The following is a 72089-nucleotide window of genomic DNA, read 5'->3' as shown; positions in this document are numbered from 1 at the left end:
TCCAGACGGGAGATGACAAGTGCCTGGATTAGGACCTGCGCCGCTTCCTGTGTGAGGCAGGGTCGTACTCTGCGGATGTTGTAGAGCATGAACCTACAGGAACGGGCCACCGCCTTGATGTTAGTTGAGAACGACAGGGTGTTGTCCAGGATCACGCCAAGGTTCTTAGCGCACTGGGAGGAGGACACAATGGAGTTGTCAACCGTGATGGCGAGATCATGGAACGGGCAGTCCTTTCCCGGGAGGAAGAGCAGCTCCGTCTTGCCGAAGTTCAGCTTGAGGTGGTGATCTGTCATCCACACTGATATGTCTGCCAGACATGCAGAGATGCGATTCGCCACCTGGTCATCAGAAGGGGGAAAGGAGAAGATTAATTGTGTGTCGTCTGCATAGCAATGATAGGAGAGACCATGTGAGGTTATGACAGAGCCAAGTGACTTGGTGTATAGCGAGAATAGGAGAGGGCCTAGAACAGAGCCCTGGGGGACACCAGTGGTGAGAGCGCGTGGTGAGGAGACAGATTCTCGCCACGCCACCTGGTAGGAGCGACCTGTCAGGTAGGACGCAATCCAAGCGTGGGCCGCGCCGGAGATGCCCAACTCGGAGAGGGTGGAGAGGAGGATCTGATGGATCAGTCCTGTAGCTTAGCATTTGCTTCTTCTGACCACTTTTTTATTGACTGAGTCACTGGTGCTTCCTACTTAAATTTTAGCTTGTAAGCAAGAATCGGGAAGATAGAATTATGGTCAGATTTGACAAATGGAGGGCGAGGGAGAGCTTTGTATGCGTCTCTGTGTGTGGAGTAAAGGTGATCTAGAGTTTTTCCCCCCTCGGGTTGTACATTCAACATGCTGCATTAAAGTCCCAGGCCACTAGGAGCGTATATCTAAATGTGCAAATATTTCTAAAATCCTATTTTCGCTTCGTCATTATGGGGTATTGTGTGTAGATCGATGAGGAAAATGTTTTATTTAATCAATTTTAGAAAAAGGCTGTAACGCAACAAAATGTGTAATAAGTCAAGGGGTCTGAATACTTTCCCAATGCACTGTATTAATGTGATACACAGATCTGGGGATGTTCTGGATCTCCAATTAGACTGTTCTCTTCTTATTACTGTCCCACTCTCCCTCTCTACAGCCTCCATTTATCACTTTCTCTCTCCTCTCTCTCCTTCTCTCCTCCCATTCTATCTTGGCTGCAAGTGAACACACTCCCTTCTACCTCCCTTTCTTCCACCCTGTCCCAGCTGCACGAGCATATACGCTCCTGTTATTCACATCTGTCAAGTGGCTTTAACATGAGGCCACTGTACGCATACATAAGGACCATGGAGTCTATGTGAATTTGAGTGTGTGTTTGTAAGAGAGTAAGGGTGGAGAGAGAAAGTGAGAGACAGAGGGGGGAAAGAGAGAGAGAGATAGCGAGAGAGAGAGCGTGCGAGAGAGAGAGAGAGAGAGAGAGAGAGAGAGAGAGAGAGAGAGAGAGAGAGAGAGAGAGAGAGAGAGAGAGAGAGATGAGCTGTCAGGTTGTGTGTATGCATGCATGTAAGGGGGAGCTAGAGGCCTGATCCTTCACACGGCTTTTGTCAAGCTCTACATAAAAAATGAAGGGTGTGTGTGTGTGTGTGTGTGTGTGTGTGTGTGTGTGTGTGTGTGTGTGTGTGTGTGTGTGTGTGTGTGTGTGTGTGTGTGTGTGTGTGTGTGTGTGTGTGTGTGTGTGTGTGTGTGTGTGTGTGTGTGTTTATATGCGTGTCAATCTATCTGTGAGAGGGGCGGAGGGGCAGCCCCATGTCTAATCCTCTGGGATGGGAGGGTTTATGTCGGAGAGGGAAGTTTGAGACTGGAGATGTGTTCACTGATGCATATACATCACTAAGCTGAAAGAAGCCATGGAGCTCTGTGTGTGTGTGTGTGTGTGTGTGTGTGTGTGTGTGTGTGTGTGTGTGTGTGTGTGTGTGTGTGTGTGTGTGTGTGTGTGTGTGTGTGTGTGTGTGTGTGTGTGTGTGTGTGTGTGTGTGTGTGTGTGTGTGTGTGCGTGCGCGTGCGCGTGTGCGTGTGTGCGTGTGTGTGTGTGTATGTTCACTGGTGCATATATCACGCAGGCTTCCATACTGAAGGAGACAGGTCTCGGGGGATCACTGTCAAAGATTTTGAAAGAAAAGAAACTGTCCGGGTCAGATACTGTCTTTTTTAAAAAAGTAATAAAGCCTTGGTTGATAACGGTGACTGGCACCAACTGTTTTAAGTCATGTACGAAATAAATAGATGAAGAAATGATCATCATAATTTGTAGTCTTCAACATAGTCATTTTGTCATAAAGCAGTATTTAGAAAAGATGAATAAAACAAGGCAACTGTAAACATGTTGTCCCCCACAAATGATGCAGCAACACCCTTGGGCCGATTAGTGACAACAATTCAAGCTCAAATGGGACAGCAGATACAGGGCCTTCAGAAAGTATTCTTACAGCCTGAAAAATGTATTCAATTCATTTATTTTCTCACCCATCTACACACAATACCCCATAATGACAAAGTGAAAACATGTTTTTTGGAATAAATGGAAATACAGAAATATCTCATTTACATACACTACTGTTCAAAAGTTTGGAGTCACTTGGAAATGTTTTTGAAAGAAAATCACATTTTTGTGTCCATTAAAATAACATCAAATTGATCAGAAATATAGTGTAGACATTGTTAATGTTGTAAATGACCATTGTAGCTGGAAACACAGAGGCCACACAGAGGCCACACATATCCACAGAGGCCCATTATCAGCAACCATCACTCCTGTGTTCCAATAGCATGTTGTGTTAGCTAATCCAAGATAATTTTAAATGGCTAATTGATCATTAGAAAACCCTTTTGCAATTATGTTAGCACAGCTGAAAACTGTTGTGCTGATTAAGGAAGCAATAAAACTGGCCTTCTTTAGACTAGTTGAGTATCTGGAGCATCGGCATTTGTGGGTTAGATTACTGGCTCAAAATGGCCAAAAACAAAGAACTTTCTTCTGAAACTCGTCAGTCTATTCTTGTTCTGAGAAATGAAAGCTATTCCATGCGAGAAATCGCCAAGAAACTGAAGATCTCTTACAATGCTGTGCTGTGGCTCTAACCAGAATAGAAAGAGGGGTGGGAGGCCCCGGTGCACAACTGAGCAAGAGGACAAGTACATTCATGAAGGGGCGTGACCTTTCAAAGGTTTTGTATATGCCGGATCTCTATGGCAAGATGCATCATGCACCCAAGCTTTGTCAAAATCGGACCAGTGATGTCTGAGGTATTGAGTGTGACTAAATAACATACAAATGACAGTATGGACAGAGATGCGTGGCCTGAACATTAACACACATCGTATGTGGTATGGTTTAAGAAGCATAAGGACCTTATCTTTCACATCTGCAATAATATTTTTTCTAAAAACAAAAGGTTAAATTGATGCATTAAATTTATTGCGTTAACCCCTTATTTTTGGCACTAAACAATCTAAGCCCTGCCTAAGCCGGGGGAGGGCGAATTGGCTCTGGAAGACACAACAGGCAAATACTGAATCGAAACGTGAATCGATTCTCAATTGCGGTATGGTTCTGGAAACATAAATCCCTTTACTTTCATATCACATAAACAATATTTCCACAACAGCAAGATACACTGGTTTTAAAACAGCAGACCACTATAGTTCCCGTGCCCAAGAACACTAAGGTAACCTGCCTGAATGACTACCGAACCATAGCACTCACGTCTTTTAGCCATGAAATGCTTTGAAAGGCTGGTCATGGCTCACATCAACACCATTATCCCAGAAACCCTAGACCCAATCCAATGTGCATACCGCCCTAACAGATCCACAGATGATGGAATCTCTATTGCACTCCACACTGCCCTTTCACACCTGGACAAAAGTAACACCTATGTGAGAATGCTGTTCATTAACTACAGCTCAGCGTTCAACACCATAGTGTCTACATCACCAACAAACTAATATGATCCAAGCACACCAAGACAATCGTGAAGAGGGCACGACAAAACCTATTCCGCCTCAGGAGACTGAAAAGACTTGGCATGGGTCCTCAGATCCTCAAAAGGTTCTACAGCTGCACCATCGAGAGCATCCTGGCGGGTTGCATCACTACCTGTTATGGCAACTGCTCGGCCTCAGACCGCAAGACACTACAGAGGGTAGTGCATATGGCCCAGTACATCACCGGGGCCAAGTTTCCTGCCATCCAGGACCTCTATACCAGGCGGTGTCAGATGAAGGCCCTAAAAATTGTCAGACTCCAGCCACCCTAGTCATAGACTGTTCTCTCTGCTACCGCACGGCAAGTGTACCGGAGCGACAAGTCTAGGTCCAAGAGACTTCTAAACAGCGTCTACCCCCAAGCCATAAGACTACTGAACAGCCAATCAAATGGCTACCCAGATTATTTGCATTTCACTGTAAGGTCTACACACCTGTTGTATTTGGCACATGTGACCAATAAAATTTGATTTGAATTTAATTTTCCATTGACAACTAGCTTGTGGTGTCGGTCTTCCATTTACACAGTTGTTCTGAGATGCAGATAGGTAATTACCACAGGTAGTCCACTCTGTCTTCCATCGGTTTTCTGTAAACAAGCGCAGTAATATGTAAATATGAAACTATTACTTAATGTGTTTGTGTGGGTAAAGCCAAATACAATGTTTAATCAAATATTTTTTGTATAGATTTTTGGGATACTTTAAGGGGTCTTAAAATTCAAAATCAAATAGCAAAATTATCCTTGGTGTGCCTTTAAACCAATTATATATAGCTTAGTAGAAACCCCTCCCCCGGCTTAGACAGGGTTTAGAACATTTAAGGTTCTTGGACTAAGTAGTGACGTTAGGCTTCATTAGTCCAATATTGGGCTAGGACAGATCCAGATCCACAGACCCCTCCCTGATTTCATCGTAGGTGACAATAATTTGCCATATTACAAGTGCGTTTCTCTTTTTGACAAAAGTAGATAGAATATCTATCTACACACCTATCGTTACGATTTGTTTTGTGGGTTAGATCATATAATCACGTCGATATCAGTCTTCGGGTTAATAGTAACCAACAGATGACGCTGTTGGTCAAAAATTAACACTCAAAACGATGTTCGTTTCACCCGGAAATACTTATGGACCTTTAACAAAGCCGGAAGTTGGAGAATTGCAGTTTGAAATTGTGATCATGGCGCTTGATGTAAAGTCCCGAGCAAAAAGATATGAAAAACTAGATTTTCTGGGAGAGGGTCAGGTAATGAGAAACAGTATTCTCTTGCCAAAGTAGTGTTTTGCTTATACGCCGCTTTGTTTAGATTAACGTTAGTGCTTTTTAGGTTCAGAGAAAACTAAAGCTCGATTGCTAGCTGCTACCTTATACTATCCTAGCTAGCAAGCAGCACAATGAGCTAGCCATGGCATGAGTTGTGATACGTTGCCGATTTCTGCAAAGGCAACAGCTTCAAAATGACAGCAATTCAAAAACCGTCTGATGATAACCTGAATGAACTAGCTAGCAGTAATTCATTACCTGACTACACTAACGTCAGCTGTGTTTGTTGAGTAGCTAGCTACATTTATCTGCTTGTCACTTTTGAAGTTGATGGTAACGTTAGTTTCACTCTGTTTTACTTATCAACGAATGTTGTTATTCCTGCCTATCCACAGTTTGCCACTGTTTACAAAGCCAGGGACAAGACCAACGACACCATAGTTGCCATCAAGAAGGTAAAGTCCCTAAGATCTTGGATGAATGGTTCAGGATCAACAAAATGCATCACTAAAGAATGGAAAATGAGATCTAATTTGGTTTTGTCTAACAGGATGGTCTCAATGGTGTATCTGTAGCATTTCGTGAGAGTCTTACTAGCCAACTTACTTTATCCTCCTAAGGTTGAAGAGGCGTCTTCACCACACTGTCTGTGAAAGGACCATTTCACGTCGTCAGTGATGTGCATGCCGAGGAATTTTAAGCTTTTCACCCTCTCCACTATGGCCCTGTGGGTGGGGGCGTACTCTCTCTGCTGTCTCCTGTAGTCCACGTTCTGCTTCTTAGTTTTGTTGAGGGAGAGGTTATTTTCCTGGCATTTCTCCGCCATGGCTCACAGCACCTCCCTGTAGGCTGTCTCGTCGTTGTTGGTACTCAGGCCTACCACTGTTGTGTCATCAGCAAACTTGATGATTGAGTTGGAGATGTGCATTGCCATGCAACCATGGGTGAACAGGGAGTACAGGAGGGGACTGAGCATGTAGCCCTGTGGGATCCGCATGTTGCGGATCAGCGTGGCAGAGGTGTTGTGCCTATCTTCACCACCTGGGGGCAGCCTGTCAGGAAGTCCAGGACCTAGTTGCACAGGGCGGGGTTCAGATCCAGGGCACCATACGGTAATCACCCTCTCTGCCACCATAATCATAACATTTTCAACTGGTTGTTCAGTACCGTTTCCGTTTAAATTCAACGTTGCACACCGTTCTGTCGTACTGAACACACCCCTGATTCAAAGGGGGTGTGACATTTCAAAACACTTCCCCGATAGGATACACTTGTTCTTCCTCGGCAGGAGGAGATGGTCGAGGAGAGGACACTTCTCTGTTAGCTAATCAACAAATTGACACTCCTACATATGGCTTCCATTTTTCCGGTCGTGGAGGAGGAGAGGACTGACTTTTGCCCGGTTGAGAATCTTCCAAAGTACATTGCCAGCAGCAGCAATTTTTTCTGCGTAAGGTTTTTGTGTAGGCCTTGTAGGGTGTAATCTGGGGGCCGGGGAGAACAGGATGCTAAGGACAGACTATTTGCAAATGAGCTATGACCAGGATTACACCATGCCATTCAATTCATCATGAAACTGTTGATTTCATATCCACACTTTAACGCTATTTTGATTTGATTATAATATACACTATTAATAGTGTGTGCTGTTTCTCCTGCCAGATCAAAGTTGGACACAGAACAGAGGCTAAAGATGGTGAGTGTGTGTCCACGCACCCCAGTACAGGAGCTTCAGAGTGGTTTAGATTCAAACTGGGTGGTTTCCTTGATACAGATTAATTTACTCCTGGACTAAAAAGCAAACTCAGTGGAGAATCTCCATTAAAATGTTGTTGTTTTTTAAAGTCAAGGATTAGGCTTAATCTTTGTCTGGGAAGCCACCCCATGAAGTATGACTCAGAATATTTGTCTCATGTTTGTTGATCATGTATCTCTCAGGCATCAACAGGACAGCCCTACGAGAGATTAAACTACTGCAGGAGTTAAGTCACCCAAACATTATTGGGGTAAGAATCAAACTAAACCACTGTTGTATTGGAAACTGTCAGTAGTAATATTAATGCTTTCCTGGTAGAGTCCTGAATCAGTTTCCGCATCAGTTGCATTTATGATCATTTAGAGCTCATGTGGATATTAATCCATAACCAAAGCATCCTTTCTAAACTATCTTAATTATCTTGCTCACCATCACCTTTACTGTGAAATTGTGTAATGTTCTCAAAGTAAGCACAATATCATGTATTAGTATATCCCTACATTTACATCACCGTGTGTCCATATCTCTGTTTCTCAGCTGCTTGATGCATTCGGGCACAAATCTAACATCAGCTTGGTGTTTGACTACATGGAGACAGATCTGGAGGTAAGACTGAGCTTTATGTTTTGTTCATATTGGGATGGTATTCTAGAAGCTTTGGACACTAGAGGCAACTACAGGGATACTCCATTTCTTTCCAGAGAGAGAAGGCACTACTTGGGACTCATGGGTTAATACTCAGTCTGAAGATTCTTTTGGAAATGCGAGAGGCTCCCTTTACAGACTAGTACTCTGTTCATTCTGAGAGCTCTCTGGTATGTTCTCCCTGAGGCACTGATGGGTTCAGTCAAACTGAACATCAAAGACTGCCCAGAGAGAGAGCAGCCTGAGCGCTATGGTATTAGTTGGTTTCTATCTCTCTCTGAGGAGCTCTGTAGGGTCAGTTCTGGCCCTGGGGAACACATCTCTCTCTCTCAGCCCATCCCCATTTCTCCCGCCATCTCTCTTATTTACTCTGTATTTATGGGAGTCTGTGGCTGCCCGATGGCTTCAGATGAATCTCCAGTTTCACCGCCAGTAAAACTCAGGTAGAGAGCAGGAAAACAGACCCCTTAGAGCCGCCATACCCCGCTCCCCTCAGCTCTCAAGGTGATCTAATGACCATTATCAGATCATTGACAGAGAAAGTGCACAAGAGGTCTGACATATGAGGATTTGATAGCCTTTCTATGTATAGAGATGTTGAGCTGAAAATCTGTCAGATCAGCTTGTGCTTTCCTGAGAGGTGTTTTGTTGTCTGTGAACCTGAACCTGTAGAGTTTAAAGGGGGTTGTAGACTATTGAGACTGACATCCCTGGTCTAACTCCCTTTCCTATGTTCTAGGTGATCATCAAAGATACCAGTCTGGTTTTGACTCCAGCCAACATCAAAGCATTCATAGTGATGACTCTACAGGGCCTGGAGTACATGCACCACCACTGGGTTCTGCACAGGGTAGGTTAACACACACCTTCTCAAAGCATGCTCATACAATACACACCTTCTCATAGGTGCCTGTGTGAGGTAATGTTAGGGGCAGTAGACTGATCTTCAGAATCTGTTTGTAACTGTAAAACTCCAAAATATATACATATACTGAACAGAGATATGGGGTGGTGTGGTTACACATGGGTTGCGGTTGTGAGGTCGGTTGGACGTACTAATAAATTCTCTGAAATGACGTTGGAGTGAACTTGTGGTAGAGAAATTAACATGAAATTCTATGGCAACAGCTCTGGTGGGCATTTCTGCAGTCAGCTTGCCAATCGCACGCTCCCTCAAAACTAGAGACATCAGTGGCATTGTGTTGTGTGACAAAACGGCACATTTTAGTGGCCTTTTATTGCCCCCAGCACAAGGTGCACCTGTGTAATGTTCATGTTGCTTAATCAGCTTCTTGATATGCCACACCTGTCAGGTGGATTATTTTGGCAAAGGAGAAATTAGTAAAATACTGTGTCTGTGTGTAGGATCTGAAGCCCAATAACCTGCTGCTGGATGAGAATGGTGTGTTGAAGCTGGCTGATTTTGGTTTAGCTAAAGCCTTCGGCAGCCCTAACAGAGTCTACACTCACCAGGTAGTCACCAGGTAGGTGTCACTCTCAAACTCCTTTTCAAAGCCTTTGTCCATTTAGTTTTTTTTAAAAGCATTTAATTTATGTTTCACTGGGTTTGTGATGCAATCTTTGCGCTCTCTCAGGTGGTATCGTTCTCCAGAGTTGTTGTTCGGTGCCAGGATGTATGGGGTGGGCGTCGACATGTGGGCTGTGGGCTGCATCCTTGCAGAGCTCCTCTTAAGGGTATACACACTCACGCACCACATAAGCTCAGTCCAATTTAAGCATTGAGACAAGACAAAACGACTCAATTTGTCTGTATAATGGTATAAAAATGCTGTGAAACTAGCTCAGATTAATCAAAATTCCAAAATTGTCTTGTCTCGTGGTGACTTTCTGATCTAGACTGAGCATTAAGGTTCCAGAACTGTATTGTCAGACACACATCTTTCTGTACACACTAAGGCTGTGTCACAAATGGAACCCTATTCCCTATATAGTGCACTACTTTTGTCCAGGGCCCGTAGGAATATGTTGCCATTTGGGACTGAGCCCATGCTCACTACATGTTTGTGGTGTAACACCCTCTGTCTCTCTCTAGTTACCCTTCCTAGCTGGAGACTCAGATCTTGACCAGCTGAGTAAGATATTTGAAGCTCTGGGGACTCCGACAGATGACACCTGGCCTGTGAGTACTCGTCTGTGTTTTCTGCGTCTGCAGGTGTGGTTATTTTAAGACGAAGCATCTGCTTTAAAATACCTGGTTCCTTAATACTAAATTGTGGATTTAAATCATGCCTTCATGTTTCCGTCTCTCTTTCTCTCTCTCTCCATCTCTAGGGGATGAGTAGTCTACCTGACTATGTGTCGTTTAAGTTGTTTCCTGGTACTCCTCTGGAACACATCTTCAGTGCTGCAGGAGATGACCTCTTAGAGCTACTACAGGGTCTATTCACCTTCAACCCTTCCACACGCCTTACAGCTACACAGGTATGTTGGTGTGCTGTGGCACTGCGTATCATTCACAAGTTACTTCATTTTTTACGTGGTTGTATTACCCTGCGGATTATATGCACCTCCTAATGGCATCCTGTTCCCTATATAGTGCACTACTTTTGTTTTTGACCAGAACCCTATGGGGAATAGGGTGCCACTTGTGATGCAGCCTTGGTTCAGCTTCTCTCTGTGTATTCATTGCTGTTTCTCCGAGCTCTAAAGCCCCCCCTCCACCCCCTGTCACCAGGCTCTAAAGACGAGGTACTTCAGTAACAGACCAGCTCCGACCCCCGGGCACCAGCTGCCCAGGCCCAACTCATCAGCAGAGGCTCTCAAAGAGAAGGAGAACCTCACCATCGGAATCAAGAGGAAACGAGACGGACTGGAGACGAGTAAATAACACCACACACACCCCCCCCCCCCCCCTCACCATTGGAGACAATGGCACAGGCATCATTATTCCATCATGCATGGTTGTGTTTGACCATGGTATTAATGATATTGGGAAATATTATTCTGCTTGCTTATTTAAACTGATAGTTTGGCTTGTACAACGGAGTCGAGGACTGGTTTCCAGATTTGGTGGGGCCAGAAAGCGGCCATTCCAAGAATGCATACATTTTTGTACTGTGACCAATTAAATTAAATGAAAAACACGTAATCTCACAGTCCGAGCAACGTGTTGTTACTTGCATAGAGCTGGAATCCCATTTAGATTCCAAGCCCAGTTATTAAAAGGGTGTCAGTGGTAAAAATGACTGCTAGAGCAACCCAGGACTAGAACACACACAGTTGAAAGGGTGGTGGCAGTACATTTTTACTGCAACAGAAACCGTGTTACTGGGAGGTTCCAAGCAGTGGTTTAGGAACTATTATGGTCGACTGGGCTGTATATTATAATACCCTGAGCTGAGCTTTATTTTTAAAAGAGGCCCTGCCCTGGGTGCCGAAATCTGAATTGAGTTGTTAGCGGATGGTGAGTCTATATGTTCATTAAATCAATGGTTGTTTTTCCTTTTCAGGCACCATAAAGAAGAAACTGATACTGTGATACTTTGATTCAGTGGAGCAACATGAGCACTCCTGCTGTTGAACTTAGTGTGGTTCATTGGACTCGATAGAAGTTGCCCCTAACCAGTGGTCCAGGGTCATTTTTCTTTCTTTCTACATTTGGTGTTAACCACTGATCTAGGATCAGATTATTTAAGGGGCAAGTACTTCTACCTCCAGTGTGGTCTAGAACAGTGGTTCTGGATATTCTTCATTGCAACAATGATTTCTGAGCTCTGTAAGAGCCTGCTAGAGTAGAACTATTTATGTGGTCGAGGAAAAGAACAGCAAGACGTGCTTTTCGTTATAATTCATTTCATAGATTTAGTTTTATTTGTTTGTTTTTGTTGTGTAAGTGATGTAGGATAATAAATGATTCTGTCTGAGTTGATGCTCTTGTTCATTTGGTTGACACCTCTGAAATAACGTGACACCTCAACTCTTAGCCAACTCGCGTCACAATGAAGTATCACATTTGATACAGTTTCTTTTCATTAATTTTATGAAAATTGTTAGTGGGACATTTTTTGTGGAATATAAAATATGGAACTTGTGTTTGGGAATCCTCATGTCACCTTTCCCACTCTCTGGTTTGTGTTGGCATTCACCCCACATGGAGGGCAGTGCCCTTCCTGCTCTGAATGATTGCACTACTTAAACAGTGACTCTGAAACCTGATAAGTGTATAAAGAATAAACCTTCTCTTGCTGTGTGAGAGGTGAGGAAAGCAAAGAAACACTAAAGCATATAACACTATGTATGTGGACAACCCTCCAAATTAGTGGATTTGGATATTTCAGCCAAACTCGTGACAGGTGTATAAAATTGAGCACACAGACAAACATTGGCAGTAGAATGGCCTTACCGAAGAGCTCAGGAACTTTCAACTTGGCAACGTCATAGGATGCCACCTTTCCAACAAGTCAGTTCGTCACATTTCTGCCCTGATCAACTGTAAGTGCTGTTATTGTGAAGTGGAAACGCCTAGAAGCAACAACAGCTCAGCTGTGAAGTGGTAGGCCACACAAGCTGGCCTACCAAGAGCGTACAAATCGTCTGTCCTCGATTGCAACACTCACTACTGAGTTTCAAATTGCCTCTGGAAGCAATGTTAGCACGAGCTGCTCGTCAGGAGCTTCATGAAATAGGTTTCCATGGCCAGGCAGCCGCACACAAGCCTATGATCACCAAGCGCAATGCCAAGCGTCAGCTGAAATGGTGTAAAGTCATGCTTCATTGGACTCTGGAGCAGTGGAAACGGGTTCTCTGGAGTGGCGAGTCACGCTTCACTGTCTGCCCGACTAATCTGGGTTTTGTGGATGCCAGGAGAATGCTACAATAGTGCCAACTGTAAAGTTTGGTGGAAAAGAAAAAAGGTCGGGCTGTTTTTCATGTTTGACATGCATGACAATGCCCCTTTGCACAAAGCAAGGTATATACAGAAGTGGTTTGTTGGGATCGATTTGGAAGAATTTGATTGGGTTGAGGTCAGGGCTCTGTGCAGGCCAATCTAACACCTTTGGGATTATTTGGAATGCTGACTGCGAGCCAGGCCTAAACACCCAACATCAGTGCCCGACCTCACTAATGCTCTTGTGGCTGAATGGAAGCAAGTCTCTGCAGCAATGTTCCAACATCTAGTGAAAAGCCTTCCAGAACAGTGGAGGCTGTTGTAGCAGCAAAGAGGGGACCAACTCCATATTAATGCACATGATTTTGGAATGAGATGTTTGATGAGCAGGTCATGTAGTGTGTGCGTATATAATAGAAAACTAACTAAAAATACACATAGTTTAGTCTGCAATGAAAACCCAAAAAGGAGAATCTCGCAAAATAATGTGTGTGGACAGAAATATGGATACCGGCGTCAGGGTTTGATTAGATTTTGACAGTGTGCAAGTTCATTTTGCATGGTCCGGTTCCCGGGTTGGTAGAGATTTCACTTCAGGACCAATAGAATGGCATGAAATGAGCAGGCCCTGCCCACCCTGGGGCACCGAGCCATGCAAAACAAACTTGCCCATTGTGTTTGTGGGAGGGAGGGAGAATGTGTGTGACAAGGAGACATAATGCCTCCAGGGCAGACGGTGGCACAGTTCAGCTCCAGTATGACACCAGTGTGCCACCAGCAGAGCTGTATGTCAACAGTCTAAAGTGACCTCCTGTCCCCTAGGGCTGGGAAATTCCACGGACTTCACAATACGATATTACGACAATACTTACAGTACCAGTCAAAAGTTTGGACACACTTATTAATTCAAGGGTTTTTCTTTATTTGTACTATTTTCTACATTGTAGAATAGTAGTGAACACATCAAAACTATGAAATAACAAATATGGAATCATGTAGTAACCTAAAAAGTATTAAACAAATCAAAATACATTTTATATTCTTCAAAGTAGCCATCCTTTGCCTTCATGACTGCTTTGCACACGCTTGGCATTCTCTCAACCAGTTTCACCTGGAATGCTTCTCCAACAGTCTTGAAGGACTTCCCACATATGCTGAGCACTTGTTGGCTCCTTTTCCTTAACTCTGCGGTCCAACTCATCCCAAACCATCTCAATTAGGTTAAGATCGGGTTATTGTGGAGGCCAAGTAATCTGGTGCAGCACTCCACCACTCTCCTTGGTCAAATAGCCCTTACACAGCCTGGAGGTGTGTTTTGGGTCATTGTCCAGTTGAAAAACAAATGGCAGTCCCACTAAGCACAAACCGGATGGGATGGTGTATCGCTGCAGAATGCTGTGGTAGCCATGACAGTGTCACCAGCAGAGCGGCAGGCAGCCTAGTGGTTAGAGCGTTGCAGGATCAAATCCCCAAGCTGTCAAGGTATGAATCTGTCATTCTGCCCCTGAACAAGGCAGTTAACCCACTGTTCCCCGGTAGGCCATAATTGTAAATAAGAATGTGTTCTTAACTGACTTGCCTAGTTAAATAAAGGTTAAATGTAAAGAAAATATATACAAAAAAAACAGAAAAACACCCCCCACACTATCTCCTCCATGCTTCACGGTGGGAACCACACATGTGGAGATCATCCATTCACCTACTCTGCATCTCACAAAGACACAGCGGTTGGAACCAAAAATCGCAAATTTGGACTCATCAGACCAAAGGACAGATTTCCACTGGTCTAATGTCCATTGCTTGTGTTATTTTGGTCCAAGTAAGTCTCCTCTTATTATTGGTGTCCTTTAGTAGTGGTTTCTTTGAAGAAATTCGACCATGAAGGCCTGATTCACGCAGTCATCTCTTTGTCATTCCTATGGTATATGGTCTGATATACCACGGCTGTCAGCCAATCAGCATTCAGGGCTCGAACCACCCAGTTTATAATCAAAAATAATATTGTGTTACTCTACTGTATATACTTTCCCCCAATCACTACTGTCCCCTCTGTCCAGACTGATCTAACACAACCTGTCAAGTGAGAGCAGATCTCATGACAGACTTAGTCTCTCGCCAAACTCAGGGCAGTCAGCACTCCATAGAGGTTGAGAGAGGAGACTACCTTTTAGCTGTCCCCTGTCCAGTTGCGTCAGAACAGAGCATGTCAAAAGCTGCCATCCTCGACACCTGTACTGTAGTGAGGCCCTTATTGCCTTTCACCCATCAAATGCTGTTGGATCAGTGATTGTTATCTCAATGAAGAGGAAGGAAGGACATCTTATTGGTATTGGAGCAGGACTCAGACCAGACAGACCTCTGTCATTTGGATCATGGGGCTCAGGGTTGAGGTGAGGGCAATGATGCCCCACAATACAATACCGCACTGGAACAGCAGAGCAGGGACACAATGGCCTTGTGTGGCGGCCGAGCCTGGAGAAATGACAGGGTCCAGTGTGTGTGTGAATGGATGGTGTGTGTGTGACTGCGGCGTCAGATGACACACACAGCAGTTGTACACAAGAGGCCAGTTATCAGCTCACACTGTGATAGCAGAATCACTCCAAGAATAGTTATGAGCGCCATTGTTAAGCCCTACATCGCTCATTCTGTGAGAGAATGCGAGACAGAATGAGAGAATGCAGGTTTGACTCAAGATCAAATGCCTGCTCCCTTATCTGACTTTGACTTCAATATCACATGATATTGGTTCTCGGCATCACATGATATGAACATAAATATTAATATTATGCTAAATTAAATAAACGCCCAGGCTTCCCTGTCCCATATTACTCACAAGGACAGAGTAGGAAAAGGCTGCCTGTGTGAGTGAGCTCAGATATGCCATTCTGTATCCATGTGAAGGTCATTTTAGTCCACACAAACACATAGACAAACGCACCCACACTGAGTGAGAAAAAAAACAGCCACTCTAAACATTACTCCCTGTATCTTGTTTGCGTTTCTCTGTGGAAATGAAAGAGAGAAAAGATAAAAGTTTGAGAAGATGAGGTCAGTGTCATCACCCAGGTTCCGGCTAATAGACAAGTTGTTGAAGCTGAGACCTGAGATTTCGTTGTCTGTCACTATGGTGACTACAGTGATAGTCTCACTATGGAATATTTTGAAAAGCCAACGCCAGAATCAGTAACACTTCTGTAACAAAGACACACAACGTGACAGACACATTAATAACAGACGCGCACGCGCACACACACACGGTTTATTCAAAAGGATTTCACTGTGACTGTAGGACATTTCTAATCCCTAATATACCAGTTTATTGACCAACTGTCATGAACGGAATCTATATGAACCTAGAACAATGTGACTAAAACGGAAGTGAGAAATAAATGAAATGAGAAAAGACAATATTATAAATTAAATGTGTCATTGTCACAGTATCTTCTTTTGTCGTATTAACTGTTTATAACGCTTCATAGTGATTTATTACACAGTACCTCTACATCTTACTTGCTTTGAGTCACGCTCTAGTGACTCAAAGGTTAAATAGTGGCTTTTGTCTGTGCAATGAGTGGTTCAGCAGCTGCCTGTAGCAAGTAACGCCATCACGGTAAAAACAGTGGGAGGAGAGAACGAGAGACACGGGGAAGACTGGGTCACACGTACTGTCCCCACGGTCTTTTAAAGTAAATCTCTACAAGAGAACGTCCGGAACTGGAAAAGTGGGCTACATTCTGAAAGGGTATTTTTGACCACCGTAACAAGATGTGTACCCCGCGCTGTATAGGGCAGGTAAGTAATAATAAGCAAGTGTGTTCTACTGATGTCGGAATATTAGTTGGCACTTTCATGTAAAATTCTCCGGCAGCCGGCTAATATTATAGCTAGCTATCCCTGTTTTGCTAATAATTTAAACTCCAGCATAATGTGTAGTTTACATTTGATGGACAATGTCGACATGTAGTGGTTTTTGTTTTATACTTCATTTCAATGTGTATTGAAGGTTGAAATTAATTTCTGTATTTTATTAAATGTGTGTGTGTGTATATGTGTCTTCCAACGGTTGGCTAAAAGCTCATTTAGCTAGCTATTCCTTGCTGATGACAACTCGAAGATAATTTAGCCAGACAGCTTCCAAAAATGTATACAAAGTAACGTTAGCGCACAATGCATCTACAAAGCTGCTGTGATTCGTATCAGAAGCGAGTCTGTAACATTTGTGTAAACTGGCAAAATGTTACTGGTGTTAGCAATGTCAGTTCGACTGTAAACAATTACATTTACATTACATTTAAGTGATTTGGCAGACGCTCTTATCCAGAGCGACTTACAATGTACTATAATATCGTTGCACTGTTTATCATGCGGTGACACAATTTTGGGTTCAGTGCCTAAATTTGCCGCTCAGGCTACCTCTACAAACATAGTCTATCTAGCCTTTGTGTTCGGCTTGGTCCAATTCGTTTTTTGAATTGATCTCACAGTTTTCCAGTGACGTAATGTTGTGTGGTTCTGATGGCTTTGGCAGATCTCTTCTTTCCCAGTTTAATGATATGTGTCCGCTTGACTAGCAGTACTGAGTTTAATTCAATATACAACGCGATCTTCGTATTCTGATAGCAGAAGTCGCGTCTAAGTGTCAAGTGTAGACATGACCCTTGGGACGTCCCTACCCCAAATCCTAACCTTAACCCCTAACCTTAACCCTAAATTTAACCGTTACCTTAACCACCATAGGAGTTACGGTTAGGGTTGGGATTTAGGGTAGAGATGTCCCAAGAATCGTGTCTACACTTGACACATACATGCAACTTCTGCTATCAGAATAAAATTCGACATACCAATTAGGATCGAAAAATACTTGAAACAGTTATAGAACCCATTGCCCTTTATGGTTGTGAGGCCTGGGGTCCGCTCACAAACCAAGAATTCACAAAATGGGACAAACATCAAATTGAGACTGGATGCAGAATTCTTCAAAAATATCCTCTGTGTACAATGTAAAACACCAAGTAATGCATGCAGAGCGGAATTAGGCCGAGACCCGCTAATTATGAAAATTCAGAAAAGAGACGTTAAACTCTACAACCAGCTAAAAGGAAGCGATTCCCAAACCTTCCATAACAAAGCCATCACCTACAGAGAAATTAACCTGGAGAAGAGCCCCATAAGCTAGCTGGTCCTGGGGCTCTGTTCACAAACACAAACAGACCCCACAGAGCCCCAGGACAGAAACACATAGACCCAACCAAATCACGAGAAAGGAAAAAGATAATTACTTGACACATTGGAAATCATTTACAAAAAAAAACAGAGCAAACCAGAATGCTATTTGGCCCTAAACAGAGAGTACACAGTGGCAGAATACCTGACCGCAGTGACTGATCCAAAATTAAGGAAATCGTTGACTATGTACAGACTCAGTGAGCATAGCCTTGCTATTGAGAAAGGCCCCCAAAGGCAGACCTGGCATGGAAAAGAAGACAGGCTATGTGCACACTGCCCACAAAATGAGATGGAAACTGAGCTGCACTTCCTAACTTCCGGCCAAATGTATGACCATATTAGAGACACATAGTTCCCTCAGATTACACAGACCCACAAAGAATTTGAAACAAATCCAATTTTGATAAACTCCCATATCTATTCGGTGAAATATCACAGTGTGCAATATTTATGACCTGTTGCCACAAGAGGAGGTCAACCAGTGAAGAACAAACAGCATTATGTTTATTTGTTATTATGTTTATTTTTTCCTCCTTTTGTACTTTAACTATTTGCACATCATTACAACACTGTATATAGACATAATATGACATTTTAAATGGCTTTATTCATTTGGAACTTTTGTAAGTGTAATGTTTACTGTTTATTGTTTTATTGCTTATTTCACTTTTGTTTATGATCTATTTCACTTTCTTTGGCAATGTAAACATGTTTCCCCCATGCCAATAAAGTCCCTTAAATCGTAATATAAAATTGAATTGTGTTCAGATCTGGCTGACCCCTTCAGGAGGTGGTCAGGGATGCATTGTGTGCGGGTTTCTCTTCAGTCTGGACTCTATCAGGCTACTGAAAGCACATACAGTAGGCAACGTCATCCGCAAGTCTTCATAAAATATGTGTTTTGGGAGCGAGAGGCACCTTTTTTCCATTAAACATGGGAGGAAATGCGTTCCTAGCCGGTGAGGAACGTGTTTGCTGGCTACATAAATGCTAGGCAGCTAGCTTATTAGGAAAACTATTTTTTGTTTGGAGTTATGCTAACCTTTTTGCCATCCCTTCAGTTGGCTAGTTACAGAGGCTAGCTGGCTAATTAGCTACTGCAGTTGGCTACTGCCATCAAGTTGTTGTTTTGTTATTATCAGATTTATACTCGCATACTGGCATTTAAATATAGCGCGGGAAAAGGGAATCCGGACACTCCATGATCAGAACACAAAAGCTGCATGAGCTGCCAAGTCTAGACACGATACCCTTGAACTGAACTGTTGGTTAAGGGCTTGTACCTAAGCATTTCACGGGGAAGTCTACACTGTTGGTTAAGGGCTTGTACCTAAGCATTTCACGGGGAAGTCTACACTGTTGGTTAAGGGCTTGTACCTAAGCATTTCACGGGGAAGTCTACACTGTTGGTTAAGGGCTTGTACCTAAGCATTTCACAGGGAAGTCTACACTGTTGGTTAAGGGCTTGTACCTAAGCATTTCACAGGGAAGTCTACACTGTTGGTTAAGGGCTTGTACCTAAGCATTTCACAGGGAAGTCTACACTGTTGGTTAAGGGCTTGTACCTAAGCATTTCACAGGGAAGTCTACACTGTTGGTTAAGGGCTTGTACCTAAGCATTTCACGGGGAAGTCTACACTTGTTGTTTTCGGCGCATGTGGAAAATAAAGTTTGATTTGATTATCCTAGGTGAAGACGCATGACGTGATCAGAATACAAAAGCCGCATGAACTGACAAGTCTAGAGACGGCCACTTGGGGATGACATGGCCAAGCCGTTAGGTGATGAGTAGAGCTTCTATGGCTGAAAAGACTACGGGGTAGTTTACTCATAGGTTTCTAGTGTCAAACCAACCAATCAAAAGTCCACTAACACATAGTTAAACATGACTTCATGTTGAGATATTTGAGGAAAATATATCATCCAAGCAGGGATACAGAAAACGTATATTTCCCATGGAATTGACCTAGCTCTTGGCATTGTTCCATTAAGGAGGAGTGGATCATGGGCCAGGGCTGATCCTAACTGCCTGCTAGTCTAACCACACGGAATAGTTTCTCCTCCAGATGAATTTAATTACAGGGACACATCCCTTATCCAGTGCAGTCAGGGCCATCCCTTCAGGACATTCAATGGAGAAAGGAATCAAAGGAAATGAGGGGTGGTGTGTGTGTGGCTGAGATTTGCAGGAAATTAAGCACAAACACTTTAGTCAAAATTGTCCTGCTGTACAGGCCATATGCTAATCCAGTCACAGACCCCTATTAGCTTTGTCCCTGTCAACGTGTGTGTGTATTTGTGTTTGTTTTGACAGTGTGTGTATACGTTTGTGTGTGTCTTACTTGTGTGTGTGTGGTCTGCGGGTGGTCTGTTCATTTCCTCCTTGGTTGAATGTGGGGGGGCTGGCTGTTTTGGATTAGATTAGTATTGGAGAGAAACGGGCCAGAGCTTGACAGAATAGGGATAGAAACGGTGGTGTAGATGGACGCGAAGAGAAGTAGTCTGGGACAGGAGAGTCTGGACCAGGGAGGTGTCTCTGATAGGTGCAGCCGTAACTCTGACCTACGTTGGAAACATAACGTTATGGTGAGAAACACAGCAGTGAGAGGTAGGGACACACTGTAGTCACACACTGACTCAGCATACACCTGCCTTGCAGTACTAGTCTGGCAGACACACACACACCTGCAGCTGACTAACATAAACATCCAGTAGATGTCTGTCATTCCGGGCCTGCCACAGTGCCACTTGGCCACACTCTCCATTCAGACACAGGTCCCAGGCCTGCTGGGCAGTTTAGCCCATAATAGTAGAGGTCAGGCTTTGGCCACAAACAGATCTGACCCTGGAACAGTGACAGAAGGTTTCCTTCTGAACCAACGTGGCTAAGTAAACAAAGCCATAGTGTATATATGCATAGTCAGTCTCATAGACTGTCTTCATGTTTAGGAAACAACACATGTAGTGATTATGATGAAGTGTCCTTTCAAAACCCCTCTTCCTGTGAGCACAGACAAATACAGGCTTCCGTAGGAGGAGGGGACTTGAGCGCTGAGCCCTCAATCAAAACCCAGGATAATGTGGTCTTTGATTGGCTTGGCCTGTACCAGGTATAGCCATTAGAAGACTAAAGTTTGGCTCAGGCTACGGTGAGAGCATAGTTGTGGTTGGGAGTAGGACTATGTCTGGAGCTAGTTGCTCTGCTCTAGTTTAGTGTGTGTTTATGTCTGGATGTTTATTTAGCATGTACCCGGATGTGCTGAGGGTCTGCATGTAGAGAGGGTAGTATAATGTAACCCAGTGAAATGCCTGTCTGCTTGGTGCTAATGGAAGCGAGAGAGAAAGACAGATGTAGACACCTGAGCTGAGCCATAAGGGAGACTAGGCATCTACCACCCCACTATCAGATTAGGGGGGTGGGGTGGGGGGGCAATGTAGCAGATTGTTTTTGTCTCCCCGCTTTGGTTCTGAAATCACCATCACCCACCAATTAACTTGTCATTTTTGCAGATTAAGTATTTGGGCTCGTAATGTATCAATATTTATCGCCAAGGAATATATAGAACAATTTTGGATTTCACCCCCATCTCAAAAACGAATGGTCTTCTCCTCTTGCTTCTGCCATCCAGTAAGCCTCTCTAAAATTGACCATATACCGTACACTGATTGTTTAAAGCAAAACTACCAAAACTATTGGTGATGGTGAACCTGAACAACCTAAATAATATCTATTGTAAGGCCCCGTTCAGCAGGTAGCTTACTTTTTTTCCCGTAAAACACCATTTTCAACAGTGCATAGATATCAATAACCTAGCAAGTGACATAGTTTGTCACTCAACGAATAAAGCATAATATCACACAAACCATTTTAGTATTTGAACGCTGAAGATGCCGCGCAGATGTGCAAGATCAGGAAAGGTCAAAGATTTTTTTAATTGGCCTCAGCTTCATGTTGAATCCACTCTTCCACTGTTGTAAAAGTGAGGCCTGCATATGACTGAAGCTCCCTGACCCAGGCTGCCCGAAGCGGTAGGACTTTCTTCCCATTCAGCTTCTGGCATTTAGATCCAAACAGTGCACTGCCACCACCACCAGTTCTTCTTTTGACGTCAAAGCCCAAATGTATTGTTGCGTTTTTGATAAATGAAGTGTATACTTTTTTTAAATGATCAACTTTTGCATAAATACTGTTTAGATGGAATATCATCAACCTAAGTTGTTTGTTTTGTGGAAATATATTCTGCAACCTTCCCCTGCATATCTGTGAATCGTTACATCCCTATAAACCGCTGACTCAGCCAGCACTTGACAAGAGATTGTTGCATAATTCATTGGCATACATGTGTTTGATACTTGATATCCATCTCAGATGAAAAAAGCTGCTACACATTGAAGTTTGACATGTAACTAGAGGTATTCCATTCTCTATAAAACAGTTATTAGCAAGATGCTTTATCTGTGCGGTTGTGTCGGAAGTAAAGGTAAATATGGCTGTGTAGCAGTGTGTTATCACTGGACCACATTCTTCCTCTATGTACTGTCTGTCTGTCCGCCTATGCCTCTGTGTACTGTCTGTCTGTCCACCTGTGCCTCTGTGTACTGTCTGTCTGTCCGCCTGTGCCTGTGTACTGTCTGTCTGTCCGCCTGTGCCTCTGTGTACTGTCTGTCTGTCCGCCTGTGCCTGTGTACTGTCTGTCTGCCCGCCTGTGCCTCTGTGGGTCTCTTTTCTTCAGTTTGTTTCTGTCATGGATGCCTCTTGGGTTGTTCAACATTCCCTTTGTCCCTTTCCCTCTTGCTTTCTCTCTTCCTTTATACGCCTGTCTTTGTTTAGCGTAACCAGGTGCTGTATTTACCCCGTTAAGGAGTTGGTAAACCTGTATGTGTGATTGTGTGTGTGTGTGATTGTGTGTTTGTGTCAGTGTATAGAAAACAGTTCAGTGTAGAGGTCGACCGATTAATCGGAATGGCCGATTAATTAGGGCAGATTTCAAGTTTTCATTACAACCGGAAATTGGTATTTTTGGACACCGATTTGGCCAATTGTTTAAAATGGATTATTAATATTATTTTTACACCTTTATTTATCCTTTATTTAACTAGGCAAGTCAGTGAAGAACACATTCTTATTTTCAATGACGGCCTAGGAACAGTAGGTTAACTGCCTTGTTCAGGGGCAGAATGACAGATTTTTACCTTTTCAGCTCAGGGATTCAATCTTGCAACCTTACAGTTAACTAGTCCAACGCTCCAACCACCTGATTACATTGCACTCCACGAGGAGACTGCCTGTTACGGGAATGCAGTAAGCCAAGGTATGTTGCTAGCTAGCACTAAACTTATCTTATAAAAAACAATCAATCAATCATAATCACTAGTTAACTACACATGGTTGATGATATTACTAGTTTATTTAGCGTGTCCAATCGTTGCATGACTGTACATGACCATAAACATCAATGCCTTTCTTAAAATCAATACACAGAAGTATATATTTTTTAAACCTGCATATTGAGCTAAAAGAAATCCAGGTTAGCAGGCAATATTAACCAGGTGAAATTGTATCACTTCTTTTGCATTCATTGCACGCAGAGTCAGTGTATATGCAACAGTTTGGGCTGCCTAATTAGCCAGAATTTTACGTAATTATGACATAACATTGAAGGTTGTGCAATGTAACAGGAATATTTAGATTTAGGGATGCCACCCGTTAGATAAAATAAGGAACGGTTCCGTATTTCACTGAAAGAATAAACGTCTTGTTTTCGAGATGATAGTTTCCGGATTCGACCATATTAATGACCTAAGGCTCGTATTTCTGTGTGTTATTATGTTATAATTAAGTCTATGATTTGATAGAGCAGTGTGACTGAGCGGTGGTAGGCACCAGCAGGCTCGTAAGCATTCATTCAAACAGCACTTTAGTGCGTTTTGCCAGCAGCTCTTCGCTGTGCTTCAAGGATTGAGCTGTTTATGACTTCAAGCCTATCAACTCCCGAGATTAGGCCGGTATAACCGATGTGAAATGGCTAGCTAGTTAGCAAGGTGCGCGCTAATAGTGTTTCAAACGTCACTCGCTCTGAGACTTGGAGTGGTTGTTCCCCTTGCTCTGCATGGGTAACGCTGCTTCGAGGGTGGCTGTTGTCGATGTGTTCCTGGTTCGAGCCCAGGTAGGGGCGAGGAGAGGGACGGAAGCTATACTGTTACACTGGCAATACTAAAGTGCCTATAAGAACATCCAATAGTCAAAGGTATATGAAATACAAATCATATAGAGAGAAATAGTCCTATAATTCCTATAACAACTTCAACCTAAAACTTCTTACCTGGGAATATTGAAGACTCATGTTAAAAGGAACCACCAGCTTTCATATGTTCTCATGTTCTGAGTAAAGAAATTAAACGTAAGCTTTTTTACATGGCACATATTGCACTTTTACTTTCTTCTACAACACTTTGTTTTTGCATTATTTAAACCAAATTGAACATGTTTCATTATTTATTTGAGGCTAAATTGAATTTACTCATGTATTATATTAAATTTAAATAAGTGTTCATTCAGTATTGTTGTAATTGTTATTATTACAAATAAAATAAAATAAATTAATCGGCCGATTAATTTTTTTTGGCCCTCCAATAATCGGTATTGGTATTGGCGTTGAAAAATCATTATCGGTCGACCTCTAGTTCAGTGATACATTTCTGCACTGTGCATGTAGCTGCCTAGCTATAGAGAAAATAGAGCTGCTGTCAGTCAGGGGAGAAAGTGGCACAGGTCAACTCTACTCTATATTACCCCTAGCCCTGGCTCCTAACTCTGTCAGCCCGTGTGTTTGTGTGTGTGTTTGTAGGCAGGCGTGTGTTTGTGTGTGTGTGCCTCAGCCTTCTGTCTTTGTCTTCCTGGGGGTCTGTATGTGGTCACATCCTCTCTCGTTCTCTCTGCAGACACAAAGCGAGGGAGGGAGAGGGTCATAGCCATGGGAAGTAGTTTAAGGGTGGGGTTGCTGCAAATGTTTTTGCCAAACGGGGATGCTAGCTGGCTTGATGTAACCATAGCATAACTTTACATGTAACTGTTGTGTTCAGATACAGTCCTATCCTGATTTGCCGGTGTTGTGTTGTGCTTATTGTTTCACAGTCTGGGTTTGACCCGTGTGTGTGTGTGTGTGTGTGTGTGTGTGTGTGTGTGTGTGTGCGTGCGTGCGTGCGTGCGTGCGTGCGTGCGTGCGTGCTCTCCACCCTCTTTTGTTGCTATCTCAGTCCTGTAGTGGTATCTCATAGTGTTAGAGATATCCCTCGACCTGGGAACAGCTGTGGGTTTCACACACTCATCTGTCTGTTGTTGTTGTGTCAACCTGCTGATTCATTCTTTTTCAAGCCCTCAATTTTGTAATGATGTCGAAATGCAGTGTGTACACTGAGCATGCAAAACATTATGAATGCCTGCTCTTTCCAAGACACTGACTGATCAGTTGAAACCTGGTGACCGCTATGATCCCTTATTGATGTCACTTGTTATATATATACAAAAGTATGTGGACAGCCTGTCAAATTAGTGGATTCGGCTATTTCAGCCACACCCATTGCTGACAAGTGTATAAAATCGAGCGCACAGCCATGCAATCTCCACAGTCAAACATTGGCAGTAGAACGACCTTACTGAAGAGCTTAGTGACTTTCAATGTGGCACCGTAATAGGATGACATCTTTCCAACAAGTCAGTTCGTCAAGTTTCTGCCCTGGTCAACTGTAAGTGCAGTTGTAAGTGGAAACGTCAAGGAGCAACAACGGCTCAGCTGCAAAGGGGTAGGCCACACAAGCTCACAGAACTGGACCACTGATTGCCGAAGTGTGTAGCATGTAAAAATCGTCTGTCCTCAGTTGCAACACTCACTACCGAGTTCCAAACTGCCTCTGGAAGCAATGTCAGTGAAATAGGTTTCCATGGACAAGTAGTCGCACACAAGCCTAAGATCACCATGCGCAATGCCAAGTGTCGGCTGGAATGGTGTAAAGCTCGCCGCCATTGGACTCTGGAGCATTGGAACACTTGTCTGGAGTGATGAATCACGCTTCACCATTTGTCAGTCCGACAGATGAATCTGGGTTTGGCGGATGCCAGTAGAACGCTACCTGCCAGAATGCATAGTGACAACTGTAAAGTTTGGTGGAGGAGGAATAATGGTCTGGGGCTGTTTTTCATGATTTGGGCTAGGCCCCTTAGTTCCAGTGAAGGACAATCTTAACAGTACAGCATGTACAGCAATGACATTCTAGACGATTCTGTGATTCCAACGCTGTGGCAACAGTTTGGGGAAGGCCCTTTCCTGTTTCAGCTTGACAATGCTCCCGTTCACAAAACAAGGTCCATACAGAAATGTTTTTTCTAGATCGGTGTGGAAGAATTTGATTGGCCTGCATAGAAACCTGACGTCAACCCCATCGAACACCTTTGGGATGAATTGGAACACCGACTGCGAGCCAGGCCTAAAGGGCCAACATCAGTCCCCACCCTCACTAATGCCCTTGTGGCTGAATGGAAGCAAGTCCCCGCAGCAATGTTCCAACATCTAGTGGAAAGCCTTCCCAGAAGAGTGGAGGCTGTTATAGCAGCAAAGGGGGGGACCAACTCCATATTAATGCCAATGATTTTGGAATGAGATGTTCTACGAGCAGGTGTCCAGATATCTTTGGTCACTTAGTGTATGTACTACACAGAAATGCATAATTATGAATGTCATTCTCTACATGGTGATGTATCCTGAATAGGTACACAATGGTAGAAATATTTCATTTCCACTTTGGCATGTTTGGGTATTATTCTGCACACCGGCTAGTATTCTAATGATCTCCGCCCCAGAAAAGACCAAATGTTCCAGATTGGACAAACCGTGTGCCAATCATAGACGTCTATGTTTCAAATGTTTGGACATCACAGCACAGTAGAGTAAAGTTCATTACAGTACAGCACAGTACACTACAGTAGAATTCAGTAATGTACTGTATAATTTAGTTCAGTACAGTACAATACAGTAAATTATACTGTACTCTACTATTATACTGTACTCTACTACTCTACTAGTATTCTCTACTGTCCTAAACTCTACTCTACTTTTCTGTACTGTACTGTTCTGTACTGTACTGTACTTTGCTGTCAAACTTATGAAACAGACGTCTGTGATTGGTTCAGATTTGGACGGACCAAATTTCAACGACCTTTCAACGTCCATGGATGTCCCATGTCGGTCGGTGCTCAGTGGGTGAGAGGGCTGTTTATCAGTAAATGGAAAGAGAGGGGACTCATTGGTGGCTGTCACTAAGAGCTGGGAGAGGTGACATTAACTGGAGAGAGAGAGAAGAGAGACAGGGAGAGAGAGAGGAAGGCGTTGTCCAGACAGTTTTCATACTCTTGCTTTGACCACCCCGCAACAGAAAGAAAACCGTTATGAGCTGAACATAACAGTATGTCAGTGGAAGGGAGGACAGTAGCAGGTGACCCAACTGTGGTTTGTCACTGCTATGAATTCCCATTGTAGCCAATTCAGTTGCAGTCATTCTGTTACAAATTTATTGGTCATTCTGCTACCAATTTGGTAACAGAATGACACATTTTAGTCACTTAATAAGTTATAAACCAAATTGTTATCAGTAAAAACACTATAACTTATTGGTAGGTCTATGTTTACTTCTTATTTCTGTGAGCTTACATGAAAATATCTTAAAGGTATGTGGGTTTTTGGTAACAGAATTACAAAACAGTTGGTAATATTTCTTAAACTTAGAGAAGGCAAATAATTTCTGCAAAACTTCATTTAAATGTTGATATTAGTTGGTAGGGGTCTTTACTTCAAAATGATTGTGTTTTGATTAGGGTTGGGCGGTATCTAGATTTTCATACTTGATCTTGACATCTAGCTACTCAGCTAGAAAGTTAGCAAACCAAATGCATAGCTGGAGTCCTGAGCTGAAAGTCATTTATGACACATCTTAGATTTCTTATAGTTATAGAATTAAAAGTGCAATATGCAGAAATTGCGTCTCCATTTCCCGATTCCTAAAATTCTAATAGTTCACCAAATTGTATTTTATGTGACAAAACAAGTAGTCATTGTGTAGAGAATCATTGTACCATCTAAACTGCTGTGAAATATATTTTACAGTACCTTGCGAAAGTATTCGGCCCCCTTGAACTTTGCGACCTTTTGCCACATTTCAGGCTTCAAAAAAAAGATATAAAACTTTATTTTTTTGTGAAGAATCAACAACAAGTGGGACACAATCATGAAGTGGAACGACATTTATTGGATATTTCAAACTTTTTTAACAAACAAAAACTGAAAAAATGGGCGTGCAAAATTATTCAGCCCCTTTACTTTCAATGCAGCAAACTCTCCAGAAGTTCAGTGAGGATCTCTGAATGATCCAATGTTGACCTAAATGACTAATGATGATAAATACAATCCACCTGTGTGTAATCAAGTCTCCGTATAAATGCACCTGCACTGTGATAGTCTCCGAGGTCCGTTAAAAGCACAGAGAGCATCATGAAGAACAAGGAACACACCAGGCAGGTCCGAGATACTGTTGTGAAGAAGTTTAAAGCCGGATTTGGATACAAAAATATTTCCCAAGCTTTAAACATCCCAAGGAGCACTGTGCAAGCGATAATATTGAAATGGAAGGAGTATCAGACCACTGCAAATCTACCAAGACCTGGCCGTCCCTCTAAACTTTCAGCTCATACAAGGAGAAGACTGATCAGAGATGCAGCCAAGAGGCCCATGACCACTCTGGATGAACTGCAGAGATCTACAGCTGAGGTGGGAGACTCTGTCCATAGGACAACAATCAGTCGTATATTGCACAAATCTGGCCTTTATGGAAGAGTGGCAAGAAGAAAGCCATTTCTTAAAGATATCCATAAAAAGTGTTGTTTAAAGTTTGCCACAAGCCACCTGGGAGACACACCAAACATGTGGAAGAAGGTGCTCTGGTCAGATGAAACCAAAATTGAACTTTTTGGCAACAATGCAAAACGTTATGTTTGGCGTAAAAGCAACACAGCTCATCACCCTGAATACACCATCCCCACTGTCAAACTTGGTGGTGGCAGCTTCATGGTTTGGGCCTGCTTTTCTTCAGCAGGGACAGGGAAGATGGTTAAAATTGATGGGAAGATGGATGGAGTCAAATACAGGACCATTCTGGAAGAAAACCTGATGGAGTCTGCAAAAGACCTGAGACTGGGACGGAGATTTGTCTTCCAACAAGACAATGATCCAAAACATAAAGCAAAATCTACAATGGAATGGTTCAAAAATAAACATATCCAGGTGTTAGAATGGCCAAGTCAAAGTCCAGACCTGAATCCAATCGAGAATCTGTGGAAAGAACTGAAAACTGCTGTTCAGAAATGCTCTCCATCCAACCTCACTGAGCTCGAGCTGTTTTGCAAGGAGGAATGGGAAAAATGTTCAGTCTCTCGATGTGCAAAACTGATAGAGACATACTCCAAGCGACTTACAGCTGTAATCGCAGCAAAAGGTGGCACTACAAACTTATTAACTTAAGGGGGCTGAATAATTTTGCACGCCCAATTGTTCAGTTTTTGATTTGTTAAAAAAGTTTGAAATATCCAATAAATGTCGTTCCACTTCATGATTGTGTCCCACTTGTTGTTGATTCTTCACACAAAAAAATACAGTTTTATATCTTTATGTTTGAAGCCTGAAATGTGGCAAAAGGTCGCAAAGTTCAAGGAGGCCGAATACTTTCGCAAGGCACTGTACATAACCAAAAATATTGTATTTTCAGCTGTTTGAAGCTGGTGTACAAAACCGAAAGTAAAAGACACGAAAACTAAACTTGAGAACAGGAAGCATAGAAATAGAGCACCTAGAACAGATCTACCGCTTCCCAGATTGACTTTAAAAGATAATGACACATTTCCATGGGAATTTGGTCAGGTTGCACAGAAAGTTACATATTTTAGATTTAACTTATAGTTAGTTCATATCAGTGGCGTACAACGCACTGCGCAGCCCCTACAAGGCGGGGGTGTCCCCCTCCCAAAACATGTAATATATACAGTATCACTCAAAAAGTTTGGACAGGGTTATTTTCTACATTGTAGAATAATAGCGAAGACATCAAAACTATAAAATAACACATATGGAATCATATAGTAACCAAAAAAGTGTTAAACAAATCAAAATACATTTTATGAGAGATTCTTCAAAGTAGCCATCCTTTACCTTGATGACAGATCTGCTTTTCCTTCCAGCACAGAACCCCCACACATCACACCTCCTCCTCCATGCTTCACGGTGGGAACCACACATGCGGTGATCATCCATTTACCGACTCTGCATCTCACAAAGACATGGCGGTTGGAACCAAAAATCTCAATTTGGGACTCATCAGACCAAAGAACAGATTTCCACCGGTCTAATGTCAATTGCCCGTATTTCTTGGCCCAAGCAAGTCTCTTCATATTATTGGTGTCCTTTAGTAGTGGTTTCTTTGCAGCAATTCGACCATGAAGGCCTGATTCACGCAGTCTTCTCTGAACAGTTGACGTTGAGATGTGTCTGTTACTAGAACTCTGTGAAGCATTTATTTGGGCTGCAATTTCTGAGGCTGGTAACTCTAATGAACTTATCCTCTGCAGCAGAGTTAACTCTGGGGCTTCCTTTCCTGTGGCAGATCTCATGAAAGCCAGTTTCATCATAGCACTTGATGGTTTTCACAGCTGCACTTGAGGCCACTTTCCAAGTCCTTGAAATTTTCCAGATTGACTGACCTTCAAATGATGGACTGTCATTTCCCTTTCCTTATTTGAGCTGTTCTTGTCATAGTATGGATTTGGTCTTTTACCAAATAGGGCTTTCTTATGTATACCAACCCCACCTGGTCACAACACAACTAATTGCCTCAAACGCATTAAGAAGGAAAGGAATTCCACAAATAAACTTTTAACAACTCAAATCCTTCTGTTCACCTGATTTAGAATTCCTCACAATCAAATGTAGACCGCATTATCTTCCAAGAGAATTCTCTTCGATTATAATCACAGCCGTATATATCCCCCCCCAAGCAGACACATCGATGGCTCTGAACGAACTTTATTTAACTCTTTGCAAACTGGAAAACATTTATCCGGAGGCTGCATTCATTGTAGCTGGGGATTTTAACAAAGCCAATCTGAAAACAAGTGTTATGCAGGTGAAGGAGGACCCAAACGCGACTTAACAGAAACAGAGTTTATTAATGCTCAAAACCGAATAACTGAAATCCTCTAGATAGTAGAGGGGAAAACAACTGGAGAAGCGGCCACAGACTGCAGGTCGCTTCGGGTAGGCGCAGGCCGTAGTCAACTGAGACACCTGCTCACACGCAGCGTCTGAAGAAGGCACAAAACACGACAGGACAGGGTGATACACAATCACGGCAAAAAACACGACAGGACAGGGCGAAACGCAATTACAGCATGGAATACAAAACAAGGAACCGACGGCACAGGAACGGATTACAAAGGAATAAATAGGGAATCTAATCAGGGGAAAAGATCGGGAACAGGTGTGGGAAGACTAAATGATGATTAGGGGAATAGGAACAGCTGGGAGCAGGAACGGAACGACAGAGAGAAGAGAGCGAGAGAGTGAGAGAGGGAGGGGAGAGAGAGGGATAGGAGGGAAAGAACCAAATAAGACCAGCAGAGGGAAACGAATAGCATGGGGAGCACAGGGACAAGACATGATAATAAATGACAAACATGACAGTACCCCCACTCACCGAGCGCCTCCTGGCGCTCTCGAGGAGGAACACTGGCAGCAACGGAGGAAATCATAGATCAAACGGTCCAGCACGTCCCGAGAAAGAACCCAACTCCTCTCCTCAGGACCGTAACGAAAAACGATAAAAGGGAAACTAGGTACTACTCTAAAAAAAAAATGAGAACTAGGGACAGACTGAGACACAGCAAGGGCAGGGACAAGAACAGGAGAGATGCGATGGCAGGGAACAGACTGAGACCCAGCAAGACCAGGAGCAGAAGCAGAAAAAAATTACCAGACTTCTTCTGCGCGCAGTCTGAACACGCAGCCACGAAACGGCGCGTGTCACGCTCCTGAGTCGGCCACCAAAAGCGCTGGCGAATAGACGCAAGAGTGCCTCGAACACCGGGATGACCAGCTAACTTGGCAGAGTGAGCCCACTGAAGAACAGCCAGACGAGTGGAAACAGGAACGAAAAGGAGGTTACTAGGACAAGCGCGCGGCGACGCAGTGTGCGTGAGTGCTTGCTTAACCTGTCTTTCAATTCCCCAGACTGTCAACCCGACAACACGCCCATAAGGAAGAATCCCCTCGGGATCAGTAGAAGCCACAGAAGAACTAAACAGACGGGATAAGGCATCAGGCTTGGTGTTCTTGCTACCCGGACGGTAAGAAATCACAAACTCGAAACGAGCGAAAAACAACGCCCAACGAGCTTGACGGGCATTAAGTCGTTTGGCAGAACGGATGTACTCAAGGTTCTTATGGTCTGTCCAAACGACAAAGGAACGGTCGCCCCCTCCAACCACTGTCGCCATTCGCCTAGGGCTAAGCGGATGGCGAGCAGTTCACGGTTACCCACATCATAGTTGCGCTCAGATGGCGACAGGCGATGAGAAAAATAAGCGCACGGATGAACCTTATCGTCAGACTGGAAGCGCTGGGATAGAATGGCTCCCACGCCTACCTCTGAAGCGTCAACCTCGACAATGAATTGTCTAGTGACGTCAGGAGTAACGAGGATAGGAGCGGACGTAAAACGTTCTTTTAGAAGATCAAAAGCTCCCTGGGCGGAACCGGACCACTTAAAACACGTCTTGACAGAAGTAAGAGCTGTGAGAGGGGCAGCAACTTGACCGAAATTACGAATGAAACGCCGATAGAAATTAGCGAAACCTAAAAAGCGCTGCAACTCGACACGTGACCTTGGAACGGGCCAATCACTGACAGCTTGGACCTTAGCGGAATCCATCTGAATGCCTTCAGCGGAAATAACGGAACCGAGAAAAGTAACGGAGGAGACATGAAAAGAGCACTTCTCAGCCTTTACGTAGAGACAATTCTCTAAAAGGCGCTGTAGAACACGTCGAACGTGCTGAACATGAATCTCGAGTGACGGAGAAAAAATCAGGATATCGTCAAGATAGACAAAAACAAAAATGTTCAGCATGTCTCTCAGAACATCATTAACTAATGCCTGAAAAACAGCTGGCGCATTGGCGAGACCGAACGGCAGAACCCGGTACTCAAAATGCCCTAACGGAGTGTTAAACGCCGTTTTCCACTCGTCCCCCTCTCTGATGCGCACGAGATGGTAAGCGTTACGAAGGTCCAACTTAGTAAAGCACCTGGCTCCCTGCAGAATCTCGAAGGCTGATGACATAAGGGGAAGCGGATAACGATTCTTAACCGTTATGTCATTCAGCCCTCGATAATCCACGCAGGGGCGCAGAGTACCGTCCTTCTTCTTAACAAAAAGAACCCCGCCCCGGCCGGAGAAGAAGAAGGCACTATGGTACCGGCGTCAAGAGACACAGACAAATAATCCTCGAGAGCCTTACGTTCGGGAGCCGACAGAGAGTATAGTCTACCTCGAGGAGGCGTGGTCCCTGGAAGGAGATCAATACTACAATCATACGACCGGTGAGGAGGAAGGGAGTTGGCTCGGGACCGACTGAAGACCGTGCGCAGATCATGATATTCCTCCGGCACTCCTGTCAAATCGCCAGGTTCCTCCTGAGAAGTAGGGAGAGAAGAAACGGGAGGGATGGCAGACATTAAACACTTCACATGACAAGAAACGTTCCAGGATAGGATAGAATTACTAGACCAATTAATAGAAGGATTATGACATACTAGCCAGGGATGACCCAACACAACAGGTGTAAACGGTGAACGGAAAATCAAAAAAGAAATAGTCTCACTGTGGTTACCAGATACTGTGAGAGTTAAAGGTAGTGTCTCAAATTTGATACTGGGAAGATGACTACCATCTAAGGCAAACATGGACGTAGGCTTGTCTAACGGTCTGAAAGGAATGTTATGTTTCCGAACCCATGCTTCGTCCATGAAACAACCCTCAGCCCCAGAGTCAATCAAGGCACTGCATGTAGCACCGAACCGGTCCAGCGTAGATGGACCGACATAGTAGTACAAGATCTAGATGAAGGGACCTGAGTAGTAGCGCTCACCAGTAGCCCTCCGCTTACTGATGGGCTCTGGCCTCTTACTGGACATGAATTAACAAAATGTCCAGCAACTCCGCAATAGAGGCACAGGCGGTTGGTGATCCTCCGTTCCCTCTCCTTAGTCGAGATGCGAATCCCTCCCAGCTGCATGGGCTCAGTCTCAAAGCCAGAGGAGGGAGATGGTTGCGATGCGGAGCAGGGAAACACCGTTGATGCGAGCTCTCTTCCACGAGCCCGGTGACGAAGATCTACCCGTCGTTCTATGCGGATGGCGAGAGCAATCAAAGAGTCCACATCTGAAGGAACCTCCCGGGAGAGAATCTCATCCTTAACCACTGCGTGGAGTCCCTCCAGAAAACGAGCGAGCAGCGCCGGCTCGTTCCACTCACTAGAGGCAGCAAGAGTGCGAAACTCAATGGAATAATCCGTTATGGACCGTTCACCTTGGCATAAGGAAGCCAGGGCCCTAGAAGCCTCCCCACCAAAAACTGAACGGTCAAAAACCCGAATCATCTCCTCTTTAAAGTTCTGGAAATCGTTAGAGCAAACAGCCCTTGCCTCCCAGATAGCTGTGCCCCATTCTCGAGCCCGGCCAGTGAGGAGTGAAATGACGTAAGCAACCCGAGCTCTCTCTCTAGAGTATGTGTTGGGTTGGAGAGAGAACACAATCTCACACTGCGTGAGAAAGGAGCGGCACTCCGTGGGCTGCCCGGAGTAGCAAGGTGGGTTATTAACCCTGGGTTCTGGAGGCTCGGCAGGCCAGGGAGTAACAGGTGGCACGAGACGTAGACTCTGGAACTGTCCAGAGAGGTCGGAAACCTGAGCGGCCAGGTTCTCCACGGCATGGCGAGCAGCAGACAATTCCTGCTCGTGTCTGCCGAGCATGGCTCCTTGGATCTTGACGGCAGTGTAAACAGCGTCTGAAGTCGCTGGGTCCATTCCTTGGTCGGTTCCTTCTGTTATGCAGGTGAAGGAGGACCCAAACGCGACTTAACAGAAACAGAGTTTATTAATGCTCAAAACCGAATAACTGAAATCCTCTAGATAGTAGAGGGGAAAACAACTGGAGAAGCGGCCACAGACTGCAGGTCGCTTCGGGTAGGCGCAGGCCGTAGTCAACTGAGACACCTGCTCACACGCAGCGTCTGAAGAAGGCACAAAACACGACAGGACAGGGTGATACACAATCACGGCAAAAAACACGACAGGACAGGGCGAAACGCAATTACAGCATGGAATACAAAACAAGGAACCGACGGCACAGGAACGGATTACAAAGGAATAAATAGGGAATCTAATCAGGGGAAAAGATCGGGAACAGGTGTGGGAAGACTAAATGATGATTAGGGGAATAGGAACAGCTGGGAGCAGGAACGGAACGACAGAGAGAAGAGAGAGCGAGAGAGTGAGAGAGGGAGGGGGAGAGAGAGGGATAGGAGGGAAAGAACCAAATAAGACCAGCAGAGGGAAACGAATAGCATGGGGAGCACAGGGACAAGACATGATAATAAATGACAAACATGACAACAAGACTCCCTAAATTTTATCAGCATATCGATTGCGCAACCAGGGGTGGTAAAACCTTGGATCATTGTTACTCTAACTTCCGCGACGCATATAAGGCCCTGCCCCGCCCCCCCTTTCGGAAAAGCTGACCACGACTCCATTTTGCTGATCCCTGCCTACAGGCAGAAATTAAAACAAGAGGCTCCCACGCTGAGGTCTGTCCAACGCTGGTCAGACCAAGCTAATTCTACACTCCAAGACTGCTTCCATCACGTGGACTGGGACATGTTTCGTATTGCGTCAGATGGGAATATTGACGAATACGCTGATTCGGTGTGCGAGTTCATTAGAACGTGCGTCAAAGATGTCGTTCCCATAGCAACGATAAAAACATTCCCTAACCAGAAACCGTGGATTGATGGCAGCATTCGCGTGAAACTGAAAGCGCGAACCACTGCTTTTAATCAGGGCAAGGTGTCTGGCAACATGACTGAATACAAACAGTGCAGCTATTCCCTCCGTAAGGCTATTAAACAAGCTAAGCGTCAGTACAGAGACAAAGTGGAATCTCAATTCAATGGCTCAGACATAAGAGGCATGTGGCAGGGTCTACAGTCAATCACGGACTACAAGATGAAATCCAGCCCAGTCACGGACCAGGATGTCTTGCTCCCAGGCAGACTAAATAACTTTTTGCCCGCTTTGAGGACAATACAGTGCCACTGACACGGCCTGCAACGGAAACATGCAGTCTCTCCTTCACTGCAGCCGAGGTGAGTAAGACATTTAAACGTGTTAACCCTCGCAAGGCTGCAGGCCCAGACGGCATCCCCAGCCGCGCCCTCAGAGCATGCGCAGACCAGCTGGCCGGTGTGTTTACGGACATATTCAATCAATCCCTATACCAGTCTGCTGTTCCCACATGCTTCAAGAGGGCCACCATTGTTCCTGTTCCCAAGAAAGCTAAGGTAACTGAGCTAAACGACTACCGCCCCGTAGCACTCACATCCGTCATCATGAAGTGCTTTGAGAGACTAGTCAAGGACCATATCACCTCCACCCTACCTGACACCCTAGACCCACTCCAATTTGCTTACCGCCCAAATAGGTCCACAGACGATGCAATCTCAACCACACTGCACACTGCCCTAACCCACCTGGACAAGAGGAATACCTATGTGAGAATGCTGTTCATCGACTACAGCTCGGCATTCAACACCATAGTACCCTCCAAGCTCGTCATCAAGCTCGAGACCCTGGGTCTCGACCCCGCCCTGTGCAACTGGGTACTGGACTTCCTGACGGGCCGCCCCAGGTGGTGAGGGTAGGCAACAACATCTCCTCCCCGCTGATCCTCAACACGGGGGCCCCACAAGGGTGCGTTCTGAGCCCTCTCCTGTACTCCCTGTTCACCCATGACTGCCTGTCCACGCACGCCTCCAACTCAATCATCAAGTTTGCGGACGACACAACAGTGGTAGGCTTGATTACCAACGACGAGACGGCCTACAGGGAGGAGGTGAGGGCCCTCGGAGTGTGGTGTCAGGAAAATAACCTCACACTCAACGTCAACAAAACTAAGGAGATGATTGTGGACTTCAGGAAACAGCAGAGGGAACACCCCCCTATCCACATCGATGGAACAGTAGTGGAGAGGGTAGCTAGTTTTAAGTTCCTCGGCATACACATCACAGACAAACTGAATTGGTCCACTCACACTGACAGCGTCGTGAAGAAGGCGCAGCAGCGCCTATTCAACCTCAGGAGGCTGAAGAAATTCGGCTTGTCACCAAAAGCACTCACAAACTTCTACAGATGCACAATCGAGAGCATCCTGGCGGGCTGTATCACCGCCTGGTACGGCAACTGCTCCGCCCTCAACCGTAAGGCTCTCTAGAGGGTAGTGAGGACTGCACAACGCATCACCGGGGGCAAACTACCTGCCCTCCAGGACACCTACACCACCCGTTGTTACAGGAAGGCCATAAAGATCATCAAGGACATCAACCACCGAACCACTGCCTGTTCACCCCGCTATCATCCAGAAGGCGAGGTCAGTACAGGTGCATCAAAGCTGGGACCGAGAGACTGAAAAACAGCTTCTATCTCAAGGCCATCAGACTGTTAAACAGCCACCACTAACACTGAGTGGCTGCTGCCAACACACTGTCATTGACACTGACCCAACTCCAGCCATTTTAATAATGGGAATTGATGGGAAATGATGTAAATATATCACTAGCCACTTTAAACAATGCTACCTTATATAATGTTACTTACCCTACATTATTCATCTCATATGCATATGTATATACTGTACTCTACATCATCGACTGCATCCTTATGTAATACATGTATCACTAGCCACTTTAACTATGCCACTTTGTTTACTTTGTCTACACACTCATCTCATATGTATATACTGTACTCGATACCATCTACTGTATGCTGCTCTGTACCATCACTCATTCATATATCCTTATGTACATGTTCCTTATCCCCTTACACTGTGTATAAGACAGTAGTTTTGGAATTGTTAGTTAGATTACTTGTTGGTTATCACTGCATTGTCGGAACTAGAAGCACAAGCATTTCGCTACACTCGCATTAACATCTGCTAACCATGTGTATGTGACAAATAAAATTTGATTTGATTTGATTTGAACAAGTGTCGTGGAAAATTGCAAGATTATGTTATAATGTTTGTATTGCATTGTAATAGTTGTTACATTCGACAGAATAGAGTACTGTGTGTGTGTTCAACTGATGATGGGCCTCTATGAGATAGCACTGACAAAGGAGATTTACAATGTCTTTGGGTGATAAAACCTAAAGAGCATTCCAGATTGGATGAGGTTAATGGTTCTGTGCTATGAAGTACCAGGAACGAGATTAGAACCTCGTCTGAGGGACCAAACTGAACAATAATTTATAGTGAATGTTATCTCGCTAAGGGATACTCCTTTCTCTGTAACGTCGTTCGTCTGTTGTATGAAGAGAGTCAGACCGAAATGCAGCGTGTAGGTTACTCATGACTTTAATGAAGATAAATGCGGTACATGAAATAACTGAAGAAGAAAACAACAAATGGAACGTGAACTAATTACAGCCTATCTGGTGACTAACACAGAGACAGGTACAATCACCCACAAAATACAACGCGCACTCAGGCTACCTAAATACGGTTCCCAATCCGAGACAACGAGAATCACCTGACTCCAATTGGGAATCGTCTCAGGCAGCCAAGCCTAACTAGACACACCCCTAATCATACACAATCCCAATTAATACAAACCCCAATACGAAATACAACATATAAACCCATGTCACACCCTGGCCTACCCAAACATATAACAAAAACACAAGATACAATGACCAAGGCGTGACATTCTCAAGAAAAAGTCTTTCTTTGTGAACATTTCCTCAGATCTGTGGATCGTCATGTAAGTTGAGAGGGATGTATCTTGGCTATAACAGATCTTTGTACTTTTCTGGTGGGACTTTTCAATGGTTCATTAGAGATAGCGCATCATTAAAAGTCAAAAAGGGCTATTGCAAAGCTCTTAATAAAAAAATATGTAGTTTAAGTGTAACTCTGACTGGTGTGTAGTTTGTAACTCTCCTCTTTTGGTAAAGCAGAAAAATGCCACCACACAAGGCACACCTGTTGATTGAAATGGATTACAGGTGACTACCTCAAGAAGCTGGTTGAAAGAATGCGCGAGAGTGTGCAAAGCTGTCACCAAGTCAAAGGGTTGATACTTTGAAAAATCTCAAATATAAAATAAATGTTGATTTGTTTAACACTTTTTTGGTTACTACATGATTCCATATGTGTTATCTAATAGTTTGTAAAAAATAGTAAAAAATAAATAAAAACATTGAATGAGTAGGTGTTTCCAAATGTTTCACTGGTACTGTATGCTTTTTATTCATATTTTTTTTACAGTATTGAAAATCATACAGTCAGTATTTTGAAATAACCCGGTATACGGAATAAACGGTCTATCGCCCAAGCCTAGTTTTGATGTATTTCTAATACCTTTGAAGATTTTGTCTGCTAGATATTTTTTAAGACCTTTTCCATCTGTTTGACCAGAAATCAAAGCATTCATCTATTCCCAATTTTTTTAACGTAAAATTAGGGAAAAAATTATATATGCCTTAATTTCTAAAATATAGACTCATAGCTTTCATTTTCCACCAAGGTTGATGTGCTTCTATGAACTTCAAGTTAGTGCTCATGGGACTTTTTACATGGAATGCACTGAAGTAAATCCAAGGCCAAGCATCCCGTTATACTAAAGCTCTGAGTGGCCCACTGGTTTTACACAGAGGAAAATGGGAGGTGTGTGTGGGTTTGTGAGTGGACGTATGTATTCATGCATGTGTGGGACTGTGTGCGTATTTGTGTGAGAACAACAGGGCAGGGTCTCTAGTTTACTGACCCCTTTAGGGAAGGGGCTATCCCATTCCACCCCTAACTCCTGGGACAGCTGAAGGATGGGAGAGGGAGAAAGAGAGGGAGAGTATAACAGAAAGATCTAGAGGGAGAGAGAGAGTTGTCATTGTCCCTAGGGTCCAGCGATGGTTGAGTCACAGTGGGGGTTGGGGTGGTGTCAGTGGAAGAGGAGTGTGGTTGTGTAGGCTTTTTGTAGAACTGGTAGCCTTGCCATGTAACCCTTTGTGGGTGTAGTGTGTGTGATTGCGTGTGAGTGTGTGGAGGGGGGTATGAGGGTGGTGTGGTTGGGATGAGGGGTCGATGGCTACAGATTGAGGGGTAATAGTTTGGCAGGCTGGCTGCTAATATTGTCTGAACGGGGGCTTCCAAACATACAGGCAGACCACCTGAGGGAGGGGAGGGTCAGAGTTGGTTGTCATGGCATCTCCATTGTCTCTGTGTGCTGTGGAATGCCTCGGTATGGTAGCTAGCTATTCACTCAGCCCCACTTAGCTCCTCTAGCCCCCTCATTGTCTGTTCGTCCCACTGTGTTAGTGTTAGAGCGTCTCCATACACTGGCTCTATTAGATTAGCTAAACGGCTAAATACACACTCACTAAAGACAGCCAACACCCACTCAACCCTTTTTCTACTCCACTTCTTGAGTCTGTGTTGCCTAATTAATTATTATCAAAGAGAGGAACTAATCCCATTTAATCCTGTGTAGTGTAGTATAGGATTTAGGCCCAAAATCAACTCCCTACCTCTACACAATATCCTGCACATTACCTCCAGCCCCCACTCGTTGACACTTCCTGTAATACCCCATACACTGGTAGATCTGAAAGAATTTGGTCACGTACACAGTTTAGCAGATGTTATAGTGGGTGCAGCGAAATGCTTGTGTTACTAGCTGCTAACAATGCAGTAAAATGTCAAACAGGTACACACATAATCAACTAAAAAATAGAAAGAACAACAGGGAACGCATCCAATTAACAGTCCAAATAGCACTGTAACAGTAATCCAAATGCAATCTTTACGGATCTACACCGGATGAATTTGCACTATATGTACTAGGAATGATATGTACAGCAGTAGATACTGTATATTAGAGTGAGCTACACAATACTGTACATATAAAGTGGGTCAACAGTATGTCAACTTTAAAGTGACCAGTGACTGTTAAGGTTGCACATTTTGGGGAATATTCAGAGGTGGAAACTTTCCGTGGGAATTAACAAAAATATATGGAAATTAGTAGAAATATATGAAAAATAATATTACTACTATTTAATGTTTTTTGCATTGGATATATTTACCATATCATATGGAGACAAATATAAACGTTTTACCTTAACATAAGTAGACATAATTGCAAATTATTAAATTCTTCCAATGGAAATAGAAAAATAACAAATTTAGTTACGAATTGAACTTTAATTAAATGAGTTCACTCTTCACATGGTGTGATTTCACTGAACAACAAAAGAAAGGGAACATTGAATGATCCCCAATGATCCATCGCATCTCCCAAAAATGTTTTCAACATACATCTGTAAAATGATAGTCTAGAAAGTAAATATTTGGTTGTTATCCTCTCAGGCTTCCATGTCTTCTCCCTGGACCTCCTCAATGTCTCAGAGGCCTCATCTTCAATGTCACTTTCCAACCTGGTTGAGGATGGCTCGTTGTCAGGCTCAAAGAGCCTAAACTTTGTCTGGATTTCCACCAATTTTTCAATCCTTGTATTGGTCAACCTGTTGCGTGCTTTGCTGTGTGTTTTCCCAAACAAGGACCAGTTGCGTTCTGAGGCGTCTGATGTTGGTGGGATTTGGATGATGAAAAAGAGAAAGAGCCTTAGATCCACAAAGTCCCTTCCACCAGGTGGCTGATGAGATATGTTGGTACGATAGATGCCATATTGCATCTCCATCCCAAAGCCCTTGCTTGGAAGTGTACTTTGCCAGACTGCCAAGAACCTTGCCGTCATCCAGGCCAAGGTGGCGAGACACGGTAGTGATGACACCATAGGCCTTGTTGATCTCTGCCCAGACAGGATGCTCTTGCCAGCATACTTGGGGTCCAACATGTACGAGGCGGTGTATGGGCTTCAGGCATAAGTCTTAACATTTTTTGATGTATTTCAGAATTGAAGTTTACTCAGCTTGGAGCAACATTGAAGTGGACAGGGCAGTATGGATTTCTTCTTACATCTGCAAGCAGACTCTGAACATCAGACAGGATGGCATTGTCTCCCTCAATCCGTGCAATGGCTACTGCTAGAGGTTTCAGGAGTTTCAGGCTGCTTACCACTCTCTCCCAACATACATCATCCAGGAGGATCGTCTTGATGGGGCTGTCCATATCGGCAGACTGTGATATGGCCATTTCTTGAAGAGACTCCTTCCCCTCCAGGAGACTGTCAAACATGATGACAACACCACCCCAACGGGTGTTGCTGGGCAGTTTCAATGTGATGCTCTTATTCTTCTCACTTTGCTTGGTGAGGTAGATTGCTGCTATAACTTGATGACCCTTCACATACCTAACCATTTCTTTGACTCTCTTGTAGAGTGTATCCATTGTTGTGAACTCTGCATCCAGCAAATGAGTAGATATATCATGTCTGCTTGGAGGGGTGTATGCTGGGCGAAGAACATTAAGAAATCTCTTCCAATACACATTGCCTGTGCGCATCAGAGGTGAACCAGTTGCATACACAGCTCGAGCAAGACATTCATCAGCATTTCTCTTACTACCTTCCTCCATTGAGTCAAAAAAAACTTCTGATTCCAGGAAGAACATGAGCTGTTGCTATCGATAAGGTATCTAATTCATCATTTTCACCTTGAATAGAAGTAGAAGTACTTTTGTCAGAAGTTGCTTGTTGTGAGGGCAGAGGGGACTTTATGCACTTGGCCAGATGATTCTGTAACTTTGTTACATTCTTCACATATGATCTGGCACAGTATTGGCAAATGTACACAGCTTTTCCTTCTACATTAGCTGCAGTTAAATGTCTCCACACATCAGATAGTGCTCGTGGAATTGTCCTGTAAAGATTAGAAAGAAATTAGTAAAACAAATAAAAATACAATTCCATGTACAGATAAATAGTTAAACAGTTAGATTAAACAACTCCTTTGTAAGATACATGTTTTAAAATGAAATGTGTATGGAAACAGGTGAATTAACACTCCTCAGTTAGAATGCTCAAGCAAGCTAAAACCCACGTGGTAGCAAAACCTAACTAGCAGAAGTTGTTAACAAGTTAAAAATTATTTAAACACACTTTACTGTAGGCTACTATTTACTAGTTAACAAACAATCATGTATGTCATATAAAATATATTCACCCCACCCAGTATTGTAATCAAAACTTGCCAGAAAGCATGTAGTCCTTGGCTCAGACAGTGTAGTAGTGTGGGCTCAATAGCATCTCATTAGTGAGCAAGATCTTGAAAATCAGCTGTACATGTGATGGAAGAATGCACTGTGCAGGCAGAGGGTTGCAACTCCATTGAATTGAGGATAGTTTAACAAAATATTCCACAAGATTTGCCTTATGTGTATCCCACAAAAAAGGTTCACTGTTATAAGCTAACGTTTTTTGATGAATTTAGGAAAAATTCCCCTGGTACGGCAATTGCCCGACAGGAAGTTTGTGAGGGTCTTATGGCCCGGGGCCAAGCCAAAATCTTTCAGCCAACTGATGTTGAAGAGGTTCTGTTGCGCCTTCTTCACCACACTTTCTGTTGCGCCTTCTTCACCACACTTTCTGTGTGAAGGAACCATTTCAGGTCGTCGAACTTGACGTTTTTGACCCTTTCCTCTGCTCCACCATTGATGTGGATGTTTAATAATAATAATAATAATATATGCCATTTAGCAGACACTTTTATCCAAAGCGATTTACAGTCATGTGTGCATACATTCTACGTTTGGGTGGTCCCGGGGATTGAACCCACTACCCTGGCGTTACAAGCGCCATGCTCTACCAACTGAGCTACAGAAGGACCACAGTTCCTGTAGTCCACGATCAGCTCGTGTTAAATTTAAGGGAGAGGTTATTTTCCTGGCACCACTCTGTGAGGGCTCTCCTCGTTGTTGGTAATCAGGCGTACATACCACAGTTGTATCGTCGGAAAACTTGAAAATTGAGTTGGAGACGTGTGGCAATGCAGTCATAGGTGAATAGGGTGTACAGGAGGGGGCTGATTCTCCTACCCATCCAACCCGCGCTGTTGAAACTGAAGCCTCTGAAGCTACCAATCACCACACAGAGATGGGCCTGTCCTGTCTAACTGCTCTCATAAGCAGAGGCCTTGTCTTCTTTTCTGAAGGAGGGAGCTGGATAATTATACACCACACTGAGATACTCTCCTTTATTCCTCTAGTTAGAACCACACCCTCTTGCTGTTCCGTTCTCTAGCCTAAAGGTTTCCAATAGATCCTACAGAACACACACAGCTGTGGTGAGGCAGTTAGGGTGGGTTTGCACTGAGCTTCAGTACTGGGAGACAAAAACAGTGTGCACAAGATCCTTTTCTGATCCCATGCCTGTCTTTTCCTCTCATGTCTCTCTTACATGATACATTCTTATAACTAAACAGACGGGATTTAGACCTACAGAGGCCTACAGAGTTTGTGACATAGTCTGTTATATGGGAGTAAACTATCCTACCATCTGAGATGCCTCTGTCTGTTGCATAATCTGTTTGTAATACAAAAGGGACACAAGCCAGTCTATCGAAACCTACGCAGTAAAACGCATGTGTTTGTAACGGTCTGATGTGTTCTGTTCCAGTGCTAATGACCAACTGGTAGATGCTTATTTATAAAATCCCTCTTAGTTCCTCACTCCACCCTATCTGAGATATCTACTGCAGCAATGTCTGATTTTCAAGGTAGGCTATTCCATGAAGACTGAATTGCACATTGCAAATATTCAACCAGGCCTGGGATTATGGGCAGGCCTTAGGGACCTTGGCCCGCCTTGCGGTACCTCGTTGCCTTCCAAATAAAATATTGGTCATTTATTTGACAGAGGCGCGCCCCGACAGAAAAACGCATCAATCTCAGCGCCTGTCTGTCTCAGTATGTGTCAACCATGTATCTGATGCTGTCTGGACCAAAAGAGTATGGCTTGTCATGCTATTCCTGGCCAGACAGCATCAGATACATTGGGCGCTGTTTTCACTCGTTTGGATGCTTTCTCCGGTGATATAGTTTCAGCAGAGAGGAAGAGGCGAAGCGAGAGGGCTCACTTTCCACAAAATCTGTCCAATGTAAGCCCAACTAGTTTCTATGGGAATAATGTGCAGACTTAAGCTTGTCACCTGCCTTCCCGCCTTTAGGACAAAGACTGCCATTGTTAGGGCGGAGACATGATGATCTCATCATTATATATAGATCCAGGGGCGCAACTTTCACTGGGTATGGTGGGGACATGCCCCCCAATTCTGAAATTGCATTTTAGAATTGGAATGTGAATCAAAACGGTGTGTGCTTTAAGACCATGGGGACGTCTCCAAGCGATCGGGTAGGCTGTTTGCAGTGTAAAATAATAATAATAAAATGAAGAAAACAAAGTCCCCCCCACCAAAGTTGTGCCCCTGTACAGCTCTCTGGTTTCAGCCTCTTGCGAATTGGAAAGGAAAGTTGGCAGGTGCACAGTGCACCGTTAGGATGGTGGATTGCCCTAAAGTAAATTGATGTTTCATCAAAATTATCTAAATGATATCATTCAAAATACTTCACCTCTAAAATATGTGTGAAGATAATGTGTCTTGAGTATAATTTAAAACGTTGCATCAAGAAGAAGGGGGGGGGGGTTTGGCGAAGATATGGTGCGTCTCTCTCGTCATAGCAAGCAAACAGCTTCAGGAATCCATCTGTTTTTTAATCTATTATATAGCCTAGATTAAAAATGACATTATTACAGTATATTCTTTCACTGGGCCAAGCTGCACACTGACGGGGGTGATAGACCGGGCCAGAGGGTTTCAAATCCTCCCTATATGTCAAGCCCTTACACACACAGACAGGAGCATCCCTGTGCCTTTGTTGCCTTTTCAGAAAGTTGGTTTAATTTTGGTTAATTGCACATTACCGGTTGAATAAATCAGGAATAAAATAAAAAAAACGGGTATATTTTTTTCACTGGGACCCTCGAACCAATTTAAAATGTGTGTCGCACTGCCAAGCCAAACAGTCACAAATGCGACTGCAGTATCGAACCCTGTCGTGCTCTGTACTCTAGCAGCCAGGGTTCTGCTGAAGCTGCTACTGCTCTAAACCCTGTTGCCAGCCGGGACTCAGGCTCAACCTCTTAGCTGCATCAAGCCCCCCCCCCTCCTCTCTGTGCATTTCCCCTCCTTGAGTTGTAAGCAGAAGTTACTGGGTCTGATTACGTTGTTATAGGGATGGATTCCCCCTTCACAGATGAAGCTTAGTGCTGGACATAACTTTTTTTTTTATCTCAATGGAGAATCTCCTTTGAAAATGCTTTTTAATCCAGGACGAGGTATAATCTGTGTCGGGGATACCACCCCATAATGGTATTGAGCATAATGACATTCTACTGTATCGGTGCCTCTCCTCCTCTCTCCTGGTGTAGCTGGCGTGCTGCTGTGGCTCGGCAGGCTGCTCCTGTTGTTGTGGCTGCTGTCCTAAAATCAAGCAGTCCACATCGACACGCTTCATGTACGCCCTCTACTTCCTCCTCGTCACCATCATCTGTGTCGTCATGATGTCACCCACCGTGGAACAGGAGATGAGGGACCACGTGAGTATGCGGACGATCGCATGTAGACAGTCACACCCCGCACGCACACACACACACACACACACTCTGCTCTACGTGCATGCACACACACACAAAACATGCTCACACCACCTAAATGTCTGGTCCTGTCTCGTATCCGGCCTTGATGTTGTTTTAGACACAGAGACCCAGTAAATCTCTAGAATAGTTTTGGACGCTCTAAACTCCACATAAACCCTGTAATAAAGCCTTCCCTGGAAGAGTGGAGCGGAGCTATGGAAAAGGCTGCTGTGTGTAATTTCCTGTGTGTGTAATTGTACGGTAGTTAGGATGGCCTAGTTTAGTGCAGGCTGCCACGGGGGCTAACACAGAGTTAAGGCCTCCCTCAGTGTGCTCTGTCCTGCTGCCAGTTCACTCCTGACTACAAGAGGAACGTGGCATGTACAGTAAACCCCACAGTTCAGTTACTACACCCTAGCTCAGTTATTCCAAATATATGTCCATGTACTGTAGGCTACATCTATTTATCAAAATACTCTACCAAGTTAATGTTTCATTCTCTGTCGGCCCCAGCTCAGTTAGTACAGAGGGCTCCGGTCTCCACATGGGCAGGTGAAGGACACAGGTGTGAGGCTGCGAGGTGGTTATTATTTACAGAGGGAGGGTAGGGACTAGGGAGCTGAGTGAAAGAGGGAACGCCAGCGTTTTCTGGGTGTGTGCTTCTCTTTCTTCAGTATTATGGTGTTCTGTCTTTGCTGTGAGAAAGCTGCCACTTTCCGAATGGCTTTACTGCCCCAGGCTGATCCACTCTGTGGACTCTTAGCCAGTTGTTATTAGAGAAAAGTCTTAGCAGCTCTCTGTTTGTTTGATCCACCCATTGTGAAAGTATTGTCTCGTGGGTTTGGACCGGTGCTGGAGCTGGGTCAAGAGCTGGAGCTGGGTCAGGAGCTGGGTCGGGAGCTGGAGTTTTGTCGGGAGCTGAAGCTGGGTCAGGAGCTGGGTCGGGAGCTGGAGCTAGGTCAGGAGCTGTAGTAGGGTCGGGAGTTGGAGCTGGGTCAGGAGCTGTAGTAGGGTCGGGAGCTGGAGATGGGTCAGGAGCTGTAGTAGGGTCGGGAGCTGTAGTAGGGTCAGGTGCTGGGTCGGAAGCTGAAGCTGGGTCGGGAGCTGTAGTAGGGTCGGGAGCTGTAGTAGGGTCAGGAGCTGTAGTAGGGTCAGGAGCTGTAGTAGGGTCAGGAGGTGTAGTAGGGTCAGGTGCTGGGTCAGGAGCTGAAGCTGGGTCGGGAGCTGTAGTAGGGTCAGGTGCTGGGTCAGGAGCTGAAGCTGGGTCGGGAGCTGTAGTAGGGTAAGGTGCTGGGTCAGGAGCTGAAGCTGGGTCGGGAGCTGTAGTAGGGTCAGGATCTGTAGTAGGGTCAGGAGGTGGGTCAGGAGCTGGAGCTGGGTCGGGAGCTGTAGTAGGGTCGGGAGCTGTAGTAGGGTCAGGAGCTGTAGTAGGGTCAGGAGGTGGGTCAGGAGCTGGAGCTGGGTCGGGAGCTGTAGTAGGGTCGGGAGCTGTAGTAGGGTCAGGAGCTGTAGTAGGGTCAGGAGGTGGGTCAGGAGCTGGAGCTGGGTCGGGAGCTGTAGTAGGGTCGGGAGCTGTAGTAGGGTCAGGAGCTGTAGTAGGGTCAGGAGGTGGGTCAGGAGCTGGAGCTGGGTCGGGAGCTGTAGTAGGGTCGGGAGCTGTAGTAGGGTCAGGAGCTGTAGTAGGGTCAGGAGGTGGGTCAGGAGCTGGAGCTGGGTCGGGAGCTGTAGTAGGGTCGGGAGCTGGGTCAGGAGCTGGTCGGGAGCTGGAGATGGGCCAGGAGCTGGGTCAGGAGCTGGAGATGGGTCAGGAGCTGGGTCAGGAGCTGAGTCAGGAGCTGGGTCGGGAGCTGGAGCTGGGTCGGGAGCTGGGTCAGGAGCTGGGTCTGGAGATGGTTCAGGAGCTGGGTCAGGAGCTGGAGATGGGTCAGGAACTGGGTCAGGAGCTGGGTTGGGAGCTGGAGATGGGTCAGGAGCTGCAGTAGGGGGTTTCCCTTCTGGATGAGATTCCCTCTAAAAATGAACCTAGCCCTTCATGAGCTAATGAAGTTATTTATCTTTCTCTGTCTCTCCGATGGTGATGTTATTATGCCTCATTGTAACAAAATACTATTACAACACTTTTCTACGTGTCATCTGGCTTGGTCACTTGGTCTGAGTAAATAGGAGAGCGTGTCACTCTGTATCCTACTACTCTGTATCCTACTCTGTATCCTACTACTCTGTATCCTCCTACTCTGTGTCCTACTACTCTCTATCCTACTCTGTATCCTACTACTCTGTATCCTACTACTCTGTTTCCTACTGCTCCTGTATCCTACTACACTTTGTCTGCAGTGGCTGTGGTGCTGAACTTTAATTTTTTAAGGTATAGGGGGCAGCATTTTCACTTTTGGATAAATAGCGTGCCCAAATTCAACTTCCTGCTACTCATGCCAAGAATATAAGATATGCATATTATTAGTATATTTGGATAGAAAACACTCTGAAGTTTCTAAAACTGTTTGAATCATGTCTGTGAGTATAACATAACTTTTTTATGTGACTAGGGGGCAGTATTTTCATTTTTGGAAAAATAACGTTCTCGTAGTTAACGGGATATTTTGTCAGGACAAGATGCTAGAATATGCATATAATTGACAGCTTAGGATAGAAAACACTCTAAAGTTTCCAAAACTGTAAAAATATTGTCTGTGAGTATAACAGAACTGATATTGCAGGCGAAAGCCTGAGAAAAATCCAATCTGGAAGTGACTCATCTTTTGAAAGCTCTTCATTCCAATGCGTCCCTATTGAGCAGTGAATGGGCTATCAACCAGATTACCTTTTCTCCATATTCCCCAAGGTGTCTACAGTATTGTGACGGAGTTTTACGCATTTATGTTGAAGAATACCCGTAAGCGGCTACATTGTGTAAGTGGTCACCTGATGGCTCCCAGAGTGATTCTCGCGTAAAATACAGAGGTAGCCATTATTCCAATCGGTCCTATTGAAAAACCAATTGTCCCGGTGGATATATTATCGAATAAATATTTGAAAAATGCCTTGAGGATTGATTGTAAACAACGTTTGCCATGTTTCTGTCGATATTATGGAGCTAATTTGGAATATTTTTCGGCTTTTTCGTGAATGCAATTTCCGGGCGATTTCTCAGCCAAACGTAAAGAACAAACGGAGCTATTTCACCTACAAAAATACGATTTTTGGAAAAAAGGAACATTGGCTATCTAACTGGGAGTCTCGTGAGTGAAAACATCCAAAGCTCATCAAAGGTAAACGATTTCATTTGATTGCTTTTCTGATTTCCGTGACCAAGTTACCTGCTGCTAGCTGGACAAAATGCTATGCTAGGCTATCGATACACTTACACAAATGCTTGTCTAGCTTTGGCTGTAAAGCATATTTTGAAAATCTGAGATGACAGGGTGATTAACAAAAGGCTAAGCTGTGTCTCAATATATTTCACTTGTGATTTTCATGAATAGGAATATTTTCTAGGAATATTTATGTCCGTTGCGTTATGCTAATTAGTGTCAGTCGATGATTACACTCCCGCTTGAGGGATGGGGAGTCATTAGAGGTTATGTAGCAGGCAAAACCCAGAGGACTAACCGTTCAGATTCTTTTTTTTTTAGGTCTCTGTCTGTTCAGTGAGTTCTCATTGGGAAACAATATTTCTTAGGAACTTGTTTTCAGTTCCTACCGCGATGTCACCAGTCTTTGGAATTTGGTTGAGGTTATTCCTATGTGCAATGAAGAAGTACGGCCATCTATGAACTGCATAACACTGTTGAGAGTTGCGCAAGACTTGAAAAATAGCTTGGTTTGTTGTCTTCCTGTAGTGAACACATATAGACCCGCCTTCAATTTGATCGATTATTAACGTTTAAGAATACCTAAAATTGTATTACAAAAGTAGTTTGAAATGTTTTGGCAAAGTTTACAGGCAACTTTTGAGATATTTTGTAGTGACGTTGCGCAATTTGGAAGCAGTTCTTTTCTGGATCAAATGCGCCAAATAAATGGACATTTTGGATATATATGGATGGAATGAATTGAACAAAGGGACCAATTGTGATGTTTATGGGACATATTGGAGTGCCAACAAAAGAACCACGTCAAAGGTAAGGCATGTTTTATATTTTACTTCTGCGTTTTGTGTAGCGCCTGCAGGGTTGAAATATGCTACCCTCTTTGTTTACTGTTGTGCTATCATCAGATAATAGCTTCCTATGCTTTCGCCGAAAAGCCTTTTTAAAATCTGACATGTTGGCTGGATTCACAACGAGTGTAGCTTTAATTGAGTATCTTACATGTGTGATTTAATGAAAGTTAGATTTTTATATCATTTTATTTGAATTTGCCGCGCTGCATTTTCCCTGGATTTTGTCCAAGTGGGACGCAAGCGTCCCCTATACCATCAGCAGTTAACAGCTCTATCCAGACTCAACCAATTATCTGCCAAGATGAACAGTTAGGTGCCCTGATTGACGTAGACTGAAGGACGTTTTAAGGTTTTTTTGTTAGTTTGTTTTTGTTAGTTTGTTTTGATAGAGCAGTAGTACGTAGTACTTGTGTACCAGTACGCTGCTACAGAGGTTTAACCACGCTGGTTTAAAATATTGTCTGGAGTCTCCCTCCTCCCAGCGTTGAAGCAGATCTTTTGGTTTCCCGTAGACATTACTCAAGTGACTCTTGTTCTGGCTTTCTAACTCTCATTCACTTTCTATAGGCATACTCCTTCTCTCTCGCTCTCTCTCTTTCTCGCTATCGCTCTCTCTAGCTCTCGCTCTCTCTCTAGATCTCACTCTCTCTCTCTCTAGCTCTCGCTCTCTCTCTTTCTCGCTATCTCTCTCTCTAGCTCTCTTGTTAGCTCTCTCTCTCACTCTCTCAATATCTCTCGCTTTCTCTCGCTCTCTCTCCCTAGCTCTTGCTCTCTCTCTCTAGCTCTCACTCTCTCTCGCTCTCTCTCTCGCTCTCACTCTCGCTCTCTCTCTAGCTCTCACTCTCTCTCTCTCTAGCTCTCGCTCTCTCTCTCTCTAGCTCTCACTCTCTCTAGTTCTCGCTCTCTCTCTAGCTCTCGCTTTCTCTCTCTCTCTCTCTCTCTCTCTCTCTCTCTCTCTCTCTCTCTCTCTCTCTCTCTCTCTCTCTCTCTCTCTCTCTCTCTCTCTCTCCTGCTCTTTCTGTTTAATTTGTTGTCTCTGCTGAGAGCAGGCTGGTAATTTATTCCTCTTATGTCTTTGTTTGTTGTGGCTGACAGCCTCAGTAACAGGTCGGAGAGAAAGAGGGAAGAAAGAGGGGTTGGTGTCGCTGCATGTTCCATTAGAAGTGTGACACTCAGAATGTAACCTATTAGGTCGACACTGTCTGAAGCCTATTCGCTGAGGGCGTACTGCTTCCTCTAGAGCAGGGGAGTCAAAACATCTCAGTCAACATTAAAATGACTAATACCAAACTGAAACAGTGTAGAAATGATAATGGACCTACATCTATAGTCTCTTTACTCTGTCCAGCTTGATAACAGTCATTATAGTATCTTTACTCTGTCCAGCTTGATAACAGTCATTATAGTATCTTTACTCTGTCCAGCTTGATAACAGTCATTATAGTATCTTTACTCTGTCCAGCTTGATAACAGTCATTATAGTATCTTTACTCTGTCCAGCTTGATAACAGTCATTATAGTCTCTTTACTCTGTCCAGCTTGATAACAGTTATTATAGTATCTTTACTCTGTCCAGCTTGATAACAGTTATTATAGTATCTTTACTCTGTCCAGCTTGATAACAGTCATTATAGTCTCTTTACTCTGTCCAGCTTGATAACAGTTATTATAGTATCTTTACTCTGTCCAGCTTGATAACAGTCATTATAGTCTCTTTACTCTGTCCAGCTTGATAGCAGTCATTATAGTCTCTTTACTCTGTCCAGCTTGATAACAGTTATTATAGTATCTTTACGCTGTCCAGCTTGATAACAGTCATTATAGTATCTTTACTCTGTCCAGCTTGATAACAGTCATTATAGTCTCTTTACTCTGTCCAGCTTGATAGCAGTCATTATAGTCTCTTTACTCTGTCCAGCTTGATAACAGTTATTATAGTATCTTTACTCTGTCCAGCTTGATAACAGTCATTATAGTATCTTTACTCTGTCCAGCTTGATAACAGTCATTATAGTCTCTTTACTCTGTCCAGCTTGATAACAGTCATCAAAACATTAGCTAGTGTTACGTCCGTTGTTAGAAGGAGACCAAGTTGCAGCGTGGTAGGCGTACATTATACTTTTATTGTAAATGACACCAGAAAACAACACGAACGTAAAGCTATGTGCAGAGCAGAATGCAACGACACACACAAACAAGATCCTACAACTGAAGGTGGGAAAATATGTATGATCCCCAATTAGAGACAACGATAGACAGCCGCCTCTGATTGGGAACCATACCGGCCAACAAAGAAATAGACAAACTAGAATGCCCACCCAAATCACACCCTGAACCAAATAGAGAAATAAAAAGGCTCTCTACGGTCAGGGCATGACAGCTAGACAGCCAGGGAAAATATAACACATGTTAAATGCAGCCCTCCGGACCTCGGTGGAGACCGAATGCCTTCCATGAGGCAACATTAGTTTGACACCACTGGTCTAGAAGCATACAGGAGCACATTTCACATTGGGGACTCACCACTAAACCCAGAAGATAAAACACTTAATTCACAATGCAGCTAAACTGGAATTAAACACAGATACTTAACTAACTAAACACACACACACACACACGTGCTGTAATTTGTACGGATTTATTCTGCCATATAAGTGATATTACAGTATCTAGTGGTTAACATTGCTCCTTCTTCTCTCTCTCTCTCTCTCTCTCTCTCTCTCTCTCTCTCTCTCTCTCTCTCTCTCTCTCTCTCTCTCTCTCTCTCTCTCTCTCTCTCTCTCTCTCTCTCTCTCTCTCTCTCTCTCTCTCTCTCTCTCTCTCTCTCTCTCTCTCTCTCTCTCTCTCTCTCTCTCTCTCTCTCTCTCTCTCTCTCTCTCTCTCTGTTGTAGATCCCATTCTACAGTGACCTGTGTGAGAAGCTGAATGCTGGTGAGAACTGCTCTACCTTGGTGGGTTACTCTGCTGTGTACAAGGTCTGCTTCGGGATGGCCTGCTTCTTCTTCTTCTTCTGTATCTTCACCCTACGAGTCAACTCTGCTACGGGCTGCCGCGCCGCCATACACAATGGGTAAGTGTGTGTGTGTGTGTGTGTGTGTGTGTGTGTGTGTGTGTGTGTGTGTGTGTGTGTGTGTGTGTGTGTGTGTGTGTGTGTGTGTGTGTGTGTGTGTGTGTGTGTGTGTGTGTGTGTGTGTGTGTGTGTGTGTGTGTGTGTGTGTGTGTGTGTGTGTGTGTGTGTGTGCAGTGACGTTTATGTATCTCTCTCTCCCTCTCTCTCTTTCTCTCTCTCTCTCTCTGACAGGTTTTGGTTCCCGAAGTTCATAGTGTTGTTGGCCTGCTGTGTTGGAGGATTCTTCCTGCCAGAGCAGGACACCTTTCTGGAAGGTATGGACCCTTATGTCCCTGTCTATAGTCTTTGTTCTCTCAGAACGGACAGAGACCGGAGCCCTGCTCTGCTCTATCACACTGTGGAGTCTCAAATGTCTGTCACCTATACTTACCTGTAGAGGTCAGCGTGACTGTCCTTGACTTGTAATGCCTTTCCTTAACCAGCTTTGAGAGAAGAGAGAAGGGAAATAAAGAGAGAGAAAGAGAGGAGAGGGAGTCTGTTATCTGCTCCCTTCAGAGGAGAGGACCGGTGCAGCTGCAGGCTTTAGTTACCGTGTGCATGTGGCCTGAGCATCTAGTCCCTGTGGTTGTCTATGCGATGACAACACACGAGGAGTTATGCAGCAACTAAGTTTGCACATCCTGCAGAACATATGGAACAAGAGATTAGATATTTGATGGTTAGCTTTGCAATACTTTAAATGTGCAATCACCCTCCCTCCCTCTGTCTCTCTCCCCCCGCCTCTCTCTCTACTCCTCTTTCTCTCCCCTGCCTCTTTCTCTCTACTCCTCTGTCTCCCTCTCCCCTCTTTACCCCTGACTGTCTCTCTTCCCTCCTCTCTCTCATTCTCTATCGACCTCTCTCCCCCTCCTCTCTCCCTCTGTCTCCCTTCCCTCCTCTCTATCTCTCTCCCTGGCCCCTCCTCTCTCTCCTCCCCTCAGTGTGGAGGTATGTGGGAGCTGTAGGTGGGTTTTTCTTCCTGCTGATCCAGCTCATGCTGCTGGTGGACTTTGCTCACAGATGGAACACTAACTGGTGAGAACAGCAACACTTCTAATAAAGCTCTCTTTCTCATACAGCCTTTCTTTCTGTCCTCAGTCAAAACAGTCACACGTGAATGCATGAAGACAGAGAGATAGCGGGATAGAGAGAGAGACACAGGGAGAGAGAGAGAGAGAAAGAGAGTGAGAGAGAGAAAGAGAGTGAGAGAGCGACACAGAGGGAGAGAGAGCGACACAGAGGGAGAGAGAGACACAGAGGGAGAGAGAGAAACAGAGGGAGGGAGAGATAGAAACACCCGTCCAAACGCCATCCTGCGACCTAAGAGGTATGTATCAGATGCTCAACATGCTCTGCTCACACCTACTGTGACAATATGGAACACAGTGCTTTTACTATCTCATCCTGGAATATACAAGGTCTGAGGTCATCTGCCTTTGGCGTAAAGACCCGGAACCCAGACTTCATTAAAGAAATTTGAAATATAGACATTGTCATCTTACAAGAAACATGGTATAAAGGAGATGGACCCACTAGTTGCCCTCTTGGTTGCAGAGAGCTGGTAGTCCCACCCACCAAACTACCAGGTGTGAAACAGGGAACAGACTCAGGGGGTATGCTAATTTGGGGGGTATGCTAATACTAGTCTGTGGCGACCTAAACGCCAGAACTGGACAAGAACCCTAAGCACACAGGGGGACAAACACCTACCAGGAGGTTACAGCATTCCCTCCCCCATATAGCCCACCTAAACACAACTATGACAACAAAACAGAGCAAAATCACACTCTACTTGAGCTATGCTCAAACATGAGGCATCAAAGCCAAAGGAACTGAATAAAATGAAGAAATGTTATAGATGTGAGGATAATAGTGTGGAAATCTAGCAAAAAACAATTAGGCAACAACAAATTAAATTCTTTCTAGACAATTTCACTGTAATAGTGAAGTTGTGAACTTGGCAGTAGAAAACATAAACACTATATTTGACCTTTCAGCTTCCCTAACAAATCTAAAAATGTCAAGCAGACAACCTAAGAAAATTAACAATGACAAATGGTTTGATGAAGAATGCAAAAACCTAAGAAAGAAATTGAGAAACCTGTCCAACCTAAAACATAGAGACCCAGAAAACCTGAGCCTACACCTTCACTATGGTGAATAACTAAAACAATACAGAAATACACTATGGAAAAAGAAGAAACAGCATCTCAGAAATCAGCTCAATATATTTGAAGAATCCATAGAATCTAACCACTTCTGGGAAAATTGTAAAACTAAACAAACAACACGCAGAGTCCAAAACAGAGATGTGGAAAAACCACTTCTACAATCTTTTTGGCTTTATAACAAAGAACAGAAAAAACCTATACAGTTGAAGTCAGAAGTTTACATACACCTTAGCCAAATACATTTAAACTCAGTTTTTCACAATTCCTGACATTTAATCCTGGTAAAAATTCCCTGTCTTAGGTCAGTTAGGATCACCACTTTATTTTAAGAATGTGAAATGTCAGAATAATAGTAGAGAGAATTATTTATTTCAGCTTTTATTTCTTTCATCACATTCCCAGCGAGTCAGAAGTTTACATACACTCAATTAGTATTTGGTAGCATTGCCTTTAAATTCTTTAACTTGGGTTAAACGTTTCGGGTAGCCTTCCACAAGCTTCACACAATAAGTTGAGTGAATTTTGGCCCATTCCTCCTGACAGAGCTGGTGTAACGTAGTCAGGTTTGTAGGACTCCTTGCTCTCACACACTTTTTCAGATCTGCCCACACATTCTCTATAGGATTGAAGTCAGCGCTTTGTGATGGCCACTCCAATACCTTGATTTTGTTGTCCTTAGGCCATAACTTTGGAAGTATGCTTGGGGTCATTGTCCATTTGGAAGACCCATTTGCGACCAAGCTTTAAGTTCCTGACTGATGTCTTGAGATGTTGCTTCAATATATCCACATAATTTCCGTCCTCATGATGCCATCTATTTTATAAAGTGCACCAGTCCCTCCTGCAGCAAAGCACCCCCACAACAGGATGCTGCCACCCCCGTGCTTCACGGATGGGATGGTGTTCTTCAGCTTGAAAGCCTCCCCATTTTCCCTCCAAACATAACGATGGTCATTATGGCCAAACAGTTATATTTTTGTTTCATCAGACCAGAGGACATTTCTCCAAAAAGTACGATCTTTGTCCCCATGTGCAGTTGTAAACCATAGTCTGTCTTTTTTTATGGCGGTTTTGGAGCAGTGGCTTCTTCCTTGCTGAGCGGCCTTTCATGTTATGTCGATATAGGACTTGTTTTACTGTGGATATAGATACTTTTGTACCTGTTTTCTCCAGCATCTTCACAAGGTCCTTTGCTGTTGTTCTGCGATTGATTTGCACTTTTCGCGACAAAGTACGTTAATCTCTAGGAGGCAGAACGCGTCTCCTTCCTGAGTGGTAAGACAGCTGTGTGTTCCCATGGTGTTTATACTTGCATACTATTATTTGTATAGATGAACATGGTACCTTCAGGTATTTGGAAATTGCTCCCAATGATGAACCAGACTTGTGGAGGTCTACAATTGTTTTCTGAGGTCTTGGCTGATTTCTTTTGATTTTTCCATGATGTCATGCAAAGAGGCACTGAGTTTGAAGGTAGGCCTTGAAATACATCTACAGGTACACCTCCAATTGACTCAAATTATGCCAATTAGCTTATCAGAAGATTCTAACGCCATGACATAATTTTTTGGAATTTTCCAAGCTGTTTAAAGGCACAGTCATCTTAGCGTATGTAAACTTCTGACCCACTGGAATTGTGATACAGTGATTTATAAGTGAAATAATCTGTCTGTAAACAATTGTTGGGAAAATGATTTGTGTCATGCACGAAGTAGATGCCAAAACTATAGTTTGTTAACAAGACATTTGTGGAGTGGTTGAAAAATAAGTTTTAATGACCCGAACCTAATTGTACGTTAACTTCCGACTTCAACTGTACATGATCAAATACAAATCTTAGAAACAACTATTCAAGACTACCAGAAACCACTGGATTCTCCAATTACATTGATTGAACTACAGGACAAAATACAAACCCTCCAACCCAAAAAATGCCTGTGGTGTTGATGGTATCCTAAATTAAATGATAAAATATACAGACCACAAATTCCAATTGGCTGTACTTAAACTCTTTAACATCATCCTCAGCTCTGGCATCTTCCCCAATATTTGGAACCAAGGACTGATCACCCCAAATTTGACCCCATTAACTACATGGGGATATGTGTCAACCACAACCTTGGGGAAATCCTCTGCATTATCATTAACAGCAGACTTGTCACGCCCTGACCATAGAGAGCCCTCGGCGTTCTCTATGGTGTTTTAGGTCAGGGCGTGACTCGGGGGTGTTCTAGTTGTTATATTTCTGTGTTGGTGTTTTGGTATGGTTCCCAATTAGAGGCAGCTGATTATCATTGTCTCTAATTGGGGATCATACTTAAGTTGTCCTTTGTTCCCAACAGTTTTGTGGGATATTGTTTGTGTTAGTGTTTTGAGCACTACGGCTTTTACGGTCGTGTTATGTTTATTGTTTTCTGAGTTTCACTGTGTAATAAAGTATGTGGAACTCAACTCAAGCTGCGCCTTGGTCCGTTCCTATCAACGATCGCGACAAGACTGGTACATATTCTCAGCGAAAACGATGTACTGGGCAAATGTCAAATTGGCCTTTTTACCAAATTACCATACGACGGACCACGTATTCACCCTGCACGCCCTAATTGAGAAACAAACCAAAACAAAGGCAAAGTCTTCTCGTGCTTTTTTAAAAAGCTTTCAACTCAATTTGGCATGCGGGTCTGCTATACAAGTTGATGGAAAATGGTATTGAGGGAAAACATACAATATTATCAAATCCATGTACACATTGGCAAAAAACACAAACATTTCTTTCCACAGGGCCGGGGGGTGAGACAGGGATGCAGCTTAAGCCCCACCCTCTTCAACTTATATATCAACAAATTGGCGAGGGTACTAGAACAGGCTGCAGCACCTGGCCTCACCGTACTAGAATCTGAAGTCAAATGTCTACGGTTTGCTGATGATTTGGTGCTACTGTCCTCAACCAAGGAGGGCCTACAGCAACACCTAGATCTTCTGCACAGATTCTGTCAGACCTGGGCCTTGACAGTAAATCTCAGTCAGACAAAAATAATGGTGTTACAAAAAAGGTCCATCCTCGGCCTAAACATCAGCACCACAGGTAACTTCCACAAAGCTGTGAACAATCTGCGAGACAAGGCAAGAAGGGCCTTCTATAAAATCAAAAGGAAAAAAAAATTTGACATACCAATTAGGATCTGGCAAAAAATACTTTAATCAGTTATAGAACCCATTTCCCTTTGTGGTTGTGAAGTCTGGGGTCCGCTCACCAATCAATAGTTCACATCATGGGACAACACCAAATTGAGATTCTGCATGCAGAATTCTGTGGTATACGGGACAAGGGAGGGGTTGGTCAGTGTCCAGGATGCACATGGCAGAGGAGGGTATGCCCACAGTTTCCTCTCCCCCTCTGAGACACACACACACACACACACAGTAGCAATTAGCATAAAAGGGGACCATTTTAAAGGTTGTTTTTGTATTTTCACTAACTGGGAATGTATTTTTGTGTGTGTGCCTGGGTGGAGGGGCGCTCTGGTTGGCTTGCCTGAGTAAAAGTACTACGAATGTGGAAAATCTGCCAGCAACCATAAACCTGTCTTTTAGTATCCTCAGGAATAAAATATAGCAATCTCCTCTCTCTCTTCCTCTCATTTCCTTACCCTACCTCCCCCTCTCTCTTCCTCTATTTTCCTTACCCTACCCCCCCTCTCTCTTCCTCTATTTTCCTTACCCTGCCTCCCCCTCTCTCTTCCTCTATTTTCCTTACCCTACCTCCCCCTCTCTTCCTCTATTTTCCTTACCCTACCTCCCCCTCTCTCTTCCTCTATTTTCCTTACCCTACCTCCCCCTCTCTCTTCCTCTATTTTCCTTACCCTGCCTCCCCCTCTCTCTTCCTCTATTTTCCTTACCCTACCTCCCCCTCTCTCTTCCTCTATTTTCCTTACCCTACCTCCCCCTCTCTCTTCCTCCCATCCTTCCCTCCTCTCTCTTCCTCCCATCCTTCCCTCCCCCTCTTCCTCCAATCCTTCCCTCCCCCTCTTCCTCCAATCTTTCCATCCTCTCTCTTCCTCCCATCCTTCCCTCCCCCTCTTCCTCCAATCATTCCCTCCTCTCTCTTCCTCACATCCTTCCCTCCCCCTCTCTTCCTCCCATCCTTCCCTCCTCTCTCTTCCTCCCATCCTTCCCTCCTCTCTTCCTCCCATCCTTCCCTCCCCCTCTCTTCCTCCCATCCTTCCCTCCTCTCTCTTCTTCCTATCCTTCCCTCCTCTCTCTTCCTCCTATTCGTCCCCCCTCTTTAGGAGTTCAGGTGTGAAGGACAACCGTCTGTGGTATGGGGCGCTGGCTCTGGCCACCTTGGTGTTGTTCAGTGTCGCCGTAGGAGCTGTGGTGTTCATGGCTCTGTTTTACACACACTCTCAGGCCTGTCTGCTCAACAAGGTGTTCCTGGGGGTCAACGGCAGCCTCTGTTTCATAGTCACTATGCTGGCTATATCTCCCTTCATACAGAGACGTGAGTACACACACACACACACACACACACACACACACACACACACACACACACACACACACACACACACACACACACACACACACACACACACACACACACACACACACACACACACACACACACACACACACACACACACACACAAACAGGGACACACACATACGGTAACAGTCCATCTGTTCTCCTCCAGTCCAGCCTAAGTCTGGCCTGCTCCAGCCAGGAGTGATCAGTGTGTACGTCATGTACCTCACCTTCTCAGCCTTCTCCAGCAAGCCCAAAGAGAGTAAGTATACCGGAGGCTCAGCCCATAGCGTTCTAGTGTTTCATTGCCTATATGAATTGCCTATTAACAGGTTTCGTGTGTTTGCATTTTGTTAATTTACACTTTAAATGCCTCCATGAATGCTATGCTCTGTTTGGCCCAATGTGCCTCTTACAGTATTAACATCATCCTCTTATTATTCTTCTTTCTCTCTCTTTCTCTGTATAGTGTTGGAGGTTAATGGGGTGAATACGACAGTGTGTGTGTTCCCTTTCAACTCTGGTTCAGAGAGCGACAAGAGGATCGTAACAGGAGTGGGAACTGTCATCCTGTTCGGCTGTGTGCTCTACTCCTGGTAAGACACACACCCCGTGTTGCTTTCACCCATCCCCTGTTTTTAGATCTGTGCAGATAGGAGAGGGGGCTGTGTTTTTAGACTTTTTGCAGTGAGGTAATTTGTTATTGACTGGAGGAAAAGTGAGATTGTTTCTGATTGGCTGGGGCTGTTGAGAGGGTTCGTGTGATTGGCTGAATCTGTTGAGAGGGTGTGTGTGATAGCCTGGATTTGTAGTGAGGGTTTCCACATGTGTTTCACATTAAGCTCAGACATACAGCTTATCCTGTGTTCATCTCTGTGAAAGACTTCAGCTATTCTCATCCAGAAATTTATGGGAAAATGTATGCGTGGGCGGTATCCAGATTGTCATGCCTTCATACCGACCTTGTGCCATTCCTGGGATATTCTGTAATACCAGCACTGAACACAAGGGGCGCTGCTTTCAACCCCCACTGATACTCTGTAATCCTAAAGTTAGCGATGCCAACAAGTACATATAAAATCCCATAGAGAATGCTAAGTAAATGCAATGATAACGAGTGGATTGCAAACATTTTGTACAGTTTCTAACCTATACAAGTCACTCAAAAAGGCTACTCACGGTTTGCTGCACACACAAAATAAATATTAGCCAGCAAGGCTCTTGATCCAAGAGGGGATTCTCTGCTGTTACCAAGCAAATGTTTGAATTTGGAAGAAGCTAACCACTTAGCTAGATAGCTAACAAGCTACTAAATTTGCAAACCAATACAAAACTGCAGAGCATTAAGCACATTTTAGACAGTTAACTTAATAGTTATGAGATATCTAGCTGGCAATTTAGTTGTGAAATCCATACTGTAATTAGATCACCTGACACATGGTGCACAACAGTGAGTGACTCACAAGGCTCCGGTCTCTCGTTGTTGTGTGCTTGTAAACAAACACCACGTGACATGTGACTGGGGACTACTGTATGCTTCATAATAATGTGACAGGTGATATGAAAAAACACTGTTATTTTTTTATAAAGTTTACAAAAGTTCACTGCAGGTATTTACTTTAAAGGTAGAATTCAAATGGAATTCAACACTTCAAAGAAATGTTTCAATGGTATTGACGGTATTACAAAACCATTCCGTGGCTTTTTCCAAATACCCCAGTATGTGGTATATACAGTATATCGCCCACGCCTAGAAAATGTCTTCTGACAGATTTGTAATCAATGTGTGTGTGTGTGTGTGTGTGTGTGTGTGTGTGTGTGTGTGTGTGTGTGTGTGTGTGTGTGTGTGTGTGTGTGTGTGTGTGTGTGTGTGTGTGTGTGTGTGTGTGTGTGTGTGTGTGTGTGTGTGTGTGTGTGTGTGTGTGTGTGTGTGTGTAGTTTGACGTCCACCACCAGACGGAGCTCTGCAGCGATGCGTGTGATTAGGAACAGCGTGCCTGAGACTGAAGTAAGACCATCCACGAACACAAACACACACACACAAACACACACACAAATACACACATTACAGATCTGTCAGAATACATTTTTCCAGTTATTTGTGGTCCAGCCAATCACACACATCCTTTCAACAGCTCAGTGTGTGTGTGTCTGCACCAGAGTATGTGGGCAGAGTTGAGTGGTCGGAATCACCCTCCTCACTCACAGGGAAAAAAACTGCTGCTCCAAATTCAAATTCATTAAAATCCCCATTTAACCAACACCATCTATTTTTGTGACTACCTGGACCTACCATTTGGTTTTGAAGTAGCCTATGGAAACCAAACCATATGATTTGAATTAAAAATATTTTAATAAACAACAAACTGTGACTGTCAGAAGTGCTCATCATTTCAAATCGGCTACATGTCATTACAAGGCTCTTGATAAGCATATACAGTGTCATTACAAGGCTCTTGATAAGCATATACAGTGTCATTACAAGGCTCTTGATAAGCATATACAGTGTCATTACAAGGCTCTTGATAAGCATATACAGTGTCATTACAAGGCTCTTGATAAGCATATACAGTGTCATTACAAGGCTCTTGATAAGCATATACAGTGTCATTACAAGGCTCTTGATAAGCATATACAGTGTCATTACAAGGCTCTTGATAAGCATATACAGTGTCATTACAAGGCTCTTGATAAGCATATACAGTGTCATTACAAGGCTCTTGATAAGCATATACAGTGTCATTACAAGGCTCTTGATAAGCATATACAGTGTCATTACAAGGCTCTTGATAAGCATATACAGTGTCATTACAAGGCTCTTGATAAGCACATACAGTGCCTTTGGAAAGTATTCAGACCCCTTCACTTTTTCCACGTTTTGTTACTTTACAGACTTAATTTAAAATGGATTAAATAAAAAATGTTCCTCATCAATCTACACACAATAACCCATAATGACAAAGCAAAAACAGGTTTTTATAAATATTTGCAAATGTATAAAAAAATAAAAACAGAAAAACCTTATTTACATAAGCATTCAGACTCATTGCTATGAGACTTGAAATTGAGCTCAGGTGCATTCTGTTTCCATTGATCACCCTTGAGATATTTCTACAACTTGATTAGAGTCCAAGTGTGGTAAATTAAATAGATTGGACATGATTTGGAAAGGCACACACCTGTCTATATACGGTCCCGCAGTTGACAGTGTATGTCAGAGCCTAAGCCATGGCGTCAAAGGAGAGCTCCGAGACAGGATTGTGTCGAGGCACAGATATGGAGAAGGGTACCAAAACATTTCTGCAGCGTTGAAGGTCCCCAAGAACACAGTGGCCTCCATCATTCTTAAATGGAAGAAGTTTGGAACCACCAAGACTCTTCCGAGAGCTGGCCGCCCGGCCAAACTGAGCAATTGAGGGAGAAGCGCCTTGGTCAGGGAGGTTACCAAGAACTCTATGGTCACTCTGACAGAGCTCTAGAGTTCCTATGTGGAGATGGGAGAACATTCCAGAAGGTCAACCATCTCTGCAGCACTCCACCAATCAGGCCTTTATGGTAGAGTGGCCAGAGACGGAAGCCACTCCTCAATAAAAGCACATGACAGCCCGCTTGAAGTTTGCCAAAAGGCACCTAAAGACTCTCAGACCATGAGAAACAAGATTCTCTGGTCTGATGAAACCAAGATTAAACTCTTTGGCCTGAATGCCAAGTGTCACATCTGGAGGAAACCTGGCACCATCCCTACGGTGAAGCATGATGGTGGCAGCATCATGCTGTGGGGAAGGTTTTCAGGGGCAGGGACTTGGAGACTAGTCAGGATCGAGGCAAAGATGAATGGAGCAAAGTAGAGAGAGATCCTGGATGAAAACCTGCTCCAGAGCACTCAGGACCTCAGACATGTGTGAAGGTTCACCTTCCAACAGGACAACCACCCTAAGCATACAGCCAAGACAACGCAGGAGTGGCCTCGTGACTAGTCTCTGAATGCCCTTGAGAGGCCCAGCAAGAGCCTGTACTTGAAGCTGATCGAACATATCTCCAATCAAATCAAACCAAATTTTATTTGTCACATGCAGATGTTAGTGCGAGTGTAGCGAAATGCTTGTGCTTCTAATTCCGACAATGCAGTAATAACCAACAAGTAATCTAGCTAACAATTCCGAAACTACTACCTTATAGACACAAGTGTAAGGGGGTAAAGAATATGTACATAAAGATATATGAATGAGTGATGGTACAGAGCGGCATAGGCAAGATACAGTAGATGGTATTGAGGGCAGTATATACATATGAGATGAGTATGTAAACAAAGTGGCATAGTTACAGTGGCTAGTGATACATGTATTACATAAGGATGCAGTAGATGATATAGAGTACAGTATATATGTATACATATGAGATGAATAATGTAGGGTATGTAAACATTATATTAGGTAGCATTGTTTAAAGTGGCTAGTGATATATTTTACATAATTTCCCATCAATTCCCATTATTAAAGTGGCTGGAGTTGAGTCAGTGTGTTGGCAGCAGCCACTCAATGTTAGTGGTGGCTGTTTAACAGTCTGGTGGCCTTGAGATAGAAGCTGTTTTTCAGTCTCTAGGTCCCAGCTTTGATGCACCTGTACTGACCTCGCCTTCTGGATGATAGCAGGGTGAACAGGCAGTGGCTCGGGTGGTTGTTGTCCTTGATGATCTTTATGGCCTTCCTGTGACATCGGGTGGTGTAGGTGTCCCGGAGGGCAGGTAGTTTGCCCCCGGTGATGCGTTGTGCAGACCTCACTACCCTCTGGAGAGCCTTACGGTTGTGGGCGGAGCAGTTGCCGTACCAGGCGGTGATACAACCCGACAGGATGCTCTCGATTGTGCATCTGTAGAAGTCTGTGAGTGCTTTTGGTGACAAGCCAAATTTCTTCAGCCTCCTAAGGTTGAAGAGGCGCTGCTGCGCCTTCTTCACGATGCTGTCTGTGTGGGTGGACCAATTCAGTTTGTCTGTGATGTGTACGCCGAGGAACTTAAAATGTACTACCCTCTCCACTACTGTTCCATCGATGTGGATAGGGGGGTGTTCCCTCTGCTGTTTCCTGAAGTCCAAAATAATCTCCTTAGTTTTGTTGACGTTGAGTGTGAGGTTATTTTCCTGACACCACACTCCGAGGGCCCTCACCTCCTCCCTGTAGGCCGTCTCGTCGTTGTTGGTAATCAAGCCTACCACTGTTGTGTCGTCCGCAAACGTGTTTTATCAGTTTCTTTATGAAAATATTTAGTGAACTCCATGACAGTAGCTAAAGAAAGGGGCTATAGCAGCACACAAGTGGACTAGAAATGCATGCTGGGCCAGGAATGCCCTGAGCTCGTGAAGTGAAGTGAGTGCTACTGGAGCGGGCGAAAAGGCCGACCCTCCAGCCTTTGGGAAACTCACTCTGGGCTCCAGTCGAATTGGGCACACTCCACTCCTCGATCTGCGCCAGCTCGGCTCACATGCTCTGGTGTGCACGTGTGCGTTTAGTGTAAGGGCTATGTATAGTTGATTAGTTGATTAATTCCTGTACAAGTACTAACTCACCTCTCTCCGGCAGAGAGCGCGCTGCTGTTTCTGCTTTGGAGATGACACAGGTAAATACAAACATATTCTTTCTCTCCCTCTCTTTCTCCTTCTCTCACTGCTTTCTGTATAAAATGCCATCGCCCTCAGTATACTACTGTACTACTGTAACACCACCAGAAACAGGCAGTGTTCTTGTATATTCTCTCATACACATAGTAACAGTAAAGATGCAGGAACAGCATTGGTCAGTAAACATAAATGACGCCAGTGTTACCAGGAGGAGACTATGACTAGTGGTTGGAGATAGACTAGTCAGATAGTAGTAGTAGTAGTAGTAGTAGAACTGAGGGAAGGCTGCAGCTGCCCTCTGGTGGGGTAAAGCAGCACTGCAGCCAGGGAAATAACAGCGCAGAGCATGTCACTTCATTTGTGAATGTATTTGATTTTTTTTTTTTTTTAAGCCCTTCTCAGTAGACATAGTAATTTTCAGAGAGTTTCCTGTCCTGCAAAGCGGAGAGAGAGAAATATAGAGGTTAGAGACCAGGAAAAAGGAAGGAAAACAGGAATATTAGTGAGAGTTTTATTGGATAGAGATGAGTTTATCGTGATGATAATAATGATTTTAACAGCGGTTTTCTTTGCATCATAAGTGTTATATGTAATGTTGCTGTGGTGTTGTGGTTCTGTTGACTGATTAAGTTGCTTTGATCAATCAGTCAAATGCATTTATAAAGCCCTTTTTACATCAGCAGTCGTCACAAAGTGCTGATACAGAAACCCAGCCTAAAACCCCAAAGAGCAAGCAATGCAGATGAAACATTCCCTAGACAGGCATGAACCTAGGAAGAAACCTAGAGAGGAACCAGACTCTGTGGGGTGGCCAGTCCTCTTTTGGCTGTGCCGGGTGAAGATGATAAGAGTACATTGTCATTAAGGCCAGATCGTTCTTCAAGATGTTCAAACGTTCCTAGATGACCAGCAGGGTCAAATACTAATCACAGTGGTTATAGAGGGTGCAACAGGTCAGTACCTCAGGAGTAAATGTCAGTTGGCTTTTCATAGCCGAGCATTCAGAAGTCGAGACAGCAGGTGCGGTATAGAGAGAGGGAGAGAGAAGGTCAAAACAGCAGGTCCGGGACAAGGTAGCATGACCGGTGAACGGGTCAGGGTTCCATAGCCACAGGCAGAACAGCAGAAATTGAATCAGCAGCACGACCAGGTGGACGGGGGACAGAGTCAGCCAGGAGTTGTCAGGCCAGGTAGTCCTGAGGCATGGTCCTAGGGCTCAGGTACTCCAGGAGGGGAGAGAGCGAAAGAGAGAGGGATGGGAGAATTAGAGGGAGCATACCTAAGGTCACACAGGACACCAGATTAAACAGGAGAATTACACCAGATAGGACAGACTGACCCTAGCCCCCTGGCACATATACTATTGCCGCATAGATACTGGAGACCGAGACCAGGGTTGGGGTGGTTGTGATTGTGTTGTGACTATGATGTAAGGTCGTAAAAACGTTGCTGTGGTATTGTGGTTGTGACTATGATGTAAGGTCATAATAACGTTGCTGTGATGTTGTGGTTATGAATATGATGTAAGGTTGTAATAATGTTGCTGTGAAGTTGTGGTTATGATGTAAGATTGTAATAACGTCGCTGTGATGTTGTGGTTGTGACTATGATGTAAGGTCGTAATAACGTTGCTGTGTTGTTGTGGTTGTGTTGTCCAGATGACTATGATGAGGAGCAGACTGGAGGAGGACAAAATGTTTTATATGATGAGAGACAGAGAACCATCTACAGCTACACCTACTTCCACTTTGTCTTCTTCCTGGGTTCACTCTACGTCATGATGACTGTCACAAACTGGTTCCAGTAAGTAGCAGAGTTACGTTGGAAACTCTTACTGCTAGTAGAGTTACTGTGGAAACCCTAACTACTAGTAGAGTTACTGTGGAAACTCTTACTACTAGTAGAGTTACTGTGGAAACCCTTACTACTAGTAGAGTTACTGTGGAAACCCTTACTACTAGTAGAGTTACTGTGGAAACTCTAACTACTAGTAGAGTTACTGTGGAAACTCTTACTACTAGTATAGTTACTGTGGAAACCCTTACTACTAGTAGAGTTACTGTGGAAACCCTTACTACTAGTAGAGTTACTGTGGAAACCCTTACTACTAGTAGAGTTACTGTGGAAACTCTTACTGCTAGTAGAGTTACTGTGGAAACTCTTACTACTAGTAGAGTTACTGTGGAAACTCTTACTGCTAGTAGAGTTACTGTGGAAACTCTTACTACTAGTAGAGTTACTGTGGAAACCCTTACTGCTAGTAGAGTTACTGTGGAAACTCTTACTGCTAGTAGAGTTACTGTGGAAACTCTTACTACTAGTAGAGTTACTGTGGAAAATCCTACTACTAGTAGAGTTACTGTTGAAACCCTTACTACTAGTAGAGTTACCGTGGAAACTCTTTACTACAAGTAGAGTTACTGGGGAAACCCTTACTACTAGTAGAGTTACCGTGGAAACTCTTTACTACAAGTAGAGTTACTGGGGAAACCCTTACTACTAGTAGTGACTGTGGAAACTCTTACTACTAGTAGAGTGACTGTGGAAACCCTTACTGCTAGTAGAGTGACTGTGGAAACTCTTGCTACTAGTAGAGTGACTGTGGAAACTCTTGCTGCTAGTAGAGTGACTGTGAAACTCTAATTATAGCTTCAGTTCATAGAAGAGTTAGCCTACTGGGGAAACTTTAACTAGGTCCCAGTTAGTAGTAGAGTTACTAGGGAAACTTTGTGTCTTTATTTATTCCACTAATTAAAATGTTGTGTAAAGCTAAGAGCTATGTTTGTTTCCCCATAGCTATGACAACCATAAGATAGAGAAGCTGCTGGATGGCAGTTGGTCTGTGTTCTGGATCAAGATGGCGTCCTGCTGGGTCTGTCTCATCCTCTACATGTGGACCCTGCTCGCCCCCATGGTCTGCCCCAAACGCTTCGAGGCCTAACACACACACATGCAGACACCGAAACACAGCCCAACATTATTTTCAGCTTTCTACATGGGTCTTTTGTGTTGCGTTTTTAATGTTTTATATTGACTTTTTGACCAGTTATGAATACTTTAAGCTATTGTTGCCGGGAAGGCATTTGATGTCTTTCATTTGTACTATTATTGATGTATGGGGTTACATTCAGGTTGGACTCATAGCTTGACTCTTGGGGGTGCCTAAAACAATGGGCTGGACCAATGTTCATACAATAATGTATGTGGCTCCCCATGGTCCTAGAGGTGCCCAGATTCTGTTATGGGAGTGTCCAGCACCAATATCATTTCAACCCTGTTTACATGTTTGCTTATATGTGTGATTCCCATACTTGTCTCTGTTATTCTTTTATTCCCATGAAGAGAAGTTTCATTTCTCAGGCTCATACATCAGCTTGTTATTGTCTTGACTTTGTTTACCCCTTTTTCTCCCCAATTTCGTGGTATCTAATTGGTAGTTAGTCTTGTCTCATCGCTGCAACTCCCGTCCGGACTCGGGAGAGGCGAAGGTCGAGAGCCGTGCATCCTCCGAAACACAACCCAACCAAGCTGCTTCTTGACACAATGCCCACTTAACCCAGAAGCCAGCCTCACTGATGTGTCGGAGGAAACACCATACGCACTGCGCCCGGCCCGCCACAGGAGTCGCTTGTGAGCGATGGGACAAGAACATCCCTACCGACCAGACCCTCCCCTAACCCGGACGACGCTGGGCCAATTGTGCGCTGCCCCATGGGTCTCCTAGTCGCGGCCGGCTGCGACAGAGCCTGGACTTGAACCCAGAATATCTAGTGGCACAGCTAGCAGTGCGATGCAGTGCCTTAGACCACTGCGCCACTCGGGAGGCCCAGCTCGCTTGTTATTCAACCCTTTTGTAGAATACTTTTTCTATGCAATTAAACAAGCTGTTTTGATTTGATTTGTCTTTAGGTCACACAGTCATGTGAAACGTGTTAGTTAGGAGTAAATAGGATCGATTATATCAACGCTCCTTTTGAGCCAGAACTTTAAATGCCATGTCGTTTGTACACACACATTTATTGTACAGTTGTGTTTTCCAAATAAGCCTCTCTGACTAGCAGAGCGCCGGCTGGCAGGTAGAGGACTGTGGGACCAGAGAGTCACTACTGTTGACGGGAGCTGCAATCATGGAGGGGAAAATCAACAGTTTGATTTAAAACGTTTGCCAAAGGTAGATCTCAGAAACAAGGAACAGACATGCTCAAGTTTTTCACCCGAGTATCTTCTCCCTCTATAACTGCTGCAATCCTCCAACACCTCGGCCCTAGAAACGTGCTTGGTGTGCTCTCTGTTGCTGATGAAGGGTTACCTACAGAGCTCCTTTCGGGTGTGTGAAAATAGAAGGGGAAGGGGATATGGGCCATGAACCGGGACCTTAGTGTTTAGTGGTAGTTACTCAGTGTGTAGTGGTGGTTACTCAGTGTGTAGTGGTGGTTACTCAGTTTGTAGTGGTGGTTACTCAGTGTGTAGTGGTGGTTACTCAGTGTGTAGTGGTGGTTACTCAGTGTGTAGTGGTGGTTACTCAGTGTGTAGTGGTAGTTACTCAGTGTGTAGTGGTAGTTACTCAGTGTGTAGTGGTGGTTACTCAGTGTGTAGTGGTGGTTACTCAGTGTGTAGTGGTGGTTACTCAGTGTGTAGTGGTGGTTACTCAGTGTGTAGTGGTGGTTACTCAGTGTGTAGTGGTAGTTACTCAGTGTGTAGTCATGGTTACTCAGTGTGTAGTGGTGGTTACTCAGTGTGTAGTGGTGGTTACTCAGTGTGTAGTGGTGGTTACTCAGTGTGTAGTGGTGGTTACTCAGTGTGTAGTGGTGGTTACTCAGTGTGTAGTGGTGGTTACTCAGTGTGTAGTGGTGGTTACTCAGTGTGTAGTGGTGGTTACTCAGTGTGTAGTGGTGGTTACTCAGTGTGTAGTGGTGGTTACTCAGTGTGTAGTGGTGGTTACTCAGTGTGTAGTGGTGGTTACTCAGTGTGTAGTGGTGGTTACTCAACACTGGTTGTTGATGTTATTGACTGAACAAACCCAGACTAAGACTTGCCTGACAAGGAGCAAGAAACTAATCTCCAGAACTCCAAACCATTCAGCTATTATGCTTTTCTGTTTTCATACTTACAAACCTACAGTATATAACCCTTTTGATACTAATATGAAATATGTACACTTTGGTTTAATATATTGGTATTTGTTGAAGAAAAACAACTTGAAAATTGTGATATTTAAGATGTATGTCTTTTTTCCCTTGGATTTCAGATGAGATAGATATCAGTGGACTTTGCTGAATAGAATAATCAGATAACCCTATGAGCCAGCAGTTTGTTGAGGCATATTTATGCCATAAGGTTTCCACTGTGACTGAAGTTTCTTCACCTCAGCTGTTGTTATGAAGGGATTAAACCCGTCTGGAGGGATAGGATGTGTACAGGGTTAGGCTCCTCCATTCATTATCCATTCAGTGATGTCATGGAGGGTTATTGGAATTTCAATTAAACAATGGAATGCTTCCATTAAAAGAAGTACAATAATTGTGAAATAGAATTTCACTTCCCTTTACTGAATGATGCTGAATTGACTGGAACCCTGGTGTAAAACATGTTGACTGATCACTTCCTTTTTGCTATGAGCAGATTCTGTCCACATGCCATTTCAGACCAGTGTTTTTTTATCTGTCTCCTGTGGAGGATGTCTCCTGTGGAGGATGTCTCCTGTGGAGGATCCAGATAGAC

General features: G+C 44.0%; 2 protein-coding genes across 2 annotated transcripts; both read left to right on the top strand.

The window, feature by feature from the left end:
* Window positions 1-5156: 5156 nt before the first annotated feature.
* On the top strand, window positions 5157-11579 carry cdk7 (cyclin-dependent kinase 7). Its single transcript, XM_046345256.1, has 12 exons — window positions 5157-5276; window positions 5690-5749; window positions 6957-6990; window positions 7233-7300; window positions 7588-7656; window positions 8435-8545; window positions 9061-9179; window positions 9291-9390; window positions 9749-9835; window positions 9988-10137; window positions 10391-10535; window positions 11166-11579. Exons 1-12 carry the CDS (start codon window positions 5211-5213, stop codon window positions 11192-11194), a joined length of 1038 nt encoding a protein of 345 aa, XP_046201212.1. The 5' UTR covers window positions 5157-5210; the 3' UTR covers window positions 11195-11579.
* Window positions 11580-16160: 4581 nt separating this feature from the next.
* Window positions 16161-69734, top strand: serinc5 (serine incorporator 5). The gene is made up of 12 exons (XM_046345255.1): window positions 16161-16339; window positions 46583-46750; window positions 53843-54021; window positions 54253-54335; window positions 55002-55095; window positions 60518-60729; window positions 60923-61015; window positions 61223-61349; window positions 62692-62761; window positions 66331-66367; window positions 68027-68171; window positions 69165-69734. Exons 1-12 carry the CDS (start codon window positions 16313-16315, stop codon window positions 69307-69309), a joined length of 1380 nt encoding a protein of 459 aa, XP_046201211.1. The 5' UTR covers window positions 16161-16312; the 3' UTR covers window positions 69310-69734.
* The last annotated feature ends 2355 nt before the right edge of the window (window positions 69735-72089 follow it).

This window comes from Oncorhynchus gorbuscha, linkage group LG04, assembly GCF_021184085.1.
Source record: "Oncorhynchus gorbuscha isolate QuinsamMale2020 ecotype Even-year linkage group LG04, OgorEven_v1.0, whole genome shotgun sequence".
NCBI lineage: Eukaryota > Metazoa > Chordata > Actinopteri > Salmoniformes > Salmonidae > Oncorhynchus > Oncorhynchus gorbuscha.
Note: the sequence above shows the minus strand (reverse complement) of the source record. Positions and strands in the feature narration are given on the sequence as shown.

Coding starts and splice junctions, on each gene's coding strand:
- cdk7 (XM_046345256.1), top strand. CDS start 5,211: ATGGCGCTTGATGTAAAGTCCCGAGCAAAAAGATATGAAAAACTAGAT. Junction 5,277..5,689: donor ATTTTCTGGGAGAGGGTCAG/GTAATGAGAAAC, acceptor GCCTATCCACAG/TTTGCCACTGTTTACAAAGC. Junction 10,138..10,390: donor CACGCCTTACAGCTACACAG/GTATGTTGGTGT, acceptor CCCTGTCACCAG/GCTCTAAAGACGAGGTACTT.
- serinc5 (XM_046345255.1), top strand. CDS start 16,313: ATGTGTACCCCGCGCTGTATAGGGCAG. Junction 61,350..62,691: donor GGCTGTGTGCTCTACTCCTG/GTAAGACACACA, acceptor GTGTGTGTGTAG/TTTGACGTCCACCACCAGAC. Junction 68,172..69,164: donor ACTGTCACAAACTGGTTCCA/GTAAGTAGCAGA, acceptor GTTTCCCCATAG/CTATGACAACCATAAGATAG.